The sequence below is a fragment of the Dipodomys spectabilis genome, unplaced genomic scaffold (genome assembly GCF_019054845.1).
Source record: "Dipodomys spectabilis isolate Male_0828 unplaced genomic scaffold, ASM1905484v1 ptg000085l, whole genome shotgun sequence".
Taxonomy (NCBI): domain Eukaryota; kingdom Metazoa; phylum Chordata; class Mammalia; order Rodentia; family Heteromyidae; genus Dipodomys; species Dipodomys spectabilis.
Window position 1 is genome coordinate 4,687,007 of NW_024870762.1, and position 58,814 is coordinate 4,745,820.

Consider the following 58,814-nt stretch of genomic DNA (forward strand, 5'->3'; position numbering starts at 1 on the left):
GGTGATATATATATGGTTTTATATATATATATATATATATATATATATATAAAATAATGGGCTGGGAAGGTGGCTCAGTGGTAGAGTGCTTGCCTTGCATGCATGAGGCCTTGGGTTCGATTTCTCAGCACCACATAAGAAAAAAGAAAAAAGCCGGAAGTGGTGCTGTGGCTCAAGTGGTAGAGTGCTAGCTTTGAGCTGAAGAGCTGAGGGACAGCGCCCAGGCCCAGAGATAAGGCCCCAGGACCGGACCCAAAAATAAAAAATAAATAAATAAATAAAAATAAATCAAAGCAGTATTTTTTTTCCCAAGAAGAAGCTTCATTTCATTGTTCTGGTGCTATCTATCATACAGCAGGAGACTACCCCAGAACAGAAGAGATTGTAGGGCAAACATTCAGGGGAGTTGAGTGTTTAGGGGAACACAGGTGAGCTTTGGGTTTAGGGCCAGCTATTTTCCCAAGGGCTTTAGTGGAGTTGCCCGGTGGTCTACCCCAGAGATGACTTTGAGTGGGAGGATAGGGTTTCCTAGCTCCAGAAAACAGCCATTATAGCTGAGGAGGAAATGAAGCTTGACCAACTCAAACGGAAGAAGCAGTGGAGGCTTGTGAAGGGATTTTCCAGGTCCTGGCCTTGGTCTCCAAGGTGAAACTACTGTAGTCTGTGTTTTGTCCAAACAACTGTCCACTCTCTCTGTGCCTCTTTTTTCCTCAGCAGCCCTGCCTTTGTCACCTGAGCCAGAAGGGCCCTATGTCCTTCCATTTCCTGTGTGACAGGACAGATCAAGGTGTGTGTACTGTCTTCCTAGGGAACCTCCCTGTAAGGGACATTGGGGGTTATCTAGCCCTTAGTCTTTTGGAAGAGCATTGAGGGGACAGATTTAAGCTAGTGGGCAATCCAGGCTGCACATATCTTGGGAGTGTTGAAGTTATTTCCTCCATTGACCTTTAGAAATCACCTACAGATTGGTTGGTTGTTTCACACACAAAGAGGTAAGAAAGAGAAAGTCCAGAAATCCTGTTGTTTAAGCCTAGGGCAAGATGAGTTTCACCTAGTAACTGATGATACTAGACTAAGGTACTCAGTGATTTGTCTCTACGTCTGTCTCCACCCATCTAACTAATCTGACAACTTTCAGTTTGGGACTTGAATGAGTTGGTAGGAATGAATAGGTTTGGGATCTAGGGGCAGGTTATTCCCAGATTTGGACCAAGGGACCTACACAGCGTGTGGAGATCATTTACTCAGGCTGGGGTTTCTAAGGCAGGAGAGGACCGAAGGCTCCAGCACAAGCTGGTTCAAGGGCCTGAACTCCTGGTGTCTTTGCAGAGCCCAGCATGATCACTCTCCTCCCAGTGCTACTGGGCATCAGCCTGGGCTGCACAGGAGCAGGTAAGGACATTCTTTTCTGAGTCTCCCTACGGCGTTCTACTTGTAGCACTGTGCTATATGTTTGTGACGATTGTAATAGTGATCAGGCTGTGTAGTCCTTTGTGAATTGTTTACTTCCTGCTGGAATGTAAGCCAAAGACAATGTCTGCCATCTGTATTGCTGCATCTCCAGCTCCTCTGGGCCAAGTCTTTGGTGGTGCATGCTTGTAATCCCAGAATTCAGGAGGTGGAGGCAAGAGAATTTCAAGTTTGAGATCATCCTGGGCTGCCTAGTGAGAGGATACTGTCTCAAAAAAAGAAAAATGTGTTGAAGTGGATTGTTTATGATGTTTCCAGCACAGAACAAGACTGACTGTTTCTCTTGACTCATTTTCTCCCTCTTGTTTGTTTCACAGAGGTCTGTGTTTGGAGTTGTCCTGTTTAAATATGTAAATAATTTTGGCATGCTCCAAGGCCAGTATGTTTAGTTTCACACAAAGTTAGAAAACTGGATTTAAGAGTTTTTCTGCGCTTGTCATCCATTCCTCTCTTTGGGGGCTCTCAGAGACATCGGCTTGTGAGCTTGGTCAGTAGATGTTGTGTGATGCAAGAAATCTCTGCCATGGGCTGGGAAGGTGGCTCAGTGGCAGAGCGCTTGCCTTGCATGCATGAGGCCCTGGGTTTGATTCCTCAGCACCAAATAAGCAAAAAGAAAAAAGCCAGAAGTGGCACTGTGTCTCAAGTGGTAGAGCACTAGCCTTGAGCTGAAGAGCTGAGGGACAGTGCCCAGGCCCAGAGTTCAGGCCCCATGACCGGAATCCCCCCTGCCCGCCCCCCCCCCCAAAAAAAGAAATCTCTGCCAGATTAGCTGAATACGACTGAGGCTTGTTTTACCCTGCTGAATATGGTGAAAACTAACTGGACTGGGTTTTCTCTACATGCTTACACTCAACCCTTCTGTACCAGATAGGTGCACCCACCCACAATAAATTCTTCTATACCAGTTAGATACCTTATAATCAAATGCAATTATGACATAAACCAAAGTTAACATGGTCCTGAGGCCAAGTGTTCAATACCACAAGATCACTCTATTTCAGATGCCAGTCACACAGTGGGCCCCCAGGTTATATACAACTTTTCTCCATCCTGGCTGTGAACCAGAGGCTCCACACCCACCATTCCTTCCTTGGGTTTGATAATTTGCTATTGAGGCTCGTACAACTTAAGATAATAGTTTATTTATTGTTGCTGGCATATTGTGAAGGATTTATTAGAGGATATAGAGGAATAGCCAGGTACGGAGGCACATGGGGGCGGTTCAGGAGGGTCCCAACTGCAGGAGCCTCTGTCCCTTGGGAGTTGGAGTGTGCCACCCTCCTGGATGTGCTTACTTGCTCAGGAGGTCTCAAGACCTCATAGTTCATAGATTTTTAGTGTGTGTGTGTGTGTGTGTGTGTGTGTGTCCTAGGGCTCGAACTCGGGGCCTGGGCTTACTCCAAGCTTTTGTGCTCAAGACGAGCTCTCTACCACTGGACCCACAGCTCCACTTCCAGCTTTTTTGGTGGTTAGTTGGAGCTAAGAGTCTCACAGACTTTCTTGCCTGGGCAGGCTTCAAGCCTTGATCTTCAGATCTCAACTACCTCAGTAGCTAGGATTATAGATGTGAGCCAGTGGTGCCAGGCAGTTCAAGGATTTTTTTTTGGGGGGGGGGGGTTGGGCCATGAGGCCTGAACTCTGGGCCTGGGCGCTGTCCCTCAGCTTGTCAGCTCAAGGCTAGCGCTCTACCACTTGAGCCACAGCTTTTTTCTTTTTGCTTATGTGGTGCTGAGGAATCGAACCCAGGGCCTCATGCATGCAAGGCAAGCGCTCTACCACTGAGCCACCTTCCCAGCCCCAGTTCAAGGATTTTTTATGGAGGCTTCATCACCTAGGCTCCCTGCTCCTTTCCTGGAGAATGGGAAGATAGAAATAATAGATTCAAGGGGCTGGAAAGGTGGCTCAGTGGTAGAGTGCTTGCCTTGCATGCATGAGGCCCTGGGTTCCATTCCTCAGCACCACATAAGCAGAAAAAAAAGCCAGAAGTGGCACTGTGGCTCAAGTGCCTAGCCTTGAGCTGAAGAGCTGAGGGACAGTGCTCAGGCCCAGAGTTCAGGCCCCATGACTGACAGAAAGAAAGAAGAAAAGAAAGAAAGAAAGAAAGAAAGAAAGAAAGAAAGAAAGAAAGAAAGAAAGAAAGAAAGAAAGAAAGAAAGAAAAGGAAGGAAGGAAGGAAGAAAGAAAGAAAGAAAGAAAGGAAGGAAGGAAGAAAGAATATTCAAGCTTTTAACCATGGCTTGGTCTTTCTGGTGACCAGCTGACCTCCTTTAGTGACCCACCAAGAGTCATCTCATTAGGCAAAATGCACTGCTATCACTCAGCAAATTCCAAAGGATTAGAAACTCACTATCGGGAACTAGGTCAAAGAACTGGAACAAAGGATGCGTCTAATCCCCTTTTCCAACTCATATAATTAAAAGTGTTTAGGAATTCTTCTAGGACATGGAGACAGACACCATTATTTTTTATTTTGGGCAGTACTAGTGCTTGAACTCAAACTTGCAGGTGGATACTGTACCATGAGCCACACTTCCAGCCCAATAGTTATAATATTTGTTCCACTAGCAGCAGGCACTGACCTGTCTTCTCTTCCTTGGATACAGAAGGTGGCTTTGTGGCCCATGTGGAGAGCACCTGTCTGTTGGATGATGATGGGACTCCCAAGGACTTTGCGTATTGTATCTCCTTCAACAAGGACCTGCTGGCCTGCTGGAATCCGGAGGAGGGGATAATATCCCCTTGTGAATTTGGAACACTGAATGATTTGGCCAAAAACATAGCAAATTTCCTCAATCAAGATAAAGAGCTGCTCGAGCGCTTGAGCAACGGGCTCCAAGACTGTGCCACACATACCCAGCCCTTCTGGAAGTCACTGACCCACAGAACACGTGAGGAGAGAGGGTGCAGAGGGGCTATTTGGAAGCATGGCTAGGAGAGGGGAGGCCAGAGAAGAGCCCTCAGCCAGCAAGGGGATTTAGCTTTGATCAGGAAAGGAAGTGTGTGGGCCTGGAATATAGAAAGAGGGAAGACTGAACTAGATGATTGATGAGGAATAGGTGTAAAGAGGAAGTGGTATTTGAGCCTGTAAGGCCAGAACACCTCAGAATGGGAGTCTGAGTTTATCTAGGCTGTGTATAACTGCCATGGCCGGGTAACAAAATAACTGGAGGGGCTTTTCCCGAAATGTTTGTGCGTCTCTATTCCATATTTTGATGTTCTGGATTTGGAGTGGGAATATTGGAAAGCCCCCCAGGAGATTCTGATGCATATTCTTTCTCCGTGACTCCCTAGTATTGAGAATGGATTGAAAGGAAAGTGAACTTGAAAATCTCCAAAAGGCAAAGTTGTATGTCTTAAACCTCTGCACATCCATTGGATAAAAATTCTGTGGATATAGGCTAGATATAGGCATTTCCACATAATTGGATTTTTATTGGATTTTTAAAAAACTTATTTATTTATTCTGTGGTTGTGGGTCTTGAACTTGGGGCCTGGATGCTGTCCCTGAGCCTCTCTGTGCTTAAGGCTAGTGCTCTTGAGCCACAGTTTTTGAGTGGTTAAATTGGAGAACAGAGTCTCACAGGGACTTTTCTGCCAGGGCTGGCTTTTAACTATGTTCCTCAGGTCTCAGCCTCCTGTGTAGTTAGGAATACAGGTGTGAGCCACCGGTACCTGGCAATTTCTTGGATTTTTATGTAACATTTTACTTAAAAAATATCTAGGCTAGAAGCAGGCAGGAAAGTCACCTAAGAGAATAACAATATGAACAATCTTATTAATTTGAATGACACCAATTCCAAATGTAACGGAGTTAGGTTTGTTACTTAAACGATCCAAGTAGGAAAGGTTTTATTTAGCAAATTAATTTGCTAGACAAGATTTGATGAAATTTTTTTCTCCCTTTACAAATCTCAATTTACAATCCTGGATTGCTGTTGGTTTATGTCTTTTCAAGCTAATTAGTACATTTGACCTAAACACAATGACTTTCTTTTGAGTTTTTGTGCTGATACTGGGGCTTGAACTTATGGACTAGGCATTATCTCAGCTTTTTTTACTCAAGGCTGAACCAAGCTCCACTTCCAGCTTTGTGCCATTTAATTGGAGTGAAGAGTCTCATGGACATTTCTTCCTGGCTGGCTTTGAATGGTGATCTTCAGATCTCAACCTTCTGCGTGGCTAGAATTTACAGATATGAGCCGCTGGCACTGGGCTAACACAATAACTTTCAAAACAGCTTGCAATTCAGATCTGATATTTGCCTGTTGTGATAAAACACAATTTCAGAGAAGAAAAGAAAGTAAAGTGATGAAAGGGACAGAGAGAAAACACAGGGAAGCTGGAGTAGTTCTACCTCCTCATTTTCAAGTGGTGGCTTGCTAGGGGATGTGAGTGCGATAAAGTAGATTGGGAAATCTATGAAGAGTTGACATGGGAAAAAAATAGGTCGAAGCAAAATCTAGAATATCTTTCTTTTGGATCCTATTTATTTTCTCCTCTGCAGGTCCACCATCTGTGCAAGTCGCTCAAACCACTCCTTTTAACACGAGGGAGCCTGTGATGCTGGCCTGCTATGTGTGGGGTTTCTATCCAGCTGAAATAACAATCACATGGATGAAGAATGGAAAGCCTATTGCCCCTCACCAAAATATCCAGAAGATTGCCCAGCCCAATGGAGACTGGACATACCAGACCGTCTCCCACTTAGCTTTAACCCCCTCTTATGGGGACACATACACCTGTGCAGTGGAGCATGTTGGAATTCCCAAGCCCATCTTTAAGGACTGGTGTAAGTGTCTGGTGGATGAAAGGAATTACGGTTACAATAGAGAAGTTAGTGGTTAGAAAAGAAACACCAAAATGAGGGAATGAATTGTGGAGCGAGTGTGTGTGGTAGAGAGCAAATGGTAAGAGTTGGAGCGAGTCTGGAAGAGCTTGTGGAGAGTTTATGACTGGAGATAGTACAATAGGATAAAGGAATGGGAAGAGGAAGGCACTGACACAGTCATAGTGTGGTTTTGTTAGGTGGTGGGAAGGGCACATGACGATTCTAAAAAGAAGAAGATGGAGATTTGGAAACTACATTCTCAGAAACCAAACACTGGCAATCACTATTCTAGTCTCCTCAAAGTCCAACTATTCTGTTGTTAAGTTTAGGAATGAGAGTTGAGAAAATACTGAAGATTGAAGAAGAAAGGGGGATTTCTCTTCATGTGGGGCTACACAGAATTTCAGTGGGTATATCAACCACAATGGGGTAGTAAAACCATGGCTGGTAAAACACCTGGGCCATGCTTGGCATATTTCTGCTCGGACTCCAGGATTGGGGGTACTTTGAGGTAATGAAAGAACATGTGCACAGATTTGGAGATTCTTGGGAAAGCAGAGAGGAAGAGGAAAGTTAAGTAGGAAGGGCTAGGGAAGCCGGATGTCAGCCTCGCTGCCAAGGCCACGCCTCCCTCTGTGAGGCGGTTGTATTTGTGAGAAGAATGGGGAACAAGTAGAGACCGGAACTCACATGTCCACTCGAGCTCTCCTAGTAGGTCTCTTTTATGCGGTGCACGAGGCATTTTAACATGGAAATAGAATCCAGTGGCACACCCTTTAGAATAAGACCAGCTCTGGCAAATGGGATGGGGGAGCACTATGAAGTGGGATGGAAACAAACTTAGAAAGAATATACGAGAACCATGGAAGTGTAAGACACACAGCACTGGGATAATTCACACACTAGAAGTATTGGAAAGCTGGGGAGACATGTTACTAGTAAGTTGATAAGATGGACCAAGTTGACACTATGGATGCAGTGGGTTGGGGAGGGAGGACCCTCTGATTCTGGCCAGGGTATCCTGGGAGTGGAGGAAGGAAAGAGAGCCCCAACCACATTGGGGGGGAAAGCAGAGCTGTTACTCTGGGAAGGTATGGCCCCTAGGGCTTCTCTAGGAGTAGAGAAGGATAGGATGTTGAGGAAAGTCCTTTTCTTGGGAGTACGTTGGTGTGGTCCAGACATCTGGAACCAAGATAAAGAACCTTTGAACCTTCTCTAGGTGAAGGTTGCAATTAATGAAATGGCTCCAAGAGTGAGTTACAAAACAATGTAAGTCTCTGCTTTTTTAATTTTTGCAGCCTTGGGACTGTCCCCCATACAGACAATAAAGGTTTCTGTGTCTGCAGTGACCCTGGGCGTGGGCATAATCATCTTCTCCCTTGGTCTCATCAGCTGGCAGAAGGCTGGCTCCAAGAGTAAGTGACCCTCTTGAACTTTCCTACCCTCGCTCCCAGTCTGTGCTTGCTTTCTCTCTATGATCCATTCTGTTATTCCTACCCTGCATGTTGTGAGTAATGTTGGGCACTTTTATACTGGTCTAATCAAGGATTTTCCTCTCCTAGGCTACATTCCTCTCCCTGGATCTAATTATCCAGAAGGTAAATCTTTGTTTATCTGTTTGCTCACTGGTCCTTCAGAGGGAGTAAAGATTAAAGAACGTTGTTGTGTTTAGCTAATGATGCTTCTAGTAAGGTGGTAGGGAGTGAATTACTATAAAAATCTAGGGAAGGACATGATTTATGCTGTCATAGGTTAAGAACATGGGAACATAGACATTGGAGTGTCCATGAGGAGGTGGCCACAGGTGATTCCTTTGTACTAGTCATTGCTGACCTAATGTGACTATAGTCAGGGTTTGGGTATGGAGTGGCTACAGAGACAAGTTATGGGGTCAATTGGGATATTATGATTTCCTTTCTATTTCCTCTGCAGGACAACACATTTCCTAGGGGCAGAAGCCTACAACCTCCACTCCAAGTAAGATGGAGATCTCAGCTATTAATGTTGCTACCATGTCCCCCAGGGTCTAAAATATTCCAATGTTCTTGGATCCTAAGATTTCTTCACTCAATTCTTGGACTTTTCCAGTTCTCCATATGTACACCATAGCAGCTCTAAAAGGGCTCATATTGGGAATATTCTGTGATCAAATTTACTGTGTAAGTTTGTCTTTCTTGGGTGACTATAACTGGAGGGAGTCTAAGGCTCTCCCGAAGGCCCCACCACACCACAGAGCACAGTGCATGGCTTGTGCTCATCCCTGTAAAATAAAGTGGTGAAAATGCTGGTTTTCTGTGTGTTTTTCTGAGATCCTGGGGAAAGAATAAGAGAGAGTAGAATGGAGAACTAGCCTTTCCTATTCCAGCAAAGGAGTCAGGGCCTTCTCCATCCCACCCCTCCCCCCCCCCCAAAAAAAATCTAAACACCACGAAGTTGGTGGCATTTTTTTTGTGTGTGTGTGTGTGTGTGTGTGCCAGTCCTGGGGCTTGAACTCAGGTCCTGGGCACTGTCCCTGAGTTTCTTTTGTTTGTTTGTTTTTTGGGTCCGGTCATGGGCCTGAACTCTGGGCCTGGGCACTGTCCCTCACCTCTTCCGCTCAAGGTTAGTGCTCTACCATTTGAACCACAGCACCACTTCTGGCTTTTTTCTTTTTGCTTATATGGTGCTGAGGAATCGAACCCAGGGCCTCAGGCATGCAAGGCAAGCACTCTACCACTGAGCCACCTTCCCAGCCCTCTCTGAGTTTCTTTTGTTCAAGGCTAGCACTCTACCACTTGAGCCACAATGTCACTTCTGGCTTTTTCTGTGTATATGTGGTACTGAGGAATAGAAATCAAGGCTTCATGCACTCTACCACGAAGCCATATTCCAGCCACTGATGGCAGATTTTGAAGTCATAATTCATAAGAAGAAAAAATTAAGCTGTGGAAGGATAGAGTCACCAAGTAAGGAAGGAGTCTTAACTGCTTACTCACCTCATAAGGAGTCTTAAGAGGATTAGGTAAGTCAATACTTATAAAGGGCTCAGGACAGGGCCTAGTAATGAGAACCTGCGAGAATGACCTTAGCTATTCTTCAAGATTCTAGGCCAGGCCTTGTACCAGGTGCTGGTGTGCGTCATGTTCCTTCATCCTCATCGGAATCCATGAGGGGACTCTCAGGAAGTTAGGATTCAGGAGACGAGAGCTTGACTTCAGATTTGAGCTTTAGAGAGTTATTTTTTCTATGCTGTAAGAGGGGAAAGGAACATAGCCTGAGCGCATGTCCTCAGCAGCGGACCAAACACTTCATATTTACATCTCATTCTCTTCTCACAACAGCAGAAGAAACTGTCCTTCCATGTCAGACCAAGGAAGTGAGATTTGGAGGTGTGAAATAACTTGAAGAAATTCTCCATAGGGTGGAAATATATAGTAGCTCAGTCTGAAATTCCTTAACCAAGTTTGCATATCTCTCTAGAAAGTCATCCTTCTCTTTCCATCTATCCAAAATGCAAAGGACATCCAGCTTTGGGAGGGATTTCTACTCTAGAGAAGACATCACTTCTGTGCTGTTTGTTTTCCAGTGGAGACACTGGCTGGACACGTAAAATTGAGTTGTGGAATTGTTTGGGGAATTAAAAATTGGAAACTCAACTGCTGGAAGGGTAAAAACAAAAGAAAAACAAAACAAAACAACACCCAGAAATGCGAAAGAAGAGAGCACAAGTACCGAAGGAGCCTTATCTTACAGAAGAGTGTGGAGGGGGAATAAGGGGCTATGGACACATGATCTCTGTAAACAAATGTTGAGACGAATCATTAATCCTTGTTTGTTTCTTTCATTTAAATATGTGTATTGATAGGAAGCCAAAGAGAACTTGAAACTAGGAGGTGGTTCTAGAGCATTGTTTTCTGCCCCCAAAGTATGAAGGAAGCCCTCCCCCCCCTCCCCCCCCCCATCCCCCCCCCCCCCCCCCCCCCCCCCCCCCCCCCCCGCACTGTGCAGACCTGATTGTTTCATGAATGGAGAGTGGACTAGGTGGACTCTGCCAACTTCCTTTTTTCTTTCTTTCTTTCCTTCTTTTTTTTTTTTTTTTTTTTTGCCAGTCCTGAGGCTTGAACTCAGGCCTAGGCACTGTCCTTGAGCCTCTCTGTGCTCAAGGCTAGCGCTCTACCACTTGAACCATGGTGTCACTTTCAGCTTTTTCCGTTTTTATGTGGTACAGAGGAATCAAACTCAGGGCTTCATGGACGCTAGGCAAGCACTCTATCACTAAGCCACATTCCCAGTCCCTGAAACTTATTTAAAAAAAAAATAGGAGCCGAGCGCCGGTAGCTCACTCCTGTAATCCTAGTTACTCAGGAGGCTGAGATCTGAGGATCGAGGTTCAAAGCCTGCCCAGGCAGAACAGTCTGGGAGACTCATTTCCAATAAACCACCAGAAAACCAGAAGTGGCGCTGTGGCTCAAGTGGTAGAGCATAAGCCTTGAGCTGAAGAGCAGAGGGGACAGTGCCCAGGCCCAGTGTTCAAGCCCTATGACTGACAAAAAAAATAAAATAAAATAAATAGGAAATATCTTTGCATTCTGGGGTAAACCCTATTTGACTTTGGTTTAAGTTACTTAGGGTGTTGCATTTATTATTATTATTTTATAAAGTAGAGACATGAAACTTGCTTCTCTTATATTTCGTTTTTTGGGTAATAAATATTCCTCTATCCAATGAACTGCAGATTGTGTTCCTCAGTATCTTTTCTGGAATAACATAAGTATTTTTTTAAAGGCCAGCTTTTATTTTCATTAATCTATTATAGCTTTTAGTTCTAATCTCTATTCTTATCTTCATTATTTCCTTCCTTTTTTGAGTTTCTCTTTTTTTTTTTGGGGAGGGGGGGGGGTCTGGTTGTGGGGCCTGAACTCTGGGCCTGGGCGCTGTCCCTCAGCTCTTTAGCTCAAGGCTAGCGTTCTACCACTTGAGCCACAGTGCCACTTCTGGCTTTTTTATTTTTGCTTATGTGGTGCTGAGGAATCGAACCCAGGGCCTCAGACATGCAAGGCAAGCGCTCTACCACTGAGCCACCTTCCCAGCCTTTACCTAACTTCTGAGTTAAATCATTAGCTCAGTTGATGTTTTTTTTTTTTTTCTTTTGGTTTCCTGATAAGTGTATTTAAAGGTAAAAATTTCCTTCTTCTTTAACATAATCCCCTCTGCTTTCATCACAGTTCTGCTTTAATGATACTTACTTAATTTTCACATGTAGAATTTTAATTGAAACTCAGTTCTAAGTGTTATTTATGTACTTCATTACATTGTTTTTCCTTTAACTCAAAAATTGTGACCTCTTGAAATTTTATTTTGAAACTGTTTCAAACATATAGAAAAGTTACAATCATACAAAGATTCTTGGGCTGGGAGGGTAGCTTAGTAGAAGAATGCTCATGCAGAAGGTAATCAGATAAAAAAAGAAAGAAGAATAAAAAGAAGGGACAGAAAGAGGAAAAACAAGGAGAGAGAAGGAGAGATGAAGAAATATTGTATGTTCACATGGAAACTTTGTCCAGATTTTTAAAAGATTAGTCATTATACCCTACTTGATTTATTTTTCCCTTCTCATCTTTCCCCTAACCATTTTAGTGTCAACAGCAAACATTATACCCTTCTAGTACTAAATATTTCCACATATTTCCCAAGAATCTGACATTGCTCTTCCAAAAAGAATGATCACATTCAGGACATTTAGCTTGGATATAGGATTATTGTATAATCCACAATACATATTCAAATTTCATTCATTTTCCCACAAAAGATCCTTCTATTTCCTTACTAATTCCCAACCTCCTGCCTTAAATCCAGGATGGAGCATTTTAGTAAATTTTTAGTCTCATTAGTAATTTTTTTTTAATCTGGACAGCACAATCAGTTTCTTACTTATTAGGCTTTGCCAATGAACTTGAAGTTAAATAACAATTATGCTGACTTTCAAGCTCTTTGATCTTAGCTGGTTGCCACCTGTAATCCTAGCTATACCAGAGGCTGAGATCTGAGAATCTCAGTTTGAAGCCAACTCAGGAAAGGAAAGCCTGTGAGAGTTTTATCTCTAATTAACCACTAAAAAGCCAGAAGTAAAGCTGTGGTTCAAGTGGTAGAGTGGTAGAGCATCAGCCCAGTAAGTGTGAGGTCATGAGTTCATTTCCTTGTGGCACTAGTAGGTAAATAATAAGTTTAAATAACTCATCTACCTCAGTTGTTGTATGACTGGGCTTGTTTATGATTACTATGTCTTTTTAATTTATTCTTTCCTATTATTCAAATATTACTATACAAGTATCTTTTGTCTTTTATGTTTTTTTTAAAATTAACTCTCAGTTCTATTTTGTTATGTCTTCCTTTTGGATCATACTTGCCATCAGGTAAATCTTTTTTTCTTTTCTTTTAGTTTCCATATTTATGTGTGTTTCTGCTTTTTGGAGTATTTACAGGAAATCACACATGGTTTGGTTGTTTTATTTCCTCCATTTCTAGAGCATTTGTGCTTATTTGGTAACTACTGATGTATTAAGACTTAATTTTGCAGTTGGGAGCCAGTAGTTTGAGGCCAGCAGTGTAGAAAAATGTTTCTAAGACCCCTTCTTAACAAAAAGCTGGACATATCGGTGTGTGCCTGCTATCTTAGCTACCTAGAAGCCTAACATAGCTGAGCTGAGCCCGGGCACAGCCCCAGGGAGGAAATGAAAACCTATTTCAAAAGTAACCAGCAAGAATGAACTTGTGACTTTAAATGAGCATCATTATTCCACAATACTGTGAAATTTGGGAAATTATGTAATCACTTAATCACAATTAGAAAAAAAAAGGACCTCGGGGAAGGTAGGGAGGGAAGGGATGGTAGGGGGAAAACAATGGAGGGGGTAACAATGCTCAATAGGAAGTGTACTCATTACCTTGCTGATGTAACTGTTAACCCTCTGTATAGAATCTTTACAATAGAAAATTTTAAAAAACCAACCAAACAACAACAACAAAAAAGTAACCAGCAAAAATTGGGGCTGGTGGCCTGGCTCAGCAGTTAGAGTGCCTGCTTGGGAATCGTGATACCCTGAGTTCAAACCCCGTTATGGTAAAACAACAACAACAACAACAACAAATCACAATTGATACAGTGACACCTTTATCTAATGCTTTACAATGCTCAGTGTTACTTCCACATTTACTACTGAAAATGTCTATTTTCATTAGTCTTTTTTCTTTCTGTTGGTACAAAAAAAACCCCAAACATGTTTGTTTCCCCCTTTTAGTTTTAATTTTTAAGTAAAAATGTCTGAGATATTCTTAGTTTTAATGAAAATATTTCCAGAACTAGATTGATGACCAGAAGAACTGATTCATGTGTCAGTGGAATTTGGTAAATGTGATATAAAGGTTTAATACATACAAGGTTCTTTGAGTAAAGTGGGATAGTATCATATCCTGAAAGGGTAGACTCTCCAGTCACTTTCAACTGTGTGCTAGAAAATTTTTAATGAAGGCTAAGGCCCTCTCAACCATACTTATCTGTATATAAACATTTACTTATTTATTAATTATGCACATGCATGCAATATAGCATATGGTTTGGTTATTTACTTTATAATAAGGCATGGAAAGTTTACAAGTTACTGAATAAATACATATTTCCTTCTCGTATCCTCAAGATGAGTTACGCATTGGAGGCTGCCCAGTGCATTGGAAGCAGCACAGGCTCTTCTGTGGTGAAGCACAAGGCTTTGCATTACAGCAAAACATTCTTTAGAGCAGAGAGGGAGGGGCTGGGAAGGTGGCTCAGTGGTAGAGCCTTGCATGCATGAGGCCCTGGGTTCGCTTCCTCAGCACCACATAAGCAAACAGAAAAAAGCCAGAAGTGGCGCTGTGGCTCAAGTGGTAGAGTGCTAGCCTTGAGCTGAAGAGCTGAGGGACAGCACCCAGGCCCAGAGTTCACGCCCCACGACCGGACCCCCCCCCCCAAAAAAAAAAAATAGAGCAGAGAGGGAAAAGGACAAACCCAAGCTCCCAGAACTGCTCCATGAACGGAATAAAATCCAGAAAGCAAGAAACAGTGACTAACTAGGACAAATAAGAGAAAATGCTTGGGGTTCATGTTATAGGCTACTAAGAGGAAGACACTGGGAACACAGAATAAAAACATACTCACAGAGGGGAATGAAAGAAGACAAAACTCAAAGCACTGTTTCCTCCTGGCAAAATGTTCTCTTGCCCTTCGTAGGTATTTGCTGACACCTACAGGCTACAAGTTGCCAAAGATTTTACTTAAGGATCCTGCAGAGAATGTTTCTTTTTAAGTCTACTTTGAAAATAAAGCGGTGGTGGTGGGGGTAAAATGAATCATTTATACATTTATTTCCTTTATTTGTTTCTCTTAGACACTATTCTTCTCCTTTCTTCTTCTTTCTTTTCCTCTCCTTCCATTTTCCCCTCCCTTCCTCTCTCCTCTCTCTCTCCCTCCCTCTGTCCTCTCTCTCCCTCTTTCTTTCTCTCTCTCTTTTCCTTCCTTCCTTCCTTCCGTCTGTCCGTCCTTCCTTCCTTCCTTCCTCCTTTCTTCTTTCCTTCCCTTCTTCCTTCTTCCCATCATGAAGCTTGAACTCAGGACTTGGACACTGTCCCTGAGCTTCTTTTGCTCAAGGCTAGTACTCTACCACTTGACAGGTCCACTTCCAGCATTTTAGTGGATAATTGAAGATAAGAATTTCCTGGGGCTGGGATTTGGCTTGGTACAATGCTTGCCTAAGATGCACGAAGCCCTGGGTTCTATTCTTCAGTACCACGTAAACAGAAAAAGCTGGAAGTAGTACTGTGGCTCAAATGGTAGAGGGCTAGCCTTGAGTAAAAGAAGCTCAGGGACAGTGCCTAGGCCCTGAGTTCAAGCCCAGGACTGGCAAAAAAGGAAAAAAAAGAATTGGCAAATGAGATTTCATCAACTTAAAAAGTTCCTTCACAACAAAGGAAACAATGAACAGACTGAAGAAATAACCCAAAGAATGAGAGAAAACCAGACAAATGATTAGTATCCAGAATATGTAAAGAGCTCAAAAAAAATTAGACACCAAAATTTAGTTCACAAATTGTACTAAATCTATTTGATTTGTTTGAACATATAATTCTCAAACCAAGTAATTGTAAGTGGCCAAAAATGTAGGCATATATTCAACATCCTTAGCCAATAAGAGAAATGCAAATAGAAATGACAATGAGATTCCATTTTGCCCCAGTTAGCTATCATCCAAACAAACAAACAAAAATTAAGGTAAAAACTAAACCCAAATGCTGATAAAGATGGAGAAGGAGGGTGGCTAGGAAAAGGAACCTTTACTCACTGTTGGTAGAAATATAAATCTGTATCATCACTATGGAAATTGGTATGGAGTGTCCTCAACACACCAAATAAAGAACTATCATATAATACTGCTATACCATTCTATGACTGATGGACTGTAAATTAACATACAACAGAGATACTTGCAAATACTTGTTTATTGCTATGAAGTCAGTTGAGCTGTCCAACAACAAATGAATGGATAAATGAGGTATATGGAGATAATTATGTTGAATGAGAAAAACACAACTCGTAAGAACTGTTTTTGCTTATTCAGGGACCCTAGACTTAAAAATGCTAAGATTATGGCATGATAGTAAAAACAGAACTGCTTGAGATGAGGTAGCAATCTGAAAAAAGAAGGGAAAAGGAGCAGGTAATGGGGGAGGAATATGACCAATGTACATTATATATATGTGTGGAAATAGCACAATGAAATCCACTGTAAACTGTGTAAATGGGGGAGGAGCTTTGATAATCCCCCCCATCATTCTATTTATTTTAAATTGTTTTATTGTCATACTGATTATTGAGACAGTAAAGCTTATATGCATTCTCATACATCTTTGGATTTAACTAAGTGACTAGTTGCTTTTGAAAATTCTCTTTTGTTTTAGCCTTCATTGAACTCATCTCCTAAATTAAGAATACTAAAATTGTAAAGCTATGCTTTTTTTTTTTCACCCTCAAAACTCACTATACAGGACTGGGAAGGTGGCTCAGTGGTAGAGTGCTTGCCTTGCATGCATGAGGCCCTGGGTTTGATTCCTCAGCACCACATAAGCAGAAAAAGCTGGAGTGGTGCTATGGCTCAAAGTGGTAGAGCGCTAGCCTTGAGCTATAGAGCTGAGGGACAGCGCCCAGGCCCAGAGTTTAGGTCCCATGACTGACAAAAAAGCAAAACAACAAAAAACAACAAAAAACCCCAAAACTCACAACACAGCCATTAACCATTTGACCACTAAGTGGCACCAAAGGTTTAACCTTTCACTATAGAAAATAAATTAGAGGGCTGGGAAGGTGGCTCAGTGGTAGAGGGCTTGCCTTGTATGCGTGAGGCCCTGGGTTTGATTCCTTAGCACCACATAAGCAGGGGGAAAAAAGCCGGAAGTGGTGCTATGGCTCAAATGGTAGAGTGTTAGCCTTGAGCTGAAGAGCTGAGGGACAGCCCCCAGGCCCAGAGTTCAAGCCCCACAACTGACAAGAAAAAAGAAAGAAAATAAATAAATTAGAACCAATTAGGTACATTTCATATACTTCATATATTTTTTTTAACAAATTCTGTATTAATGAGAGCGCTATCATATATATCAAACTCAAAATATGGAAAAAAATAGAACCTCCCCCTAGGAACTTAACTTTCCTTGATGCTTTTTTTTTTTCAGGTGAAACACTATTCTAGCTGCACAGGTGTCAGGAAGGATAAACGTATATTCTTGGTTTATTCCACTTCTGGCACATTTAATAACCAGTTTATTTCTGAGTTTAAAATACCCTGTCATTTTGTATTCTTTACCTTATATATGGTGTATTCACGTGCACATCTGTGGGAGGGTGGGAGGAGGCCACAGAATCCAAGGGAAAGGGTGAAAAAGTACCGCAGTGGAGTGCACTGGACATTGATGAGACTGAACTATACAACTCATGGGTGGACATGGGAAGGAGGAATGGGAAAGAATGAGGAAACGGATGACAGTATGCAAAAGGAAATGTACTTAATGCCTGTCCTATATAAAGGTAAACTCACTGAATATCACCTATAAAACAATAGAATAAATTAGGAAAAAATACTTTGTCACTTGGTCAGAATCCTAATACACATCTTATGGGATGGATTAGAAAACCTTGGGGGGTTTCATGCCCTCCATGTCTAAAATGTGTTTTTTCTTTTGGGGTAATGTCTCTGTGAAATAGTCACTTGTGGAAGATTCTGCTCTTCTCCTCTGCTCTTGTTGGTTCTTGTACTAAGTTAAACAGAGCCATCTGATCTTGCTTCCTGTTCTTCCCTTGGACCTGAAGGACTTAGGCTACTAACTACCCATCCAAAATTGGGTCTCATGAGAGAAACAACAGAAAAGGACAATCGCCTAAGTTCTCAGAAGAAAGTAAGAGTAATTATGATTATTGTTTCTGTTACTGGAAGTTTGTCTCTGAGTGTGTGTGCTTTTGTGCGTCAGTCCTGGGGCTCAAACTCAGTACCTTGGTACTGACTCTGAGATTTTTTTTGCTCAAGGACAGTGCTGTGCTACCTTGAGCCACAGCTCTCTACTTCCAGTTTCCTGGTAGTTAATTGGATATAAGAATCTCACAGCCTTTCCTGCCCAGGCTGGCTTCAAACAGTGGTCCTCAGATTTCAGCTTCCAGAGTAGCTAGGATTACAGGCGTGAGCCACCATCCTGGCAGAAATTTTCCTTTTTAACCACTGCTTCTTCAAAAGCCAGTTGCTACTTTTTTTTCCCCCCACTGGCTTTTCCCAGTGACATGAATACAGGTTGGGTCCTGTTTCCTCCCGTGACTCACTTTTGGATTGAAGTCCCAGTTGGTTGAATCTGATTGATGGGAATCAGTTCCCACATTTATGCCTTAGTTTTGAAGAAAACCAGAGGAAGTGAGTTTTCTGATTTTCATTCTAAGGAAGTAGGACTAAGGCAGGGCGAAATTTTACAATTCTTTAAAAGGTGTCTTAATCTAATGAACACTCAGAAAATGTAACCAATCACTATACACTAGAGACCATGAGTGGAGTGGCTAGCATTACTTTATGGGTTGCATAACTATGTGTAATGGGCATTGTTGTCTTGATAATTTGGTGTCTATTTTTTCTAAGTAGAGGCTATAGTTGGTTATGAAATGACTCTCCCAAATCCATGTGTTAAAGGCTAGGTTCTCAGCCCATGGGGCTATCAGGAGGCGGTGGGATATTTAGAAGGTGGGGCTTAGAGGAAAGAAATTAGATTCTCTGAGGGTTTGCCCTTTGAAGGAGACATTGGGACTGTGGTCCCATCTCTCTTGGTTTTCCAGCAACCACAAGGGGAACAGATTTTCTCTGTCCTGTGCAACGGTGATAGTGAAGTATGTTGTCATATTCAAATTGAGGAGATTTAGTGAACCTGGACTGGAACTTCAAAATTACTGAGTGAAGCAGATGCTTCTGCCCTTTCCTTCCTTCCTTCCTCCCTCCCTCCCTCCCTCCCTCCTTCTCTCCCTCCCTCCCTCCCTCCCTTCCTTCCTTCCTTCCTTCCTTTCTTTCTTCCTTTCTTCCTTCCTTCCTTCTTTCCTTTATTTGTATTGGAGTTTGAACTCAGAGCCTTGTGTTTACTAAGCAGGTGCTTTTGCTACTTAAACCACACCCCTAGCCTTCTTTGCTTTAGTTATTATTTATTTATTTATTTTTGCTTTTTGCTCCAACTGGCCTGGACCATGGCCATCCTACTAATACTTCCCACATAGCATGGATGGCAGGCACATAGCACCATGCCCAGCTTTATATTGGCTGAAACAAATTCTTGAAAGCTTTTTGTCCAGGCTGCCCTGAAACCTCAATTCTCCTGATTTTAGCCTCCTGAGTAGCTTGAATAACAGATATGCACCACCACACTCATTTTTCAAATCTCAGGTCTTTATTATAGTGAATAAAAACAGACTAACAGTAGATGATCATATGAACTCCAAAGGACAATGGTTTAATCTCGACCTCTTGTTTTTCTCATCTTTCTTGAGGCTGGTCCACACTCTAACGCTGTGTTAAACTAGTTATTATAATGAGTCTTCTTGTCTTGGACTCCTGAAGTATTTTTTCCACTCTGTATACTGAAGTTCTGACTTGTTACTTATTTTACAGTATAAATACTTCCACCACACACAATATCAAGAAACCAATTATTAACAACTGCCTTAATTCTTGAATACTTTTTAAAGTTTTTTTTTTCCTGGTTCATTCTAAACTCTTGAATATTTTACTATCTGTCCTTGTGAGCCAGTGTAAACTACCCTATGTCACTTTTCTTTGGTTGTGGGTGTTAGATATTCATGTTGGATTTAGCCCTTGGCCGCTTTTATTTTCTTAACCTTGCTTTTCCTTTGCCAAAATTCATTCTTTTAAAACCCCTGCCTACCTCTGTAAGCTGTTATAAACCCTTTGAGAAATAAAAGGGATAAAAACACAGTTATTTGGCTGGTATAAATTAAGCCTTATTTTTTTGGCTTCTCCTGGGGCTTGAATCAAGGTCTGGGCATTGTCCCTGAGCCTTTTTGTGCTAGCACTGTACCACTTGAGCCACAGCACCACATCTGAGTAGTTTATTAGAGAGAAGAGTCCCACACACTTTTCTGCCTGGGATGGCTTCAAACTGTGATCCTCAGATCTCAGCCTCCTGAGTAGCTAGGATTATAGGCATAAGCCACCGGTGCCAGGCAAGCTTTCCAATTTTAATAAGTTGAAGTCTCCAGCTCTCCAAGTCTTCGCTACGCTGCTCAGGGTATGTCATCATGCCTTCAGCTTCCAAGGGGATTCTGAGCTAGAGTCAGGAAGTTCCTATCTCCAGGCCTCTCATTTTGGAGATTCCTCTACCTTCTGCCCACAGGGGTCCTCCTTTTCCATGGTTCCTCTTACAAGGACGTGTGCTCATTTTGGAGGTTGAGCTCTTGCATTACCACCAGCAGGTCTGCACCTGAGGCGGACTTGGAAGCAAAGCATGGAGGAGATGCCTCAGACCATGGCCTCTTTCAGTTTTGACTCTGCCCAGCCCAGCTGCTTGTTTGCTTTTGGAGTCCTTGAATGCGTGCTTTTCATATCCTGTCCAGAGTTTCTAGCGATGATCAGCGGCAGACAGACACTCTTAAACTATTATTTATTTTGAATTCAAAATAAAACAGCAAGGCTAGAAACCGCAGGCTTTGCAGGCTTAGATATATCCTCCTTCCTTCCCCTCGCCCTCTTCCCCCACTTCCAAGGGAATGTGACTGTTTCACAGGATTTTGAATTTGCATGCCTAGCCTGAGATCCTACTTCTACTTCTGTTGAATATATCTGTTGATTTAACTGTTCACTTGTAACCAAACTGGTGTGGAATGCTGGAGCTATAAACTATCTAAGGAGTCACTCATTTTCTTTTGACAGAGGAGGAAAATGAGGGCTCATAATTTGTTCTGACACCCAGGAAATGTAGGACATATGTAGAAACAGAACTCAGCTTTGTTTCTCAGGTATCTGTGACAGCTTCCTAAATGTCAGCTAATCTTTGTATATTCTCATCTTTGAATCTAGGAATAAGATCTATATCTATATATCATCTGTCAATCTGTATATCTGTATGTATGTATATTGTATGTGTGTATGTGTGTATGAGAGAGAGAGAGACAGAGACAGAGAGAGACAGAGAGAGAGAAAGAGAGATGAGGACTGAACCCAGGACGCTTGAACATTCCAAGCATGTGCTCTACCACTGAGCAGCCTAGGAGATTCTTTTTTTCTTTTTCTTTTGCCAGTCCTGGGGCTTGAACTCTGGGTCTGGGCACTGAACTTGAGCTTCTTTTGCTCAAGGCTAGCACCCTGCCACTTGAGCCACAGTGCCACTTCTGGCTTTTTCTGTTTAATATGGCACTGAGGAATCGAACCCAGGGCTTCCTGCATGCTAGGCAAGCACTCTACCACTAAGCCACATTCCCAGCCCCTGTGAGAATTTTTATGGTCTGTAGTTCTTAAAAATCAAGGACTCGCTCTCCTTCTAGTGTACTATTCTCTCCTTTCTCTGTGAAAGCTGCTTTAGACTCGGGATGACGGAATAAAAGGAATGTGCAGACGTCTGGAGGCCAGCCCCATCCTTGATATCTATTTCCCATTGACCACATCGGCTTCTAGTCCTAGAGAGTTTATTACAAATGAGGAAGGGATGTTGGAGGAAGATTCACTCATCATAGAACTTGGGCAGTTCATTCCCCAGGATTACGCGGTGGTCCACGCCAGCGGCTGTGATGGTAGCCAGGTAGATGACGCCCCCACTGGAGCCATCCCGGCCCATGGCCAGAGCGATAGCTACAGGAGAATTCAAGTCAAAGAGAAGAGGCGAGAATGGCTTAGCTTCAAAAATAGTTTCCTTTCCCTCCTGTCCATTCACCACGTTCCCCTCAATGCCCACCTTCCAGAGAGACATATTCAGTGGTGTGTTGATAAGCCAGCTTCAAAAAACAAAAACAAAAAAAAAAAATGAAGGGCAAGGAATGTGGCTTAGTGGTAGAGTGGGTTCAATTCTTTGCTACCACATAAACACAATAAATAAATAATTTTTTTGAGCCAGAAGTGGCACTGTGGCTCAAATAGAAGAGTGCTAGCCTTGAGCACAAAGAGGCTCAGGGACAGTGCCCAGGCCCTGAATTTAAGCCCCAGCCCTGGCCAAAAAAAAAAAAAAAAAAAGTATCTGCTGTGGCTTAGTGGTTGAGTGTTTGTGTGGGTTCAGTTCTTTGATAACACATAAACAAAAACAAAAAGAAAGAAAATAATATAAAGGATCCGCTTGTGTCCGTGGTATAAATGCTCTTACCAAGATTGTGTTCAAGTTACCAAGCAACTCCTTTAATATTTAACCATCAGGCTGGTTCAAACTAGCCCAGCACACCACTGGTTTTTAGGGTGGCCACACACCCCAACTGGGTTTACTCCAAACAGTCCTGATTCGTCTCATGGTCCCAAAGTCCCATCTAGTTTAGCATTTGTCCTGTCCCTCTTCACCTTTTAAAGTGTCCCAGGTTGGAAGTTAAATTAAAATGGCTATCTATGTATTCTTCTTCTTGTTCCTCATATTCCACTTTTCCTCATGTTCAAAAATCTTCCCCACCAGTGGATCACTCCTGTAATCCTAGCCACTCAGGAGGCTGAGATGTGAGGATTACGATTTGAAGCCAGCCCATTCAGGAAAGTCTGTGAGACACTTATCTCTAATAAACTACTCAGAAAAAGCTGGAAGTGGCACTGTGGCTCAAATGGTAGGGCACTAGCCTGGAGCAAAAAGAGCTCAGGAATAGCACCCAGGCCTCGAGTTCCAAGGTTCAGGAAAAAAAGGAAAAAAATCTTCCCCAGGCACCCTCCACCCCATCTGGTTAGTTACCATCTGTGGTGAAGCGCCTGCACTCTTCAGGAGACATGCCTGGTTTATAAGCTGCGTCCACGTAGCCATATAAATAGGTGCTACCTGAGCCACCAATGGCAAAGGGCTGCCGAGTGAGCATTCCTCCCAGAGTTCCGTACACCTGGGGGAAGAACCAGCAAGTCAGACCAACGCATCACTCAGCCCATCCTTCCCACTGAGATAGGCAGAGAGTCTCTGCTCTGTGCAGTGAAGGCACAGCATTTCCTGCCCCAACCATGAAAGCCGTGGCATCTTTCAGAGGAAGTGTTTATGGGCCTGATTGCTACAACACCATTTGGCTTTCATCTCCCAATAAAGAGCAGTGGGGAAACACTAAGAGAGGGAGGGGGAGAGAGAGAGAGGGAGAGAGAGCATGCGCCTTGGAGGGACTCACTTGGCCCCCTTCCCGATGGTCCCAGCCAGCTACCATGAGGTGTGCTGACAAGTCCTCCCGATATTTGTAGGTGATATTCCTAACCACATTTGCTGCTGCCAAAACAAGCGGAGGTTCTTCCAGTTCCAATCTGAAGGAAATGTTAGGTATAAGGGTCAGTATCATTTTCTTAGGCCCACCCTCTTGTGTCATTACAATAATCCCTGCCAAGTGATACTTGAATCTCCAACTGCAACAGTTCAAATTCCAGTTCCCCTCCCATGTGCTCAGTAGAGCTAGAGTCTCACATCTCCAATCGGGAAGAAGCTTTTAGTGTCCACCCTCTTTTCTTTAGCCCTACCCAGCCAATTCCCAATCATAATTTTCCTTTGTCTGCTGCGACTACCCTTATGGATAAAAGCAGATAAGCTTTACTTTGGTCCCATTGGCCTTGATTTCTCATATTGTAACTGCCTGATACTTTGCTCATCTGTATCATCAAGTTCTTCTCGATTAATTATATTAGGATGGTAGCTTTCACATTCTCTAAACAGCTCCCTGGGGAGGTGGGGGGGGGGATACTCGTATCTCCTCTTTACAGATGTATAAGCTGGTATCGGGAGATTTAGGTGTTCACAAATGCGTTAAGCAGCAATGGAGGTGTTGGAGCAAGATACAGTGCAAGGGTCACACTTGAGTAGAGGGTGGGGTCAGGACCTGGAGTTTCATACCCATGCAGCTCCAGCTGGTAGGCAGCCATGTCGGCCACAGCCTGGGCATCTGCTGCGGAGCCGGAGAGGGCACAGTAGATGCGCTGGTGTAGAGGAGACAGCTTGTCAAATACTCGGTTCACCACTGCTGCTCTGCGGGAAACCAGCCAATAACCATCAGTCTTAGAGTTGTAGGCACTTCTTTTTCTGTCAGTCATGGGATTTGAATTCAAGGCCTGGGCACTGTCCTTGAACTTTCTTTGCTTAAGGCTAGTGCTCTGCCACTTTGAGCTACAGCTCCACATCTGGTTTTCTAGTGGTTAACTAGAAATAAGAATCTCATGGCCTTTCCTGACCATGCTGGATTTGAACCTCCATCCTCAGCTCTCAGACTGCTGAATAGCTAGGATTACAGTTATGAGTCACCAATGTCCAGCTCATTGTAGGAATTTTTAAGGTTAGTTGGTCTAATGTTTCTCAACATTTGAGTTTATTTGACAAGAGAATAGTATAGATGTAATGGTTGGATTAAAGTAGGGAGCAAAAAGTAATCATTGCAGGTAAGTCAGTATTTTAATCAAAAGTAGACTTAATTTTTTATAGCATAACAAAAAACACTGGATTGAGAAAAATGTGTCTCTTACTAGTGTTTCTTTATGAAGCCTCTTGAGAGAGTTATGTCCTATGGAATAGAATGTAGGTAATGTTGATCTAGTCTTTTTTTTTTTGTCGGTTGTGGGGCTTGAACTCTGGGCACTGTCCCTCAGCTCTTCAGCTCAAGGCAAGCACTCTACCACTTGAACCACAGCACCACTTCTGTGCCCAGATGTGCCGTAGGCCAGTCACTATGAATGTGAGAACAAGTTTGGGTCTTGCACCTGCTGTATTCTGCAGGTGCAGAAGTGAGCTCTTTCAGTTTACTCAACAAAAGAAGCGGACAAAAGTTAGCATGGTCAGGAGTCAAGGCAGAAGGAATGCAGCAAGGGATACATAGATAGATTAAAATGAAAGTCTCACGTAAGCAATTTTTGGTCAAGAGGTAAATATTTCTGCAGTCCAGAGAAGAAATATGTACCAGGAGAAGATTGAACTGGGGAGTTGGTGCTTTTATTCCAAGTCAAGAAAAGAATTAAGGAACAGTAAAGGCAAGTAAACTGGTGGTTTATTGGAGATAAGGGTCTCACAGACTTTTCTGCCTGGGCTGGCTTTGAACCACAATCCTCAGATCTCAGTCTCCTGAGTAGCTAGGATTACAGGTGTGAGTCACTGGCATCTGGCTAATCTAGTCTTATATAACTCATTATGCGTGTGATGAAACTGGCTAGGGGAAGACAAGGTTCAAAAAAGTGGTCTCACTTCTGCCTGACAGAACCCATCTTTGAATCTCTAAACATATATGGAAGAAGAGCCCCCCCTCAACCTGCTTCTTGTGTCCCTTTGAGATGCTATTCTTTTATATTCATCTCTGTACAATACAGGGGCAGACTATAAAAGCATACAGATCTTCCTCCATGAATTTCAGAAATCCAAGCACCTACCAACATGACATTATAATAGCTTTTTGGAAAGGTCTGTTCCATTTTCTCAAAGCTCTGGTCTGTCTGCCAGATTTTTCATGAAAAAGTATGTATTTGGGGCCAGTAGCTTCCTTGCAAATGGTAGACAATGGAACTCACCCTGCAGACACCCGGGAGTCAGAACCCATCACCACACCTCCGTCAAATTCTACCGCCATGATGGTTGTCTGCAGAGACAGAGGATGACATATCAAAGCGGGGAGAGAGATTAAAGAAGGGAAAAGGCTCTTTGAAATCTGAGGTGACTGGTTCAAGTCCGTACAGTAATGTAGGCCAGAGCTAGAAACTTTTTCTCTCAATCTTTCCACTTCATTGCTTCATCCTGCATGAGGGATGATCCAGAATCCTAGCCCTACTGTCCCCACGTAGAAATCTTTCACTGTAAGGAGAACGGGGGGGGGGGGGGGGGTGGGGGTCCCTGGAGGCAGAAGTGCTCTGAGTGAGGCAGGGTGGACACTTGTGTGCACTAGTGAAATAGTTCCAACATGGCTGCCTCCTCCTGAGCGCTTTGTGTGCCCAGATGTGCCGTAGGCCAGTCACTATGAACGTGAGAACAAGTTTGGGTCTTGTACCTGCTGTATTCTGCAGGTGCAGAAGTGAGCTCTTTCAGTTTACTCAACAAAAGAAGCGGACAAAAGTTAGCATGGTCAGGAGTCAAGGCAGAAGGAATGCAGCAAGGGATACATAGATAGATTAAAATGAAAGTCTCACGTAAGCAATTTTTGGTCAAGAGGTAAATATTTCTGCAGTCCAGAGAAGAAATATGTACCAGGAGAAGATTGAACTGGGGAGTTGGTGCTTTTATTCCAAGTCAAGAAAAGAATTAAGGAACAGTAAAGGCAAATAAAGCGACACTTTCCCACTCTGGTTGGAGCCTTAAAGATACTTGGTTAAGTTGAATAACTTAACTCAGTTATTCAGTTCATTGAGTTATAGAGAAGAGACGACTTACCCCAATTCACACTGAATTAACAGCAGACCTGGGACGAAAGCCTGTCCCAGGTCTACCCCCTACTCCATTTCCCCCTACTTTCCCCTGCTTTCTGTTTTCTACTTTCCACTGCCTATTTGGAAGGGAAGGGAGAGTTCCCAATTTCTGAATGGTTCCAACTGCTACTTTTCTGGCTACCCCATGCCTCACTCTGACCCGCAGGGATCCCTCCCCCCTGCACACCCCCCCCCCACAGCGTGCTTTCTATATGTGGACTTACCATGAATGAATGAAAGACCCCATACTCCACCCTAAAGTCCCTTCCTCTATAAACAAGCCAACCTCCACGTCAAATGGCGGTGGTAGTCAGAGCAGAAGCCCGCCAGCCTTGGGGACTTCCACCACCCGCCCTGTGCGCCCAGCCTGGTTAAAGTTCCTCAGCAGTCATGACAGTCGTCAGGGGTTGAGTAGGGTTGCACCAGGACCAGGCCGGGGAGGGGGCGGGGGGAGAGTGTCTTCCTGGGCCTCTGGGGAATAACATCACTCACAACCACACCGACTCATGCAAAATCCCCGTTACGCGTGCCGGGGGTGCTAGTTATCCCGGGTTGCTTCAATCACGATGTGCAGGATGAGTTGGTCCTTGAATTTCTTTTCTCCCAAGTACTATCTCTACTTCTTCCGGGGCTCCCCTTCCCCCTCCGTTTGCATGCTCCCCGTTTGCATGGTCCCTAGCCCCTCACTTGTTTTCTGCCAGCCTCCACTGCCCAGAGCTGAGCGAAAGCGAAAGCGTCTCGGGGCCCGCTTCCCCGACGCGGCCCGCAGGACGCACAGCCGGCCTTCCCGGCAGCCTGGCCCGCCCCAGCCCTTCGCCCACCGCCGGACACCCGCGTCGGGAAGGGGAGCACACGCTGTCCTGGCGGCGGGCGAGCCTGGATGCTGCCCTAAGCTTCTATGAGTCTCGCTATTCGCTTCCCGGCACTTGCACGGTCCCCCCAGACCCCTTATCGCCCCACTTCCTCCACCTCTCTGCCGACCCTCAGATCCAGAGCCATTTACCCCTGTGTGGACTTCGCCGGTCGGGGCGAAGTCCCAGGCAGGTGCTCCAGCTCGCAGCATCCCAGCCTGGCAGCGCCGCGTTCGGGGCGGACTGGAGCCACCGCTTCCCACACGCGCGCTGCGCGCACCTGCGGCCCCGCCCCCTCGCCCGCCCGCCAGGGGGCGCCCGCGCCCGCCCCGCCCGGCCGCCCGCGCCGCTAACCCGGGCCGGGCGCGTCTGCCCGGAGACAGGTGACGCCAGAGCCAGATTTCACGCAAGGATCCGAAAAAGGCGAGAAGAGGAGGAGCCGAGAGGAAGGGTGGGCGTGGTGGAGAACGCGGGACCGGGGAATACCAGCCGGACTCTGAGCTGTGGGAGTCACGCCGGCTCCCCCACTGCATTCGAGGCGGGTCACCGTGGGCCCCATATATTCATTCGGGGTGGGTCGTGTGGCCCCCATATAGTGGGGGTCGATCCCGGTGGCCCCATATTCTGGGCGGGTCACTGTGGCCCCATATTCAGGGTGGGTCATTGTTGCCCCCATATTCTGGGCGGGCCATGATGCCCCATACTCTGGGGGATCACGGTGGCCCCCATGAAGTCGGGGTGGGTCACCGTGGCCCCACGCTCTGGGCGGGGCAGGGCGGGCCCCGTGCTCTGGGCGGGGCACCGAGGCAGGGAGGGGCCCCGGGTTACCGCGGCCGCTTTCAATTTCCTTTTCCCCTAAAAGGCTGCGCTTCCCAGCAGCGCCGCCGGGATCACCGGTTCCCGGGACTTTCCACCCCCCCCCCCCCACGAGCTTGTGATCCCGGCCTCGCTGGACACGGACAGCACCCCGAGGCCGCTGTCCAGCCGGAGCCCATGGCGGGCGCCGGCGTCTCCCGACCCTTCCCCGCATGGGTCGGGGCCGCGCTGCTGCTGCTCGCAGACTGGGCGCTGCTCCGGCCCGCGCTGCCCGGGATGTTCTCCCGGCTGATGCCCGCGGCGGGGCCGCTGCTCCAGATCTGGGCGGTGGGTCTGAGCCGCTGGGCCACGCTGTGGCTGGGGGTCCACGGGGTGCTCAGGGCGACGGCTCCCCGCGAGGGCGCAGACTCGGCGGCCCGCGGGTGGCTGGTCGCCGCGCAGCCCGTGGCGGCGGCGCTGGGCCTGGCGCTGCCGGGGCTTGCTTCGTTCCGAGAGCTGCGCTCGTGGGGAGCCCTCGGCGGCGCCCGGGCTCTGCACTGGGGCAGTCGCTCAGACGCCTTCCTTCTGGGCTACGCGGCCGCCCTGCCCGCGGTCGCCCTGTGGCACAAGCTGGGGAGTCTGTGGGCGCCCCCGGGAGTTGCCGCGCGCCGGCTTCTCGGCTGCCTGGGCTCAGAGATCCGCCGCGTCGCGTTGGTCCTGGCCCTGCTGGTCCTCTCCTGTCTTGGTAAGGGCGCAAGGGGTCCGGGTAGGGGCAGAGGGGACGGAGCGAGGGGCCCGTGGTGGCCTGGCTCAGCGAGGAAATGCGGAGCACAGGACGGCAGCCTGGCCTAGATCCTGAGACCACTTCAGAGTGGGATGGAGTCCGGGACTGGGAAGCTGTCGGGGATCGAGGCTGGTCCGGGCTGCTGGGACCAATCATGTCCATCACTGAGGGTCGGTTGTGTTTTGTTTTGTTTTTCCATCGGTCTTGGGGCTTGAACTCCGGGCTTGGGCGCTGTCCCTGAGCTCTTCAGCTCATAGGCGAGTGCTCCACCACTTGAGCCACACCACCACTTCAGAGAGGGTTTTTGACGCCAAGATCTCTGCCCATGCCCCATTGTGGCGGGCTTTCCGCACAGGTTTAAGACCATGGAGTCGGTGTATTCTTTCTGTCACTGCCTGCTAGGAAAATTGGCAAAGGAAGAGGGGGTAGGCAGGGACAGTTCAGACAAGAGCTGACTTGCTCAGGCAATGTGACAGACAGATGTGGTGTCTCTCTCTTCCCAGGGGAGATGGCCATTCCATTCTTCACTGGCCGCCTTACTGACTGGATTCAACAGGATAAGACCACCTCTGCCTTCACCCGAAACATAACTCTTATGTCCGTGCTCACCATAGCCAGGTCTGGGTGCTAAGAATGGGGAGCCCTAGGAAAGAGGGGATTGGACATTGGGACCTTCTTCCCCCCTCCCCCCGCAGCACACTCTGACCTTCCTCTCCGACTCTTTCTAGTGCGGTGCTGGAGTTCGTGGGTGATGGGATCTATAACAGAACCACGGGCCATGTGCACAGCCACTTGCAGGGAGAGGTCTTTCGAGCTGTCCTGCGCCAGGAGACTGAGTTTTTTGCGCAGAACCAAACAGGTTTTATTTGAAATATTTTCATTATATAGCTTTATAATTGCTTTCCTTCTCTCTCTCTCTCTCTCTCTCTCTCTCTCCCTCTCTCTCCCTCTCTCCCCCCCCCCTCTCTCAACTCAGGACCTGGACACTGACCCTTGGCTTTTTCATTCAAGGCTAATGCTCTACTACTTGAGCCACACCTCCACGTCTTGCATTTTAGTGAGTAATTGGAGAGATGCATTTCATGAACTGTGAAGCTCAGATCTTAGTCACCTGATTAGCTGTGATTATAGGCACACTGGTACTCAGCTCATACAGGCTCTTTTACTTACAACCTGTATCAATCTCTCTTTCCTTTTGTGTGTGTGTGTGTGTGTGTGTGTGTGTGCGCGCACACACACACACACACACACACATTGTAATTCCTTATTTCTTATTCTATCTCAGGAACAAAATATTGTCCCCATGGGGCTGGGAAGGTGGCTCAGTGGTAGAGCGCTTGCCTTACGTGCATGAGGCCCTGGGTTCGATTCCTCAGCACCACATAAGCAAAAATAAAAAAGCCAGAAGTGGCGCTGTGGCTCAAGTGGTAGAGTGCTAGCCTTGAGCTGAAGAGCTGAGGGACAGCTCCCAGGCCCTGAGTTCAGACCCCACGACCTGACCCCCCCCCAAAAAAAAATATTGTCCCCTTTTGCTTTCAGAGAAACCTAGAATTTTCATTGGGAATTTCCCATAAATCTAAGTCCCATAAGTCTTATTTGTGCTAATGACACATGGGAGTAGATTTGTCCTTAGATTAAAAACTTCAGAATTTCAAACCTGTACAATTGAGATTATGAAGTCCAGCTTCTTTGTTCACAGGAAGGCAACTGAGATCTAGACCCTCGATGCTGAAACTCGCACAGTTATATAGGGCCAGAGATAAACTTGGAGCTGGACCCCGCAACTTGATGTTCATCAGAGTGCTTATTATAGACTCCCAGATCTGTTCCTAGACTTTTTCCTATCTGCAATGTCAGCTTTATGACCTGCATTGGACATACAAATTCCTTAAGGAACAGAAAACCTCCTGAGAAATGAAAATGTGCATGTGTGTCAATGTCTTTATAATTAAAAATGAAGGTTTCGGCTAGGTTTTTCTTCTCTAAAACCCATTTTTCTGGCACTGAGGTTTCCATACCTCCCCCAAGCCCTTAAGACACCATGTTGACACCCTGCCCGGACCCCTGTCTCTTTATTGGTTCATCTTATCGCTCTGACTCTGTCTCATTCACTCAACTCTCAATCCTGGCAGGTGCCATCACATCTCGAGTAACAGATAATACGTCCAACGTGTGTGAGTCTCTGAGCGAGAAACTGAGTCTCCTGATGTGGTACCTGGTGCGAGGGCTGTGTCTCTTGGGGTTCATGCTCTGGGGGTCACTGTCCCTCACCATGGTCACCTTGGCCTTCCTGCCTGTGCTTATCCTTCTGCCTGCGAAGATGGGAGAACTGTACAAGGTATGTCCAAAGGAGTTGGGCCGCCCACAATGGATCTTCGTCTCCCAGATTTAGACTCAGTTCCTCTCTGATTGTTTTCAGCATGACTTTCCTCCACCCTCACTGGTTGCCATTACCATGGAGCTTCTAGTCCCTGTAATGTTCTTAGATTGCCTGTCGTTTGATCTCTATATTCTATCCAAACTTTAGTCCACATCCTAACCTTAAGCATATGATCACCAACTAATTTGGAGTCATTTTTCTCTTCCTCACTTCTCTTTAGTGACTGGTAATATAGCAAGCTCTTTTTTTTTTCTCTTGTCCACCTGCTCTTCTTGACTTTAATTTCAAACCTGAATTTGAGCGCTTCTTGTGGTTTGCTAGCTCCGGGTGACATCCTTTGTTTGTCTCCACAGTCAGTGGAAGTACAGAAGCGGAAAGCTCTGGCAGAGGCAAGCCAAGTAGCCATTGAGGCCCTATCAGCTATGCCTACAGTGCGGAGCTTTGCCAATGAGGAGGGAGAGGCCCAGAAGTTTAGGAATAAACTGGAAGAACTGAAGACACTCAGCCAGAAGGAGGCCCTGGGCCTTGTAGCCAACGTCTGGACCACCAGTGTGAGTATCAAGAGACGAATGCCTATTCCTTTGTCCCTAAGATGCCTTAATTCTGTTCCATTTCCCAACTCTGTGTTCCATTTCTCCTCCACTGGAGAATGGTCAGTTCCATGTTTTCTTCCTAGCAACCTGATGATCAGTTACTCTCAGTGTTCCTAGCCCACTTACCCTTTGTAGAGATGCTAAGCTTTTTCCTCTCACTGTTAGTACATGTGATCCCACAGCTATGTATTAGAGAGATGCTATGTCTCTCAGTCCTAGGAGACTCCCTTTGTCTCTCTGGGGAAGCTCAGAGAACCATAATATTTCTGTCAGTGTCTGCTTCAAGCTAGTACTGGGTGGAGGGTGTCTACAATGTAGTCAAAAAGAACTGAGCCAGCAATACCTTTTCTGAGATTGTTGTCTCATTAAAAAAAAGCAATGATAAAGTTTCTCTTACAGAGGCTATTAATATGGGTATTACCTAATAGCCTATTTGTGAAAGCCTTTGGTAAAGAGAAAAATGCTCCCTACACAGAGTGACAATGGTGATGGTGATGAAGATAAGATTCTGTGGCCTTCCAATATCATGTGAATTACACCTTGTGGGTCTTATGTTTCATTGGTTTATTCTGAGGCTTGAGCTTCTACTGATTTTATGGAGAAAGGGACAATGTAGCTGGGCACTGGTGGCTCGTGCCTGTAATCCTAGCTTCTTAAGAGGCTGAGAGCTGAGGATCAAAGTTGAAAGTCAGCCAGGGCAGAAAAGCCCAGGAAACTCTTATCTCCAATTAGCCACCAGAAAACCAGAGGTGGCTCAAAGTGGCAGAGCACTAGAGCCCAGGCCCTGAGTTCAAGCCTCACAGCCAACAACAAGAAGAAAAGGCAGGGGGAGTTTAAATCTCTGGGATAATCATGCTGCCTTGTGTCCTTCTGACTTTTCTACCATGATTCCTTTCACCTGTGGTCTCTCTACAGATCTCAGGGATGCTGCTGAAAGTGGGCATTCTGTACCTCGGCGGGAAGCTGGTGACAAGAGGGGCTCTAAGCAGTGGGAACCTTGTCACATTTGTTCTCTACCAGATCCAGTTCACCACAGCTGTGGAGGTAAGGTCCTTGCAATTTCACCCGGCAGTGTTGTCTCTAACCTCTTCCTTCACCACCTGTGCCCTTGGCTCTTGCATTATACATGCTGCCTAGCAGGTTAGGTCTCCCCACCTGACTCGCATTATTATATCACATTTCCAGGTACTGCTGAACTACTACCCCGAGGTCCAGAAGGCTGTGGGCTCCTCAGAAGAAGTATTTGAGTACCTGGACCGAACGCCTCGCTGCCTGCCCAGTGGTTTGTTGTCCCCCTTAAACATTCAGGGCCTTGTCCAGTTCCAAGATGTCTCCTTTGCTTATTCAAGCTGTCCGGACGCCCCAGTACTGCAGGTACAGCCTACCAGTCCCAATATCCCACCCATCTCCATCCTAAAGTTTCTTCCAGTTATTAGCCTGCTTAGTACCAAACTCTGGTCCTTCCTAACCCTTCAAATGCAATGAATAGCATGGTTTGTCTTAGAAGTCATCCCCAACCCCAATCATCCAAGAATTGCCATAGTGAAATCTGTTTGCAATCCTTCCTTCCTTCCTTTCCTTCTTTCTTTCCTTCCTTCCTTCCCTTCCTTCTTTCTCTTTTTCCTTCTCTTTCTCCGTCTCTTCCTCCTTCTCTTCCTCCCTTCCTTTCTTTCTTCCTTCCTTCCTCCCTCCCCTTCCCTACCTCCTTTCTTCTTTCCCTCTTTCCTTCCTTCCTTCCTTTCTTCCTTCTTCCCTCCCTCCCTCCCCTCCTCTCTCCCTCTTTCCTTCCTTCCCTCCTTCTTTTCTTTTGGCAGTCAGGTTTGAATTCTGGGCCTGGACACTGTCCCTGAGCTTTTGTGCTCAAGGCTAGCACTCTACCACTTGAGCCACAATTCTACTTCTGGCTTTTTGTTGGTTAATTGGAAATGAGTCTCCCAGACTTTCCTGCCTGGCTTCAAATCTTGATCCTCAGTTCTCAGCCTTCTAAGTAGCTAGGATGACAGGCAGGAGCCAGTGGTGCTTGGCTCCTTTTGCGACACCCCTCCCACGCTTCCTGGTAGAAAGCCTCCTGTGTATATGGTAGAGTTATGCTTCATTTTGCCTTTGTCTTTGCTACATCTTCTTTCCATCTCCTCCTTGGGAGGAATCATCCCAGAAATCTGCACAGGGGAAGTAGGAATAGCTGTATTTCCCCATTTGCCTCCATTTTCCTCTGAAAAAAAAAAAAAAGAGAAACAGTATAATGACACAATGATACTGTCAAGGTAAAGGGACTAATCACCTCTTATTGGGTGATTCTCTACCCCCCAGGGGCTGACGTTCACCCTGCGTCCTGGGGAGGTGACAGCGCTGGTGGGACCCAATGGGTCAGGGAAGAGCACCGTGGCTGCCCTGCTGCAGAACCTGTACCAGCCCACCCAGGGGCAGGTGCTGCTGGATGGAGAGCCCATCTCCCAGTATGAGCACCGCTACCTGCACAGACAAGTAAGCACGAAGGCGGCATGGAGAAGGGGAGGAGTATTGAATGAGAAGAACATTCTCCTTGAGCACACTGAAAGAGAATTGGGTGTGGGGGGAGGGCATTGGGTGGAGAGGGAGGTTTGGTTGATAGAAGACATACTTTCTGTTTTCAGTCTTCAATCTCGAGAGCACCATTCTCCTGAGGTCTTCATTCTGTGACACTCCATCATATTTCATCTCAGGTGGCTGCTGTGGGACAAGAACCACAACTGTTTGGCAGAAGCGTGCGAGAGAATATTGCTTATGGCCTGATCGAGAAACCACCTCTGGAGGAAATCATGGCGGCTGCACTGGAGTCTGGCGCCCATCATTTCATCTGTAGACTCCCTCAGGGTTACGACACAGGTACTTGGCCATCTCCCCTCTGGACAGCTTTACTGAGAACCCAATAATCTTGACTCTACTCCAGAGTTCTTCCTGCACCAAGGGCATCAATTTGAAAGTGTAGGATCTTGCTCCCATCGCTTCTGTATCTTCACATTGAAGAGCTGGACCAACCTTCCCAGAATTCCCCTCTCTCGTTGCATCTATCAGACTTTGATATGTGTGTGTGTGTGTGTGTGTGTGTGAGTGTGTGTGTGCACATGTAGCTATACGGCTCTCACCTGGGTGCTTCTCTCTGCAGAGGCAGGTGAGGATGGAAGCCAGCTGTCGGGAGGGCAGCGTCAGGCAGTGGCCATGGCCCGAGCACTGATCCGGAAGCCTTGTGTACTCATCCTGGATGATGCCACCAGTGCTCTGGATGCTGATAGCCGGTTACGGGTGAGAAAACCATCTCTTTCAGCAGTACAGAGGCTTGAACTCAGTACTTTGAGCTTGCTAGGAAGGTGCTTCACCTCCTGAACCATACCCTAGCTTTTTGCTTTAGTTATTTCTTTCAGATAGGACCTTGGAAACGATCCTCCTATGTAGGCCCTCCTTTACATTTTGCTTGGGTTGGCCTTGAAAGTTGATTCTCCTAATCTCCACTTCCTAAATAGCCAGGATTCCAGGTGTGTGCTACCATGCCCAGCAAGAGAGCCATCTTTTTAATGCATAGGCCTCACTGCCTCTTATCTCCTTTATCAAATTATATCAACATGATTAGAATTTTTAATTCCTATTAACTATCTATAGATACTGAATCTTTTCAGACCAAACATAAAGAAAATGCCACCCTAATAATTTTAACCAGGTTGTACTATGTGTTTGACCTGCTACTAAGCCCTTTACATGTCCTGTGTAACTCAATTTATTCATCATGAGGCCTGATGGGATGAGCATCACTATCCTTACTGTATGGATGACTGTATGGAGACTAAGAGACGTTCTATCACCTACTCAAGGTGACCCAAGTGTTGAGTAGTACACCCTGGGCCCAATTCAGATCTATATGACTTGAATGTGCATGCTTTTTATCACTAAACCACATTTTCTAAAGTTCTACTATAAAAATTTCCAGTCCACAGGTAGAGAGGAGAGACGTCAACACCCTTCATACTTCTTTTATAGGCTTCACCATAGACTCCAACAACTCTGTGTGTGTGTGTGTGTGTGTGTGTGTGTGTGTGTGTGAACTCAGGGCCTGAATGCTATTCCTTAGCTTTTTGCTCAAGGCTGGGCACACCTCCATTTTTGGTGATTAATTGGAGTACGTCTCTCTCAGATTTATCTGACTAGGATAGTTTTAAGCCTCAATCCTAAAATCTCAGCTTCCTGGGTAGCTAGGATTACAGGCTTGAACTACCAGCCCCTGGCTAGGACTACGATTTTTATCTCAGTTGTGCCACCCATTTTATCCCATTTGCACTAACTGTGTGTGTGTGTGTGTGTGTGTGTGTGTGTCTCCTCAGGTCCAGCAGCTCCTGTACACAAGCCCTACACGGCACTCTCGCTCGGTGCTTCTCATCACCCAGCATCTCAGCTTGGTGGAGCAGGCTGACCACATCCTCTTTCTGAAAGGAGGTGCCATCTGTGAGCAGGGCACCCACCAGCAGCTCATGGAGAAGAGGGGATTGTACTGGGCCATGGTGGAGGCTTCTGCAGCTGCTCCAGAGTGAAAGACTTTCTGAACTTGCACCCTACCTTTCCCTCCACTTTCTTCTGCTCTTTGTGATGGATTTGGGAGGGAAGGTCTTAGCAGACCTGCAGGGTAGGCAGCTGTGGGGAGGAGGAGTTGCCCAAATGCAGCTCCTTAGACGGTGCCTAACGTTTGCCACTAGTATTACTTCCTCTCCAAGTGCTCCTGCTCCCCCTGGTTTCCTGCCGGTACTTGGGCTTGATCTCAGGGCCATGATTTTTTTTTTTCCTCTCAAGGTTAGTGCTATATCACTTGAGTCACAGCTCCAGTTTGATTTTTGTTTTGTTTTGGTTTTTTTGCTTGTTAATTGGAAGAGTTTCATGCATTTTTCTTGCCTAGAATGATATCAAATTGGGATCCTCAGATCTCCAGTCCCAAAGTCACCCACTGGCGTCTTGACACCACAGACTTCCAAGAAAGACAAGCATAATTCCAAATGCCTTTATGTAACTGGTAGATGCTTCGGTGAAAATTTGGATGAAATGTTCAGAATATACAGAAAGGGAAGACCAGCTACTTTTTAGTATGACCAAAGGCCTTTGGCATATGGCCCCTACATAGGCTGTAGGTTCTTGATATTTATAATAAAAATAGTGTTTTGTTCTGTGGTGTCCCTGTCTCTGACACTCCCAAAGGGCTCGCTTTGTTTCGTGGTGAAAGATTCAGACTATGTTCCTCTTCAGGGCACCAACAGCTGCGCAGGGACCTTGCAGTGGAAGATGGAAGGTAGACAGGCCAACAGCCAGGCACACTTCTCCATCTTGCTTGCTCAGATCTTTTCTGAAGGGCTCACACGACTCCCTCGCTGTGGGCACCCGCCACCCCCCTACTCCCCCCATCCCTGCGAAAAACAAACCAACCCCAAAACACCCCCCCCCCCCCCAAAATAAAAACACCATACAAAACCCACAACCTTAGGGAAGTAGGTAGGATTATCTGGCCAATCTCTGCCATTGGGGGAGGAGCAAGGATGTGTGACGCAAACAGTTGCTGAGCAGAAGAGGCCAACACAGGTTGCAAAGAGGGGCGGGACTTAGCCGCGCGGTCGTTCAGCCCAGCCGGAGACCTGGTGGAGGAGCGCAGCGCCAGGGCACGTTCTCCCGGCTGGCTGCGGGTCGGGGTGACTGCGGGACCATCGGGTCCCTACCGAGGCCCGCACGGGAAGATTCTGAGATGCTATCCTGTCCTTGGCTCCTTTCTCCACACTTGGGGTTTATTCTTTTCCAGTTGCCCCAAAACCTGTCCCTTAAGACGCAGCCTCCATGGACCATTTTTATATAGGAACGATGCCCGTGGGACACCGCCCCTGTCCCCAGCACGCAGGGCTGCCTGGAGCTGCGTCCTGCCTCCTGCAGCCTTTCTGGTTCGGGTGATGCGACCCCCTGTCGCCTTGTCTTCCTGGAAGGCGCTGGCGCGCTCCCTGGACGATCCATCACCTACCCACCACGCACCGTCCCCAGGATGGCACCCCGCCTCATCGTCCCAGGATGGCACCCCCCCAAGCCTCATTATCCCCAGGATGGCACCGCCCCCCCACATTGTCCCCAAGATGGCACTCCCCCTCCCCCCCCCCCCGCCCCCGGGGCCTCTTCTCGGAAAGGGCCGGGGACATGGAAGACGCCCTGGTTCCCTCCCCTCGGTGCCGGGCTTTCGCTTTCACTTCCTGCTCGGAGAGCCCACGGATCCCGGGGGTGTGCGCTGAGCGGTCATGGCCCTGCTGGACGTGTGCGGAGCCCCCCGAGGGCAGGGGGCGGAAAGCAGGCATCGCTCGGACCTGGGACACTACAGCTTCTCAGTGCGCGCTCCCGAGCTCGCCCTCCCCCGGGGAACGCAGGTGAGGGGCGCCGGCCGGCGGAGGGCGGAGGGAGGGAGGCAGCCCGGCTGCCCTGCCCAAGTGGGGAACCGTGGTGGCAGAGGGGGGCTCTCCTTCAGTAGGGGAACCGCCTGGGGAGGAGACACGTGGGGCTGGCGGGGGGGGGGGGGGAGGGGGCTGAGAGGCAGTACAGACTTGGGCAGAGTCCGAGGTGAGGGTGGGTGCTTTTATCCCCATGGGGTATCTGTCAGGGGGCGCAGGAGCTACACGGTGTCTTGGAAGAGCTATGAACCTGCCCCAGCAATTGCCTGTCCTAGAGCAAGAGTCGCTGCCTGGCTCTCTTGTTCTCTTCTGCAGGATGAGGGAGGATATATTCGTAAAACATGTTTTGTGAGAATTAAAAGGAATTATGGATCGGAAAAACTCTTAAAATGATCCTTAAGACTTTTTCTCCCTTTCTCTCACCCCCCCCCCCTTTCTTTCTTCTTCCTCCTCTTCCACGTCCTTTTTTTCCCTTCTGGTTCTGGGGCTGAACTCAGGGCTTGGGTGCTGCCTGGGCCCTGTGTATCCATTAGCTTCTTTGCTCAAGGCTGGTGCTCTACTACTTGAGCCACAGCTCCACTTCCAGCTTTATGCTGCTTAATTGGAGATTTTAAAAAAAATCGTACAGACTTTCCTTACCCAGGGTAGGTTCAAAACTCAATTTTCACCTCTCAGCCTACTGAGTAACTAGGCCACTGGAGGCCAGCAAGACGTCCATTTCTGTTGTGGGGGGGGGGAATGGAAACGGTTGGTGCAGGTGCATTTTCCTTTCCTTTTCTCAAACCATTTCCTTCTGGAGATGATTAATTATTAATTAATTTAGTATTGATGATTAACTGTTCCATTTGTTAATGGGTAGAAAATCTGGGCATCTGCATACTCTTTTTTTTTTTTTTTTTGGTCGGTTGTGGGGCTTGAACTCTGGGTCTGGGTGCTGTCCCTCAGCTCTTCAGCTCAAGGTGAACGCTCTACCACTTGAGCTACAGTGCCACTTCTGGTTTTCTGGTGGTTTATTGGAGATAGGAGTCTCAACGGTCTCTTCTGCCTGGGCTGGCTTTGAACCGCGATCCTCAGATCTCAGCCTCCTGAGTAGCTAGGATTACAGGCGTGAGCCACCAGCGCCCGGCTCTGCATACTCTTTAAAACCCTTTAAAAACCTGCTCCTGGAGCAGGTGCTCCAGGAGCCTTCACTGTCCCTTCCTTCTCTTCTCTTTCCTTAGCCCACCGCATTCTTGAAGTCTCTGAGTGGGGATGGAGAAAGCCATGTTCAGATCGCAATGGCTCATGGGACAACCACACTGGCCTTCAAGTTCCAGCATGGAGTGATTGTAGCGGTGGACTCCCGGGCCTCGGCTGGGAGTTACATTGGTGAGTGTGTGTGTACCAGGAGGCAGAATCTGGGGCGCTAGGCCCTCCTCTCAGCAGAGGCACAACATCTACACCAAAGCCCAAGCAAGAGCACATGGGGGGAACCATGGGGCCCTTTCTTCTTGAACTGGTGGCTCACGCCTGTCATCCTAGCTACTCATGAAGCTGAGTTCTGAGGATCACAGTTCAAAGCCAGCTAAGGTAGGAAAGCCCACAAGATGCTTGTTTTCAATTGATTACCCAAAAGCCAGAAGTGGAGGTGTGAGTCAAGTGGTATAGTTAAAAAAAAAAAAAGCTAAGGGGCAGAGCTCAGGGCCTGAGTTCAAGTCCCAGTACTCACAACAACAACAACAAAACCCCTCTTCTTGCAGCCACCTTGCGGGTGAACAAGGTGATAGAGATTAACCCTTACTTGCTTGGCACCATGTCTGGCTGTGCGGCCGACTGTCAGTACTGGGAGCGCCTGTTGGCCAAGGAATGCAGGTAAGCCAGGTCACTTTTCTCATTTTTCAGACTCGGAGTTGTTGCTTGGATTGTCCTAGTCACGGCTCCTCTCCTTTGCCCCTTGTATCTTAGTGTTACCAAGGCATTTAACAGAATAGCCTTTAGAGGATCAGAAACCTTTTTCCAAATCTCAGTCTTGGCTCCTGCCTAGGAGTGAAATCATTTTTCCATTATAAAGCATGGGCACTATCAGCCCTGGTGGACAGGATTCTTTACTGGGTTTTCTCTGGGTGGTTTAGCTACTTGAAACCCCGAGTCTTTCCCTGTTCTTAGGCCCTACCCAAATAATTCCTTCCCAGTGTGTCTCCTGCAACATCCAATTTCTCCCTCCTCCTGTCTCCCCCCCCTTCCCCCAGGCTGTACTACCTGCGAAATGGCGAACGCATCTCGGTGTCAGCGGCTTCCAAATTGCTCTCCAATATGATGTGCCAATACCGGGGCATGGGTCTCTCCATGGGCAGCATGATCTGTGGCTGGGATAAGAAGGTGGGTTCTCCCCACTCCGCATGCCTGTCCAAGTGTGGATGAAAGATCTCTTCCCATCTCCCCTTCCCACTCCATCCCTACAAGATACGGTGCATAACAGAGCTGTGGGACTTTGTTCCAGTGTATCCACTGGCTACTTCTTGATCCAGATGTGGGTGCTAAGCGCATCCCTTTGGTTGAAGTAGATGACTTCAAGTATAGTTTTCCTCTGGTCATTTCTCTCTCTGCGTTTTAGGGCTCACACTTGAATCTCGATGCTACCAACACATCTCTTTCCAACTCAGAACCTTTCTTCTAGGGTCTTCTAACCTTCTAAGGTCTTCTAACCTTTCTAGGGTCCAGGACTCTATTATGTGGATGAAGATGGGACTCGGCTCTCAGGACGTATGTTTTCCACTGGTAGTGGGAACACTTATGCCTATGGGGTCTTGGACAGTGGCTATCGGCCGGATATGACTCCTGAAGAGGCCTATGACCTTGGACGAAGGGCTATTGTTCATGCCACCCACCGAGACAGCTATTCTGGAGGCATTGTCAATAGTAAGAGACCAAAGCTCCCACCACCAGGCCTGGGAGAAGGGAGGGAGCATTCAGACAAGGAGATTCTGTGGAGGCTGAGTGGCAGGGAGGAACTTTTCAGAGTCAGGAGGACATCTAAAGTCATTGTAGTAATGAGTTGGGATGTGTGTGTGTGTGTGTGTGTGTGTGTGTGTGCGTGCATGCGAGCACGTGCAGTTGCTTCTATCAGCATAAGATGGCGGTGGAGAAGGTGGCCAGATGCTCTGTTTTATTTTATTTGGGGGACTAGTCCTGAGGCTTGAACTTCAGGCCTTGTGGTCTCATGTGGCTTTTTCACTCAAAACTGGTTGGCACTCTATGATTTGAGCCACACCCCCACTTACAGCTTTTTGGTAGTTAACTGAAGATAAGAGTCTCACAGACTTTCCTTCACAGGCTGGCTTTGAATTGCAATCTTCAGATCTCAGCCTCCTGAGTAGCTAGGATTACAGACATATCCACCAGTGCCCAGCTGACTCTGTTTTTTGTTTGTTTGTTTGTTTTTTGCTCATCCCCCACAGTGTACCATATGAAGGAAGATGGCTGGGTGAAAGTGGAAAGTTCAGATGTCAGTGACTTGATGCACCAATATCTGGAGGCCAATGAGCGGTGGCAGTGAGGGCTGGGCGGAGCCTCCTCCAGGTGGATGGAGCCAACTCAGGGACCTGGGCCAACCCAGTCCCAGGACAAGAAGAGGCTCAACCCCAGACGTGTTGAGATCAGGCTCGGTGACCGGTGGGACCGGCTGAGTTCATCATTTGTGTCCTCTCAATTTCATTGAGCATCTTCTGCCCTCTAGGAGCTTACAGGGTGGGGGGATGCCTAAACACAATAAAGGAAAACGGTTATAAACACCTGTGTGCTGTGGCTGGAGGGGGGTTGTGGGCTTTCTTTCTTTCTTTCTCTTTTGGTGTGGGGGAGGGACAGGAAATCAAGAGTCTTTTCCTGGGAAGGGACTCAAATGCCCAAAGAAACAGGGTCTCACTAAAATATTTCTTCCTGGCATTCCACGTTCATCTCCCTAAGACTACAAGAAGACTGAGCAGCTTTCTCTTGGGACACTGGTTTGTAATTTCTTTTAGCCTCCCTAGGGTTTTTTCTTTTTTTCTTGTTTGGTCATGGGGCCTGAACTCTGGGCCTGGGTGCTGTCCCTCAGGTCTTCAGCTCAAGGCTAACACTCTACCACTTGAGCCATAGCACCACTTCCAGCTTTTTCTGCTTACGTGGTGCTGAGGAATCAAACCCAGGGTCTCAAGCACGCAAGGCAAGCACTCTACCACTGTGCCACCTTCCAGCCCATAGGGTCCTTTCTAAAAATATCCAATCTGGAGATCCCCAGGTGGTCTCTCATAGATAGTCTGGGTGACTCGGAGTAGAATATCCTAAAACACCTGCTTTGGACTTTGGAGAGTAGGGGAAAAAAAGTTCTTAGCTAATGTATCTGAAGTGACTGCAAGCTTCTTAGCATTTACTCTAAATAACACCTTTGAGATGTTGGCTACTGAACATAAAGATATACATAAGGGTTCAATTTCATGATGTGACAAATCTGATTTCAAGAGGACAAGTCATGAATAGGAAGAGGAAATACAAAGGACTCTGAAGTGGGGGGGGGAATATGAGGAAGAAGTAAGTTTCAGGTTAGAAAAAAGACACAGGAAAACAATGAAATTCTTGGCTCACTCAGCGCTACAGGAAAGAGCACGAAGGGAGGCACCTCTCAAGGAGAGTTAGTTGAGGCAGACTCTCAAAGGGTAAAAGCAGCAGAGGGGGAAGGAGCTCTCTCAGGAGTGAGAGATCATTTTAAGAACAAATAGAATAGGGAGTAATCCTTGACTTCACACACCCTTCCCTTTAATTACCTTAAACATTAACTGACTCATTGATAATCACACTAAAAATCTCTCATATCAATTCCAAATGATTGCTCTTTTGGGGATATATTTCTTTCTCTTCCTCCTCTCCCTCCCTCCCTCCCTCCTTCCCTCTCCTCCTCCTCCTCCTCCTCCTCCTCCTCCTCCTCCTCCTCCTCCTCCTCTCTTCTTTTGTAGTTTTAATGTTCAAGGTCATTTCTGGAAGTGATGCTATGGCCCAGACATACTGACATGCTGCTGTGTGTTGGTCAGTGCAGAGGATCAAACCCCTGACTTCACACGTGCTAGGCAAGCTATTGACCACAGAGTCAGATCACTTAAAGAGTCAATAAACCAATCTGCAGGTTGTTTGGATAGCTGTGAGTGAGGCAGAATGGGGAGAAACCTGATTGTTGTTCTAATCAGTAATAAAAAGTAGGCCAGCCAGTAATCCTAGCTACTCTCGCAATTCAGATCTGAGGATGGAGATTCAAAGCCAGCTGGGCAGGAAAGTTCCTACGACTTTCATCTCCAATTAATCAGCAAACACCCAGAAGTGGGGCTGGGGTTCAAGTGATAGAGCATCAACCTTGAGTGAAAAACCCCGGGGAAAGCGCCCGGGCCCTGAGCTCAAGCCCAGTACTGTCAAAAGAAAAAAAGGTTAGTACCGGGCATTTCCTTCACAAGCACAAACGTACTGAATTTTCACCAGATGTTTATATGCGAACCAAAGATTAGAGACCCCTAAATTCCAAATTTCGAAATGCAAATCCCTTGAAGCCTGTAAGAATGGCTAGAACCTCTAGCTGTTACGCTTTACAAAGTATCTCAAGTCCTAGAAACAGTTTTTTGCCGTTGCATGTAGCAAAGTAACCGCCACCCGGGAGACTTGCGATGGTGCGGGAGAGGCGAGGGATCCGCGGTCTGCAGGCCTGGGGCGGCCCCTGCTGGCCACCGCGCAGAATGCAGGCCTGGGCTGGGAAGCGAAAGCGAAAGCCCCGACGTGCCCGGCGCGGGGCTTCCCCGCGGACCCCATTGGGACCTGCATTGAGATCGCATTTCTGACTCAGCGCCCGACATCCATCGGAAAGCCTGCGGTGCTGCTGCACCGCCGCGGCGGGTGAGTTCTTGCGGTAAAAACCCGGAGCCCATCCCATCACGCGCCGCATGGGGATGTGTCTTTTGGATTCCAGGAAGTGGAAGGAGCGGGGCTGTAACCCCTTGGCTGCCCGGAGGTTGGCGGCGGTGGGCGGGGAGGGCGGGACTCGAGATGCCGTTACTCTTTACTTCTTGGGCGGGTGCAGGGTCTCCAGGATCCTAGGTAGGACACAGGCCGGATGCCAGATGCACTGGGAGATCTTTCTGTGTCGGACTGGAAACTAGAGTGGCGTCTCTGGCTGTGGCCGATCGAGAGGATCACCATCAGGATCCACCTTTTATCTGATTTTTCACCTTCTCCCCATAGATCCCCCGCGCCACGATGCTGCCTGACCCGAGGCCCTGGGCCTCCCTGCTGCTGGCCGACCTGGCCTTCCTTTGGCTCCTTCAGGGCACTGTCGGGGCGCTGCTCCCCCGAGGGCTTCCAGGACTATGGCTGGAGGGGATCCTGCGACTCGGAGGACTGTGGGGACTGCTCCGACTGGCAGGGCTGCTGGGGTGTGTGAGGACCTTGCTGCCCCTGCTGTGTCTGGAGACCCCCGTGTTTCTCTCTCTGCGGGCTCTGGTGGGAGGGGCCTTGAATGCTCCCCCAGTACGCGTGGCTGAGGCCTCTTGGAGCTGGCTGCTGTTGGGTTACGGGTCTGCGGGGCTCAGCTGGGCTCTGTGGGCTGTGCTGAGCAGTCCAGAAGGAGCCCAGGAGAGGGATCCAGGCCTGGAGGACAGCAAAGCCCTCATGTGGAGGCTGCTGAGGCTCGCCAGGCCAGACCTGCCCTACCTCCTGGCCGCCCTCTTCTTCCTCACTATGGCCGTGTTGGGTGAGTCGAGTGTCAGCAGGTGGTGGGGGGTGGGGGGTGGGGAAAGAGGCCTGGTACAAGCGCATTCCTCTACCTTTCATTTCTCTTCCAGGGGAGACATTAATCCCTCACTATTCTGGTCGTGTGATTGACATCCTTGGAGGTGATTTTGACCCTGATACCTTTGCCAGCGCCATCTTTTTCATGTGCTTATTTTCCATTGGGAGGTAGGTGAAGGGCAGCTGAGCCTTTTGCTAGACCCAAGTCTTTTGTTGTTGTTGTTGTCAGTTGTGGGGCCTGAACTCTGGGCCTGGGCGCTGTCCCTCAGCTCTTTAGCTCAAGGCTAGCGCTCTACCACTTGAGCCACAGAGCCACTTCCGGTTTTTGGTGGTTCATTGGAGATGAGTCTCAGAGACTTTCCGGCCCAGCCTGGCTTTGCATCGCTCTCCTCAGCCTCCTGAGTAGCTAGGATTACAGGTGTGAGCCACCGGCACCTGGCTTAGACCCAAGTCTTTTCAGGCACGCGCATTCCAAAGTTGGGTCTTGTGCAAAACACCAAATGGAAAACAAACAAAAAACCTAATACTCGAATACATTTACTCACCATTTTGGTCCATCCATCCATTTCTTCTGTCTTCCAATTTTGTCCAACACTCTAAAGGTTTATATTATTATTATAGATAAGTGGGTGTGTTAAATAGGATGTGTTTGAGTTGCCTCTTGATGTTTTGTCTTGGTAAAATTCCATCTCTCTTTTCTGCCTCCTCCCTCTTACACTTGAGTGTGTCTCTCTTACACTTGAGTGTCCCTCTTACACTTGAGTGTGTCTCTCTTGCACTTGAGTGTCTCTCTTGCACTTGCATGTGTCTCTCTTACACTTGAGTGTGTCTTTCTGACCTCCTGGCAAGTTGGGCCCACTGCTTCCTCTTGGTCCTTCCTTCCTCACTGATTTTTCTAATCTCTGAAGCTGCTAATTGGAGACCGATTCCCCTTTTGTTTCAGCATCTTTAATCTTTTCACGTTCCCTTACTATGCTTCTTTCTAGACATATTTCAGAATCTGTTCTTTTAACCATATAGGACAAGTAAGCAGACAAACCAACAAACCAATGCTTCTTGGTAGGGCTGAGACTGGGATGAAATGAGCTAGGTGCAAGGTACACAGAGTGAGCATTCTTAGGTACTCACCCACCCACCTGACTCTAATCCCCACTGAGCTTCTCATCTCCTCCTCCTCCCCCTTCTCCCTCTCCTCCTCCTCCTCCTTCTCCTTTTATGGTGCCACTCCTGGGGCTTGAACTCAGGGGCCTGGACTCTGTCCTTGAGTTTTGTGGCTCAAAGCTAGCATTCTACCACTTGAGCCAGTTCCACTTCTGGCTCCCCTCTGTCTGCCCCCCCACTCCCATAAGAGTCTCATAGACTTATCCCCCCCCCACTCCCCTGGGCTGGCTATGAACTGCGCAATCCTCAGATCTCAGCCTCCTGAGTAACTAGGATAATAAACACAAGCCACTGATGCCTGGTTCATCACTTTTTTTTGTCAGTCATGGGGCTTGAACTCAGGGCAGGGCACAGTCCCTGAGCTTTTCTGCTCAAGGCTTGCACTCTATTACTTTGAGCGACAGCGCCACTTCGAGTTTTCTGGTGGTTAAGTGGAGATAAGAGTCTTACAGACTTTCCTGCTCAGGCTGGCTTCAAACCATGATCCTCAGATCTCAGCGTCCTAAGTAGCTAGAATTATAGGCATGAGCCACTGGTGCCAGGCTCATCACTTATTTGTTTATTTATTTATTTATTTATTTTTTGGGTCTGGTCGTGAGGCCTGAACTCTGGGCCTCGGCGCTGTCCCTCAGCTCTTCAGCTCAAGGCTAGCACTCTACCACTTGAGCCACAGCGCCACTTCTGGCTTTTTTCATCTTATGTGGTGCTGAGGAATCGAACCCAGGGCCTCAGGCATGCAAGGCAAGCGCTCTACCACTGAGCCATCTTCCTAGCCCTATTTGTTTATTTTTGTCAGTTGTAGGGCTTGAACTCTGGGCCTGGGTGCTGGCTCTCAGCTCTTCAGCTCAAGGCTAGCACTCTACCACTTGAGCCACAGCGCCACTTCTGGCTTTTTCGGTTAATGTGGTGCTGAGGAATTGAACCCAGGACCTCATGTTTGCGAGGCAAGCGCTCTACCACTGAGCCACCTTCCCAGCCCTCATCACTTATTTTTTATGATCATGTTTAACTTACCATACTCTCCAGAAAAAACAACGCAGTCCTTCATTATGTCTTCATCCCATTCTTACTATCATCTGAAACCAGTTACTCAACTGTGAACTTAATTGATCAATCCACTTTCCCCTTTCTCTCCAACTGTCACAATTATGCCTTGCATTATTTGACTTCTCAGTAGCATTTGGCATGGGTAAACTCCTTTTTTTTTTTTTTTTTTTCCGGTTGTGGGGCCTGAACTCTGGGCCTAGGTGCTGTCCCTCAGCTCTTCAGCTCAAGGCTAGCGCTCTACCACTTGAGCCACAGCGCCACTTCCAGTTTTCTGGTGGTTCATTGGAAATAAGAGTCTCCTGGACTTTTCCTGCCTGGGCTGGCTTTGAACCATGATTCTCAGATCTCAACCTCCTGAGTAGCTAGGATTACAGGCGGGAGCCACCAGTGCCCAGCTGCCTGGGTAAACTCCTTAAAGTAGAAAATTGTTATTGTTTCATTAGGCAGATGATATTTCTTTTTGGACAGTGTCACCCCTTCCTTCACTCTCTCCCAGTTTTCCCCTTTCCCTGCCCACAAGTTGTATCGTTCATTTTCAACAGTGTCTAGTGTGAATACCATTGCTGTTTGTTCACTCTGTCCCTCCATTTCTGTGGGCACTAATAAACTCTTATGACATTGTTTTGCTTTTATGACCTTTGTTAGCTTTTATGAACTCCCCTTTGACACACTAGTCCTCTCTGCTTCCTTCTGAGAATTTCTCCCTCTGCACAGATAAATATGGGCTTTCCTTGGGACTCTATAGTTTGCTATTTAATACCACTTTTCCTGTTGAGCTGACTCAGTTTATCTCAGCAAATGATTCCCAGATCCATGCTTCCATGCCCAGCACTAGTCTTGTAGACGCAGCTTTTCTATGGCCATTTCTAGGGCAGCTCAGTTACCTCACACACCAGCCATACTCCTGCAACTCCAGACATTCCACACTCCTCTTAGTCTTTATGAAAGTGGATTCCTCTTCCTCTTGCTTTTCCTCTTCCTCCTCATGCCACCATCAATACCCCAGCCACCACCAGGTCTTCCTCATTCTCCAACAGCAGCTCTGCAAGTTCCTAATTTCAAAGTGTCACACCTGTGATTTAGCTTCTCTCTCTACTTTCACTACAGTTACCAAGTCCATGAGTTCATGTCTCAGCCCAACAACTTTTAAATGTGGCAATAAAAATTGTATTAAAGCTCCATTTTGTGTGTGTGTGTATGTGTGTGTGTGTGTGTGTGTTGGTTGTGGGACTTGAACTCAGGGCTTGGGCACTGTCCCTGAGCTTTTCTACTCAAAGCTACAGCTCTATTGCTTGGTGTTCTAGCGGTTAATTAGAGATAAGAATCTCAGGGACTTTCCTACCTGAACTAGTTTCAAACCATAGCCCTCAGATCTTAGCTTCCTGCTGAGTAGCTAGGATTATAGGCATGCAAAATAACTCTGTGTGTGTGTGTGTGTGCGCGTGTGTGTGCGTGTGTGTTTAAATATTTCCATTAAGTTTTACTGTAAAAATTTGGTTGGTTTAAGTTGAATTTTTCTGTGGTAAAAGATAGTGTCACTGCCTTTAGGGCTGTAGAGAAGGAGAAGGTAGAGTGTTTGGTGTGGCAGCTCTCATAATGAAACACCTGTGAGCGTGGAGAAGGCCCACATCAATGGGAAGGAAAGAAGCCAAAACAGAGCCCAGAAGGGGAAGCAGGTGGGAAGGCCAGGGCAGAAGCAAGCACAGAGCAATTCCTTTTTACCCACCGCGCCCACTTCTTCTTGTTTATTTCTGAGCTTGTGTCTTCTTTCTCTGTTGTCTCTTGTCTGCTCCCTCCAACTTTGAATATCTTTTCATTGTGGATTTTCCCCTCTGCTTCACCCACCCACCTCCTCCTCCTCCTCTGCCCTCCCCCCTCCATGCTCTTCTCAATTCCTCCCTTCCCACAGCTCACTGTCTGCTGGCTGCCGAGGTGGCTCCTTTCTCTTCACCATGTCCAGAATCAACCTCAGGATCCAGGACCAGCTTTTCTCCTCCCTGCTGCATCAGGACCTTGAGTTCTTCCAGGAGACAAAGACAGGTGGGTCTTAGAGACCTGGAGGACAGATCTGGGATTCTGCTGGTCATTCCTTGTCGTTCACTTACCCTGCTGTCTTTATCTATCTGCTACAACCTGGAATTGTCTTTCAGGACAGTGTAAAGGCCCAGCCTCCACATGTTCCTGCAAATGAGGAAGGGTGCAGAGAGGCAGGCCCAGCCCAGTGGATGGACAGGAGGGAGTTTCTGTGGGTGCTGCAATGTGCATGGTTTTCTCATTGACTTTGCCCTCCACAGGGGAACTGAACTCAAGACTGAGCTCAGACACCGCCTTGATGAGCAGATGGCTTCCTCTGAATGCCAACGTACTTCTGCGGAACCTGGTGAAGGTAGTGGGGCTGTATGGCTTCATGCTCGGCGTGTCAGCCCGCCTCACCCTCCTCTCACTGCTCGACATGCCCCTTACGATAGCAGCCGAGAAGGTGTACAATGTCCGCCACCAGGTACGCAGGGCTGTTGGGGGACCTGAGAGGGAAATAAAATGTAGAGGGGAGGACGAGTCCACCTTCATCACCATAGGATGTGCTCCTTGCAGCCTTTAGAGTATGTTGTACTTTTCTTTTCTTTTGCCAGTCCCGAGGCTTGAACTCAGGGCCTGGGCACTGTCTCTAAGCTTCTTTTGCTCTAGGCTAGTATTCTACCACTTGAGCCACAACACCACTTCCGGCTTTTTCTGTGCATGTGGTACTGAGGAATCGAACCCAGGGCTTCATGCATGCTAGGCAAGCACTCTACCACTAAGCCACATTCCCAGCCTAGAGTATATTGCACTTTTACACTGTTGTTTGGCTTACTTGGTCAGCCATGGATGGATATTTGACTTCAGAAGGTCTGGGAGCCCTGGGACTGTAAACAAAAATACATACATGTATGTGAGTTCTGTGTGTGTGTGTGTGTGTGTATGTGTGTGTGTGTGTGTGGTATGATGGGGAATGGGGTATTTTTCTGGGGTAGAGAATACATTTTCACCAGCTTCTCAAAGGAGCCTATACATAAAGGAATCTTGGAGGGTTTGAGGCAGAGTATATCCCTTTATTTAAAATCAGCAGAAACTGGCTGGAGTGGGGGGAAGAGGGTTGGATTACAGTTAGTGCCTTTAAGAACATTGGCATTGGTGTGCATCCATTGCCACCGTCTATATCCAGAATGTCTTCCATCTTCCAAAAGTGCAGCCCTGAACCCCTTCAACTGTCACTTTCCACTCCTTCCCACTCCAGTCCTGGCGACCAACTTTCTGATTTTATGAGACTCTAAGCCTTGCCTATAAGTGAAACTATGCAGTCATTGTCCATTTGTGACTGGCTTATTTCAATTAGCATAATTCAAGGCCCATCCATGCATGTTACAACATGTCAAGATGTCCTTGCTTTCTAAGGCCAAGTAATACATTCATGTCCAATGTCCATTCCAATCTGGAAATGTCTGCTTCCCTGCTTTCTCAGGCTTTGCTTGTGAAGATCCAGGACGAGGCAGCAAAGGCTGGGCAGGTGGTGCGGGAGGCAGTTGGCGGTGTGCAGACGGTGCGCAGTTTCGGAGCAGAGGAGGATGAAGTGTGTCGCTATAAGGAGGCCTTGGAGCGATGCCGGCAGCTGTGGTGGAGAAGGGACCTGGAGCGAGCCTTGTACCTGCTCATCCGGAGGGTCAGAGTGGAGGGAGCCCAGAGGCGGGAAGGCTGAGGGCGGAGCTTAAGGCAGGGCTTGTGTTCTTTGCAGAGACTCGTTCTCAGCTTGCTTCTTTCTTCTCCCCATGTCAGGTGCTGGGCTTGGGTGTGAAGGTGCTGGTGATGAGCTGCGGGGTGCAGCAGATCCTGGCTGGCGAGATCACCCAGGGCAGCCTGCTCTCCTTTCTGCTCTACCAGGAAGATGTGGGGAACTTTGTACATGTGAGTATGGGGCCTGCAAGTGCTCGCTCCTTATACCTGCTGTTTTCCTGACTGGCCTTAAGGATTTAGTATTTATTTAGTTGAAGCAAATTTTTTTTTCTTAAGATTACAGGCTCACGCCCGTAATCCTAGCTATTCAGGAGGCTGAGATCTGTGGATCGTGGTTCAAAGCCAGTCCAGGCAGGAAAGTCCGTGAGACTCTTATCTCCAATAAACCACTAGAAAACCAGAAGTAGTGTTGTGGCTCAAGTGGTAGAATGCTATCCTTGAGCTGAAGAGCGCAGGGACAGTGCTCAGGCCCAGAGTTCAAGCCCCACGACCAAAAAAAAAAAAAAAAAGAACAAATTTTGTTATAAAAACATATAATGTTAAAATTACAATGAATCTCTATAAATCCATCACCTGCTTTAACTGTGATCACTCACAGACCATTGTGTTTTATTTGTGTACCCACTCACTTCCCCATCAACCCCCCCCATATTATTATGAAGTAACTTTCAGATACCATGTAGCAGCTGGGCACTGGTGGCCCATGCCTGTAATCCTAGCTACTCAGGAAGCTGAGATCTGAGGTGGTCACTGTAAAGCAGGTGATGAGTACGCATGGATTGAAGTGTGGAGAATGGCACTAGGTACCCTGTTGGCTACACAAGTGTGTTAGGCACACCACCTGCTTTTAATGTGTTCTGTGTACACAGGGAGTATCACACAGGAAGGACTCGGTCTGGAAATAGAAGTAATGCCCTGTGTTCTGGGTAGAGACTTCAGATTCCTTCCACTGAAAATGGAACATAGAAGTACTGGTGCTGCTCTTAAATTCCACCCCAGCTAAGCCAGATATAGTAGTACACACCTGTAAGCCCAGCACCTTGAAAGCAGAGGAAGATGGTGACTTTGAGATCAGTCTAGGCTACCTAATGAGACCCTGTCTCCAACAATTACAAAAAAAAGTCCCCTCCAAACTGCACGTTGGAAGGCAAGGAAGAATGGGGGGTGGGGGGCGTCAGGAGGAGGACGGCTTGGCTGTGTGCGGAGGGTTGGGGTGCGGGTTCTGGAGGAGCTGTGATCCGCTGACCATCCATTCCTATTTTGTAGGCGCTGATATACATGTATGGGGATATGCTGAGCAACGTGGGAGCTGCGGAGAAAGTTTTTGGTTACCTGGACAGAAAGCCCAATCTGCCCCCAGAGGGGACTCTGGCCCCAGCCGCACTGCGGGGCCAGGTGGAGTTCCGAGATGTCTCCTTTGCCTATCCCAGTCGCCCAGATCAGCCTGTGCTCCAGGTGCCTGAGAAGGGGGGAATTTCCACCCCTTGTTGCTGTTCATGATTAGATTAATCACCACAGCCCGGAGACTAACCTGATCTCGTTTCTTCAAGAAGACAAGGAGGGGCTGGGAAGGTGGCTCAGTGGTAGAGTGCTTGCCTAGCATGCTTGAAGCCCTGGGTTCGATTCTTCAGTACCACGTATGCAGAAAAAGCCAGAAGTGGTGCTGTGGCTCATGTGGTAGAGCACTAGCCTTGAAATGAAGCTCAGGGACAGTGCCCAGGACAGAAGACAAGGAGAAGGACCCTGAGGGAGGGGCACTGGGGGAGGAGGGGCACTGGGGGAGAGGAGAGGCATTGCAGGGAGGAGCAGGAGGTCCCTGACAGCTTCCCTGGTCTTCCAGGGCCTGACATTCACCCTGCGTCCTGGGGAGGTGACAGCGCTGGTGGGACCCAATGGGTCAGGGAAGAGCACCGTGGCTGCCCTGCTGCAGAACCTGTACCAGCCCACCCAGGGGCAGGTGCTGCTGGATGGAGAGCCCATCTCCGAGTATGAGCACAGCTACCTGCACAGGCAGGTAGGTGGGGAGCGAGGTGGGGGCGGAGGGCAGCGGGTGTCATCACCTAGAGAGGATGCCATCCATGTTAGTGGGAGGGCTAAAAACAAACACCAACACAAGGGTCCACTCTGAGAGAGAGGGAGATGGAACCGGAGCCCCCTGGGGTGAGCACTGCATGCGTCCCCTCTGCCCTTCCCCTCTGGACAGGTGGCTTCCGTGGGGCAGGAGCCCACGCTGTTCTCGGGTTCTGTGAGGGACAACATCGCCTATGGGCTGGCGAGCTGTGAGGACGACCAGGTGCTGGAGGCTGCTCGCGTGGCCAACGTGGACGATTTCATAAAGGAAATGAAGCATGGGATCCACACAGGTGTGTCTTACAGATTGGATCATGAATCTGCTCTTTCAGTCAGCAGAGAAGTAAAACCTATTCCTGGGGTGAAGGTTGGGTCCATGAAACTCTTTCCTGCTCCTCCTTCTGCTTCCCATTGTCCACCGCCCCCCCCCACCATGTATTCATTCTTCAGCTCCTCCTTCCATCTGTGTGTGTGTGTGTGTGTGTGTGTGTGTGTGTGTGTGTGTGTGTGTGTGTGTGTGTGTGTGTGTGACTGTTCCCAGGGAGCAATGCAGAAGTGTCTCCTCCACCTGAGAAGTCCCAAGGTCTCCACCCTCATTGTGACCTTTCCTCCCCCCAGATCCCACTACCTCCTGCCAGGTCCTAGTGGAAGTAGCCAGGGTGCACTTACTCCCCTTCGTGAGAGGCGGGGAGGGGGTGCAGAGTGTTGTCCTGGTTCCTTGTGTCTGAGGAGGGGAACATCTCTGATTTCCTCAGATGTAGGGGAGAAAGGCAGCCAGTTGGCCGTGGGACAGAAACAACGTCTAGCCGTAGCCCGGGCCCTGGTGCGGGACCCACGGGTCCTGATCCTGGATGAGGCCACCAGTGCCCTAGACGCCCAGTGTGAGCAGGCTGTGAGTACCGGGGTGGGAAGGGCAGGGGGCAGTGGGATGTCTGGCTCCCATTGGACAGCTCAGCCAGTGGGATTGGGCCAGGAGGAGGAATGGCTCATTGGTGGAGAAACACCTGCGTCTTTGTAGGGTTGGGATTGGAGGAGAATGTGGTGGTGTGGTCCATCCTTGGTTCCTCCATCACTGGCTTTCTGTCCACCAGTGACAGCAGTGCAGCCAAGAGAGGAGGGCTGGGCAGACCCCAGCCTACCTTGCAGTCTCCTCGTGTTTCAAGTTAGGTGCCTGAGTCTCATGCCTGTAATCCTAGCTACTCAGGAGGCTGAGATCTGAGAGTCCTCATACAGAGTTGACTTGGGCAGGAAAGTCCTTGAGATCCTTTTTTTTTTGTTGTTGGTCATGGGGCTTGAACTCTGGGCTTGGGCGCTGTCCTTGTGCTCTTCAGCTTAAGGTGAGCGCTTTACCGCTTGAGCCATAGCACCACATCTGGTTTTCTAGTAGTTTACTGGAGATAAGAGTCTCTCGGACTTTCCTGCTTAGGCTGACTTTGAACCTTGATCCTCAGATCTCAGCCTCCTGAGTAGCTAGGATTACAGGTGTGAGCCACCAGTACCCAGCGAGTCCTTGAGATTCTTATCTCCACCACCAAACAATCAAATCAAAAAATCCCCAGAAATGGAGGGATAGCTCATCTGAGCAAGAACGCTTAAGTTCAAGAAAGCTTGAGTTCAAGCCCCAGCACTGACACAGAGACACAGAAAAAGGTGTCTTTACCCTGAGTCACAGGAGATGGTGTCTGGCTGGGGACATGGTGTCCATTCCTTTCTTATCTGTCCCTCAGCTGCAGGCCTGGAAATCCAGTGGGAACAGGACGGTGCTGGTGATCACGCACAGCCTGAACACAATTCAGGAGAAGGACCAGGTTCTGGTGCTGAGGCAGGGGCGGCTGCTGCAGCCTTCCCAGCTCAGGGAGGGCCTGGACCCCTATGCCCGCCTGGTACAGCAGCAGCAGCAGCAGGACTGAGGCCTGCACAGCAGGGCGGTCCCAGGCCCATCACTTGGACCCAGACCCCCATCCAGCACGGCTTCTGTGAACTGCCCTGCGTCCCTGAGGAGTGGTCCCTGGAGCTGGAGGCACGGTGGAGATCTGGATCATGGGTCCTTTGGGTGGGTTGGTGGGGGAGGGGAGTGGGGGGATGGGGTGGAATCTGGCTGCACCGAGCTTTGCCTGATGCTGAGCGATATACTGTAGCATAATAAATGCATTTAAAGTGCTTTTTCTTCATGATAATCTTTTCCCTATAATGTATGACTGTTTAGAAGGATTCATTCATACAGATGTTTGGAAAGTATAAAAAAACACAATGAAGAAAAAGTAAACCTAGCTACCTATTTAGTTACCATGCTGAGCCATGTCGTTGTCTTGCAAATTCCCTCTCAGTTATGCATCTGTTCACTGAGGCCTCCATTAACCAGCACCTGCTCGTCCTCACAGCTCGCCAATCCAAGAACAGCGTGGGCTCCTGCCCCACCAAAGCCACCTGTCCAGAGGGGAAGGGCAGAGGGGACGCATGCAGTGCTCACCCCAGGGGGCTCCGGTTCCATCTCCCTCTCCTCTCTCTGAGTGGACCCTTGTGTTGGTGTTTGTTTTTAGCCTTTCCACTAACATGGATGGCATCTTCTCTAGGTGATGACACCTGCTGTCCTCCGCCCTTCCCTCGCTCCCCACCTACCTGCCTGTGCAGGTAGCTGTGCTCATACTCGGAGATGGGCTCTCCATCCAGCAGTACCTGCCCCTGGGTGGGCTGGTACAGGTTCTGCAGCAGGGCAGCCACGGTGCTCTTCCCAGACCCATTGGGTCCCACCAGCGCTGTCACCTCCCCAGGACGCAGGGTGAATGTCAGGCCCTGGAAGACCAGGGAAGCTGTCAAGGACCTCCTGCTCCTCCCCCCGATGCCCCTCCTCTCCCCCAGTGCCCCTCCTCCCTCTGTGCCCCTCCCTCTTTGCCCCTCCTCCCCCCAATGCCCCTCCTCTCCCATAGGCCCCTCCTCCCCCAGTGCCCCTCCTCCTCTGTGCCCCCCCTCTTTGCCCCTCCTCCCCCCAGTGCCCCTCCTCTCTCTATGCCCCTCCCTTCCTCATGCCCCTCCCTCAGGGCCTTCTTCCCTATTCCCTTTTTCCTTCAGTAACTGGTGTTTTGGGGGAAACTAAGGTGGGGCTGGAAAGACACAGCTTCCTAATTTGCAGTGTTCCTAACATCTGATAATAGCTACCTTTAATAGAGGTTTAATATGAATAACCATTACACTAAATGATTTTTCAAATCTCTGTGTGTGTGTGTGTGTGTGCACGTATGTGCACATGTGTGCCAGTGCTGGGGCTTAAACTCAGGGCCTGGGCACACTTTGAGCTTTTTTGCTCAAGGCTGGTATTCACTACCTGAACCATAACTCCACTTTCAGCTTTTTGGTTATTAGTTGGTGATAAGAGTCTCACAGACATTCCTGCCCTGGCTGGCTTCAAACTGCAATCCTCAGATCTCAGCCTAAGCTGCCCATCACATATGATCATATTTACTCTATCCTAACTCTGTGAGAGTGGCTATTGTTTATGGCTGCCATGTTACAAACGAGGTTCAAAGAGATTCGGCGACTTTTCCAAGGCTCCCCAGTGGTAGACTGGGAGTTGCATCCAGGCCTGGCCCTAGAGTCCAACCGTGTGAATGATGTTGCCCCTTGTATCTCTTCTTTTCAGTTCATGGTCAGATCAGACACAGCGGGGTTAGTTCTGGAGGCATTCTCTTCCCACTCCTGCTGTGCTGGCCTTCCTTCATAGTATTACATGATTCCCATCTCCACACAGAGGCTTCTCCAGTAGGAGCTGCCTTTTCCCAGCCATTCTTCATGAAGTTATTCCTCTTCCTTGAAGGCGCATGGGATGACATTCCTTCTCTAGACTGCTTCCAGAGTCCTGGGCACCATCTGCCCAGACTCCCTGCAGAGCACCGAAGGTCCCCAGCAGAGGATCCTGCTCTTTTTTGGTGTTTTCAGTGGTGGCCACCACAAACTCCCTGCCCTTCCCCCATTTCTTTCCCATTTTACCAACCCTCCTCTCCTGCATCTCCACAAGTCCTTTAAGATTTAACTCAGGGTTCGGGCTTGTAGGAAGTCTTCCTTATTTCCTCTTGTCTGGAGAAAGTTTCCTTTCCAGGTGCTTCTGTTGCCTGGGACTTGGCCCTGTTCCAGCTCTCTCTAAAGTCTTCCCAGCCCACTCTGTCCTGCATTAGAACAGGAGCTCCTGGGGCTAAAAGGCCACATAACTTAGTTTTGAATCTGCTACCTGGCACAGGGCCCAAACCATGAGAAAAGAAATAACAAGTCTGCTGGATTAATATATTAACATAATCCTCTCTATGTATCCTGGCCACTGAGAACCGGTTCAACCATTCAACCATGTAACATCACTGGGATTGGGGAGGGACTTGGCCTTTGGGACTCCTATTCTAGGAAACAGAAACTTTCCCATTCCGGGAAACAGCAGGTGCTTTCCAGTGCTAGTAATAAACAGCTGTTTGGCTGTTGTTGGGAGGAGGTGGAGTGAGAGTGAGGAGCACTTTTGCAGATCATCCAGACCCACCCAGTGCTGAGGGAGGGGGGCTAGGAATGTGGCTTAGTGGTAGAGTGCTTGCCTAGCTAGCATGAAACCCTGGGTTTGATTCCTCTGTACCACATACACAGAAAACCTGGAAGTAGTGCTGTGACTCAGGTGGTAGAGTGCTAGCCTTGAGCAAAAGATGCTTAGCGACAGTGCTCAGGCCCTGAGTTCAAGCCCCAGGACTGGCAAAGAGAGAGGGGGTGGGGGCTGGCCTTGATATGGTAGAGGAAGTAAGGATGAAATATAATATTTGACTTGGATTGTGTAAAATGGATAATGTATGATTTTAAGATATAAATGTAACTGTGCTTTCTGTGGATGAGACTTCCCTGGTAACTAACTAGCTATTTTAGCTAGTAACTGCAACTGTAACTCTGTAACCTTGTAACTCTGTAATTACACTCTGCTTCTGCTGTTTTCTGAACAATGTGAGCCCTAACCCAGCCAAACCATCACCACCCTTTGTTCTATTCCCCTGCTTCCCGCCAGCAAAACCTTGGCGGGAAATTTAAACTTAAGGTGCGAATTTCTTGTAACAATCATTGGCTAAAACCAACACCCAACCTCCCCCTTTCCCCGCCCTAGTTTTAAATGCTTAAAAGCCAATGTGGGCTGGCACTCAGGGCTGTTTCTGGGGATCCCAAGTTGAGGCACATCAGCACTTTTCCACTCAATAAAAGTTTTTATATTTTCACTGCAGACTGAGTGGTCTCACTGCACATCCTCACTACAGCCTGATTCCTCTTCCTCTTACAAAATTATTTCCTCCTCCTTCTCTTCCTCTCCCCCCACTCTCTCCAGTACTAAGACTTGAACTTAAGACCTGTACTTATGACTTTTGTTTAGCTTTTTCTCTCAAGGCTGGTGCCACTTGAGCCACAATTCCACTTCTGTTTTTTTGCTGGGTAATTGAAGATAAGAATATCTCAGATTTTTCTGTCTGGATCTTTGAGTGTTTCCCTGTGTGTGTTTTCCTCTAGTAGCTTTAAAGTTTCATCTTTACATCTTACATCAAGATTTTTTTGATTCACTTGGAGTTAATTTTTGTACAAGGTGAGAGATGGCAGGATTACTCTTTCTAAAGGAAAACAGGAATGGAGAGAGGAAGAGTGAGGAAAACCTTTCAGTTTTCTTTTGGACCCACAATTCTCTATCCTTTCTATCCTGCCCTCAGTGGAAACTGCATTGAGTCAGTC

General features: G+C 47.6%; 5 protein-coding genes across 6 annotated transcripts; 4 read left to right on the forward strand and 1 right to left on the reverse strand.

The window, feature by feature from the left end:
* The first annotated feature begins 1,135 nt into the window (after positions 1-1,135).
* On the forward strand, positions 1,136-8,585 carry LOC122111352 (HLA class II histocompatibility antigen, DM beta chain). The gene is made up of 6 exons (XM_042684141.1): positions 1,136-1,392; positions 4,074-4,358; positions 5,975-6,259; positions 7,597-7,713; positions 7,861-7,896; positions 8,231-8,585. The coding sequence occupies exons 1-6, from the start codon at positions 1,338-1,340 to the stop codon at positions 8,245-8,247; spliced, it is 795 nt and encodes a 264-aa protein (XP_042540075.1). The 5' UTR covers positions 1,136-1,337; the 3' UTR covers positions 8,248-8,585.
* A 12,916-nt stretch (positions 8,586-21,501) lies between these two features.
* On the reverse strand, positions 21,502-27,543 carry Psmb9 (proteasome 20S subunit beta 9). The gene is made up of 6 exons (XM_042684327.1): positions 27,422-27,543; positions 25,531-25,598; positions 23,876-24,007; positions 23,166-23,295; positions 22,751-22,892; positions 21,502-21,681 (listed from the first exon to the last, which is right to left on the reverse strand). The coding sequence occupies exons 1-6, from the start codon at positions 27,479-27,481 to the stop codon at positions 21,554-21,556; spliced, it is 660 nt and encodes a 219-aa protein (XP_042540261.1). The 5' UTR covers positions 27,482-27,543; the 3' UTR covers positions 21,502-21,553.
* Positions 27,544-28,079: 536 nt separating this feature from the next.
* Positions 28,080-37,004, forward strand: Tap1 (transporter 1, ATP binding cassette subfamily B member). The gene is made up of 11 exons (XM_042684328.1): positions 28,080-28,809; positions 29,352-29,466; positions 29,577-29,707; positions 30,981-31,186; positions 31,582-31,779; positions 32,737-32,865; positions 33,007-33,195; positions 34,132-34,305; positions 34,524-34,686; positions 34,967-35,103; positions 36,174-37,004. The coding sequence occupies exons 1-11, from the start codon at positions 28,263-28,265 to the stop codon at positions 36,378-36,380; spliced, it is 2,196 nt and encodes a 731-aa protein (XP_042540262.1). The 5' UTR covers positions 28,080-28,262; the 3' UTR covers positions 36,381-37,004.
* A 1,033-nt stretch (positions 37,005-38,037) lies between these two features.
* Positions 38,038-42,023, forward strand: Psmb8 (proteasome 20S subunit beta 8). Its single transcript, XM_042684332.1, has 6 exons — positions 38,038-38,234; positions 39,476-39,623; positions 39,995-40,106; positions 40,484-40,613; positions 40,949-41,153; positions 41,693-42,023. Exons 1-6 carry the CDS (start codon positions 38,109-38,111, stop codon positions 41,788-41,790), a joined length of 819 nt encoding a protein of 272 aa, XP_042540266.1. The 5' UTR covers positions 38,038-38,108; the 3' UTR covers positions 41,791-42,023.
* A 2,014-nt stretch (positions 42,024-44,037) lies between these two features.
* Positions 44,038-55,376, forward strand: Tap2 (transporter 2, ATP binding cassette subfamily B member). 2 transcript variants are annotated; one of them, XM_042684329.1, is made up of 12 exons: positions 44,038-44,144; positions 44,490-44,997; positions 45,089-45,203; positions 49,153-49,283; positions 49,538-49,743; positions 50,743-50,940; positions 51,054-51,182; positions 52,278-52,466; positions 52,852-53,025; positions 53,215-53,374; positions 53,837-53,973; positions 54,809-55,376. In XM_042684329.1, exons 2-12 carry the CDS (start codon positions 44,505-44,507, stop codon positions 54,989-54,991), a joined length of 2,115 nt encoding a protein of 704 aa, XP_042540263.1. In that variant the 5' UTR covers positions 44,038-44,144; positions 44,490-44,504; the 3' UTR covers positions 54,992-55,376. The 2 variants fall into 2 exon arrangements, with proteins under 2 accessions (XP_042540263.1, XP_042540264.1); XM_042684330.1 differs by lacking the exon at positions 44,038-44,144 and adding an exon at positions 44,293-44,345.
* The last annotated feature ends 3,438 nt before the right edge of the window (positions 55,377-58,814 follow it).

Bases quoted from the DNA above. Each gene is read 5' to 3' on its own strand.
- LOC122111352 (XM_042684141.1), top strand. From the start codon at position 1,338: ATGATCACTCTCCTCCCAGTGCTACTGGGCATCAGCCTGGGCTGCACA. The intron at 4,359-5,974 runs GTGAGGAGAGAG...TCTCCTCTGCAG, and splicing joins GTCACTGACCCACAGAACAC to GTCCACCATCTGTGCAAGTC. The intron at 6,260-7,596 runs GTAAGTGTCTGG...TAATTTTTGCAG, and splicing joins GCCCATCTTTAAGGACTGGT to CCTTGGGACTGTCCCCCATA.
- Psmb9 (XM_042684327.1), bottom strand. From the start codon at position 27,481: ATGCTGCGAGCTGGAGCACCTGCCTGGGACTTCGCCCCGACCGGCGAA. The intron at 25,599-27,421 runs GTAAATGGCTCT...CTGTCTCTGCAG, and splicing joins CCGGCGAAGTCCACACAGGG to ACAACCATCATGGCGGTAGA. The intron at 23,296-23,875 runs GTATGAAACTCC...CATTTCCTTCAG, and splicing joins TACCAGCTGGAGCTGCATGG to ATTGGAACTGGAAGAACCTC.
- Tap1 (XM_042684328.1), top strand. From the start codon at position 28,263: ATGGCGGGCGCCGGCGTCTCCCGACCCTTCCCCGCATGGGTCGGGGCC. The intron at 31,187-31,581 runs GTATGTCCAAAG...TTGTCTCCACAG, and splicing joins AGATGGGAGAACTGTACAAG to TCAGTGGAAGTACAGAAGCG. The intron at 35,104-36,173 runs GTGAGAAAACCA...GTGTCTCCTCAG, and splicing joins ATGCTGATAGCCGGTTACGG to GTCCAGCAGCTCCTGTACAC.
- Psmb8 (XM_042684332.1), top strand. From the start codon at position 38,109: ATGGCCCTGCTGGACGTGTGCGGAGCCCCCCGAGGGCAGGGGGCGGAA. The intron at 40,107-40,483 runs GTAAGCCAGGTC...CCCTTCCCCCAG, and splicing joins CTGTTGGCCAAGGAATGCAG to GCTGTACTACCTGCGAAATG. The intron at 41,154-41,692 runs GTAAGAGACCAA...CATCCCCCACAG, and splicing joins TTCTGGAGGCATTGTCAATA to TGTACCATATGAAGGAAGAT.
- Tap2 (XM_042684329.1), top strand. From the start codon at position 44,505: ATGCTGCCTGACCCGAGGCCCTGGGCCTCCCTGCTGCTGGCCGACCTG. The intron at 49,744-50,742 runs GTACGCAGGGCT...CTGCTTTCTCAG, and splicing joins TGTACAATGTCCGCCACCAG to GCTTTGCTTGTGAAGATCCA. The intron at 50,941-51,053 runs GTCAGAGTGGAG...TCCCCATGTCAG, and splicing joins TGTACCTGCTCATCCGGAGG to GTGCTGGGCTTGGGTGTGAA.